A 62,920-nucleotide genomic window follows, 5' to 3' on the forward strand; every position below is an offset into this window, starting at 1 on the left:
TCCCTCTTTCCCTCCAAATTGCCTAAATTTGAATGTTTAATGTTGGCTTTTGGGCACAAGTGTGCCGTGCCCGAGCTATAGACCTCAATTAAAGGATGCATATATACACTTTATTATTTTTATCATTTTTATGTTTTTCTGGAAGGGCTCCACAGTGCCTGTAGTTTCCTACACACCCCAGTGACAGCCCCTGGCTCTGGACTTCAGAAGACAAACTCTCCCAGTGGCCTTTTTCAATCCATTCAGTGGGAAAATGTGATTACTCCTTATTTATTGAAGTTAAGTATTCCTGCTTGTAGCCAYCACGGCATTAAAGTAAAACGCTCAGTGTTTAGCACGACGAATGCAGAGACACGAGGCTAAACGCAGTGCATAAAATCTTTATGGGGCTGTAAAGAGGCTCCCGGAATATTTTCCGATGCTGCGTTGTGCCTCAAGCTGGGGTCCCCCCTCTGCCAGGCAGCCTGCCCTGGGTGTCCTTGAGAATCAGATCAGACCGTGGCGCTTGCCTGCGGGGATGGGGGATCCAGGGAATGGGCCTGATGGGAACGACATAGGATTGCTTGGTGGCAGGTATTGCTTGTGCCAAGACAGGCCTTGGCCACCCTTGATGGCTGCYGCAGCGTAAATGCAGATCCGGGGGGTAAACAGGCAAAGCTGCCATAGGCTGGGATGGCTTGAAAGCAGCTTTCTTCAGTATCGCTCTCAGATAAACAGCGCTCAAGAGAAAATCAGTTCGGAGCGAGTTTTGTCGGCTTCAGAGGAGATTCATTCCTAGCGTTGTCAGTCACGGGAGACTGATGCCTGAGATTGCTGAGGAAAGCAAGGCCTGTGGGCATTAAAACAGACACAGTTTGGGAGCTTGGGGTTTAAAGACAAGATTAAAACTGGAAAGTGGATTTGTATAAACTTGCTCCCCCCACGCTGGTCCATTTTCTTGCTCCGTAGGCTGGGCTCCCGTGGGCTTGCTGAATGTCCTGCACCCAGTCTGAACTCGTTGGTAGCCCCCAATGCCATCATTACACATCTCCAAGCTCTAGGTATCACCCAAGCTCTGTGTATCTCACTAATAAAAACATTTAAACAGCCTCCGAGAAGCACTGGAACAGCGTCATTCCCACAGAGTAAAGGCAACGGCCACGATCCCATGCTTTGTGGCACGGAGCATTCGTGATGATGCTAGTGCTTCAGGGAGGTGAGCACAGCACGGACCGACCTTCCAAAGTCCTTTTCTGCCACGCGTTACTCTCAGTGACAAGCCTGAGATGATAGTTTCTCCCAGGGACTGATCTTTCTGATTGTTCCACAGTTGTGTCCGGAATTTTGGAGTGGCACATCCCTAGGATTGAGCATTTTGCAAGCCTTGCTCTTGGTAGAGCCTTAATGTGCCTGCTGGGAACGCCCCTGCCTGTCTGCAGCAGAGTGGTTAGGACAGTCTTTGCCCAGCCTTGATTGCTCTGGATGCTTCACTGCTACAAAGGTTCCTGTCCCCCATCCATGCCRCCTCCTTCCTCCCCTGCCACCTCCTCTTCCATTCGGGAAGTGTCTCTTGTCCCTACCATATGGTCGGAGCATGTTCCCCACGCCGGCGGCTCTTCTGCTTCCTCACTCCAGCAGCCGCAGTCACTGTTGAGCGGGAAACGTGTTGTTTCGCTCGGCCGTTTGCAGCCGCCCAAGAGGAGTAATTACAGTGGCCTTAATTGGCTGACTGCAGAGCCACTGCCCAAGCAGTAATAAATAGTGATGGGTGAGGTGCAACCACTCCAGGTTCCTCCTCCTCCTCTTCCAGCAGCCCTGCATCCAGCCTGTCCAGGAGGCTAACAAGAGCGTCAAGGTGCGCCTTAGAAATCCAGCCCTTCTTTTGGGGAAAAAGCTGCTGAAGATCTCAGCATCTCCCGCTCCTCCTGCAAGGGATTCTGGCAGAGGAAGCTCTTGGCAGCAGCACTGTGTGGTTCTGCACGCGGTCTCTGCTCCCCTCTCCCAGCACTGCCAGGCTAAGGGGCGTTTTTTTTCATTAGCAGCGATGCGGGCAGAGCGGGGCCAATTACTCACTGCTTTATGCTTGCTAGAAAACCCACCCAGGACTGGTAATAGCCATTAAGTGAGGGTGCAGCTTTAACTACGTGCCATTACATTAAGTTTCAAGTTGATATATGGCCAGAGCAAATTGAATTCCTGCTGCTATCCCGTCTGACATTTGTTACATTACAATGCCTGCTCTTTTGTTTTTGAGTCAATAGCTGCTGCTTTCGAGAAATATGGATTATTAGAATTTATAGCCCGTCCTACGCGTCTTTTCAAACACTCATATCCTTTTATCATTTCGTTTTGTTGTTATTCTGCCCAGCACAGTTTGTATTTCTTCAGGTTTTAGCACCTGGGACTCTTGATACTTGTGCTAAATCAATACCCTTTGTCCTCATTGCTTTAATATACACAACCATTTGTGTGATGCATGAATTGCAGTGGGTTTTCTCCCTGCRATAGTCATTTACTCCTCCTGCTCAAGCATTCCTTCCCCTGTCTGCATGTGGGTCGTGCTTTGCAGGAAATATAACACATCTACATTTAAATACCTTTACATGACGATTTCCAGGCACCAGGTTGCACTGGGGAAGGCAAATTTGCTGGCTCCGTAACRGGGATGTTATCACAGGTCTGACAATATTCTAGTTTCTCCTAGGAAGCGATAGCATAGACTTCAGAGAATCCAGCTTTTGCTTTAATGCGGGATTCTTGTCTGTAGCATCTGAGCCTTGAGACTTAGATGTGCAACACTTTTTGGCAGAAACAAAGCAACACTTTTTGGGCAGAAGCAATGTGCAGAGCCTCAAGGAGCAGTGAGAGGCTAAGTGGGGCCTTCGAGCTTGTGCTCAGGTGTCGTCAGGTCAGTGGCAACAGATACTGTCCCAGATCAGGTGGCAGTTCTGGGGATGTGGGGACATGAATTGTTCCGACGCCTGTTCCCATTGCCCCAGCTTGCTCTCCAGAAGAGCTTCTTCATGGAGAGCATCCTCTCCAGGCCGAGCAACCCCCCMCATCCCGTCCCGCCGAGCTGAACTGGAGCCATCCGCCCCCGGAGCAAGTTCCTGCTCCGCTGGGTGCCCTCTGACCGCGCAGGGCTGGGGTGCCTGGCACTGCTCCCTCCTCAGCGCTCGAGAGGTGACAATTTAGGCAAGTGCAATTTCCAAGAGTGATGAGTGTGATTTTGAACGTCTCATTGAAACGCAGAGCAAATCCTTCATCCCCAAAGAGGGACGCACGGAATGCGGGCTCGGAATTAATCCGAGCGGAGAAGCGCCGAGCCTTGTCCGGGTGCTCTCCGGGCCACGGCGCCTCCCTGCCTGMCCTGCTCCTCAAATTTTAACATCCCGGCTCCCTCCACAGCACGTGGAGGAGCAGCCTGGGCATCCCTCATTKTATATTTCCCCCATAAATACACAGCAATGTTTTGCCCAAATCCTTCTCTGCCCAGATCCTGCTTTATGCTCCCGGGGAGGCCTTTTCCACCAAATTGCAGACCACGTCCCCGTGGCCCCWGTCCAGGAGGCTGAACCCAGCAAAGGAATCAGTTCCTTTGGAAGTCCCTTCCAAAACCTCTCCGTGCGGGTGGCACCTGCCTGGGTGTTCCATGCAACATAAGTGCTCCTGAATATAAAGATTATTTACATTCCCGAACAAAGCTGCCAAACACTTTTTAAAYGTGTTAACGGTGCCTCTCTCTTTCCGCTGCACTGGCTGATGAAGGGCCATAAACAAGCCTGGCACATTTATAATAACCTTGCTCCCCTCCCTCTGCCAGCTCTCTCCTCTTCCTCCCTTGCCTCGCTCACAGGCTGCATTGGGTGATTTTTTTATTCTTATGCCATTAGCTGGGGATATATTGTTTGATAGGGGGAAATAAAACGTTGGATCTCTCTTTATTTTTATTTTTATTTTCCTGTTCTAGCAGCAGCTGTTCCAAATGCCATCAGCGGATGTTTGGTTTTAAAATTTTGTTTCCCCCTGCTTTTTTTTTTTTTTTCTCTTCATCCTCTCCCCTTTTCCTGTGTCTCCCTTCTAAAAGGTCATCTTAAATGATGCAAGAATACATGTTTTTGCAGGTTGTTTTTATCACTTATCAGCCTATTCCAAAGGCCATTTAGTCTTTTAGGCAAAGGCTGTAGCTTTCAGTCTCCTCTTCCCATTAACAAGGGAAAAAATGGCTATTATATAAATATATATATATAAATGGGTACAGATATAAGCCAAATCCTCAGCCATCTGAAAGAAAAGGCTCTTGTAATTTCTTTGTCTCCAGTCTGAAGAGGTCGCGGGTTCACCTTTTTCATGTCRCCTTGCTCTTCCAGGGCAGCAGTGCTCAAAGATAAGAAGCCACCGACTAAGGGTGGCCTTTTCTGAGCGAGAGGCATGTTCTCCCTCAGAAGTAACCAGGGCTGGTAAGGGAGGCCCCTCTTTTTGCTCAGGGTGGTATGGTATCCAACACAGGGCTTCTCTGGCCCCCTCACTTGAATGGAGTCGCTTTTGGTGTTTGAGTCTTCCCGATCAGAGTTGAGGAAAGGGCTTTTTATGATTGGGGAATTTAAATTGTTGCTTTTCCTCTTCACTTAATGTGTTCTGTTGTATGCGCTCCATAAATTTGGAGAGAGACAGTGGTGGCTGTGGAGCTCTCGCAGCRCAATCATTAAATGGTCTAATAGTAAAGTATATTATATTCACCATTGCACTCATCAGCTATTCTGTTGCGCTTTGTAAAGGAAGGCAGTAATTATGAAAAGCCGACACAAAGCTTCACTCTTCAGGTGAATGCAGCCAAGTCCAAACGTCCAAAGTCCAAATGCCTTGGGTGGCATTTGACTTAAGTCAGAGGCAGGAACCGTACTGCACAAGAGTCAGATCACAAGGTGTCTGTAGCACACAGGAATCCAGGACAATTTCTACTTAGATACCATCATGGCCCTCTAAATCTCTTCTCCTCAGCAGTGCTGAGGTCCGGGGGAAGAGGTATTTGTTCTCTGCAGGAAATGTAGAATTTAAATGCTTGGGGAGATCACAAATGAGATGCACAAATCGGATGAATCGATTAATACTCATTTCTTGCTCTTCTTGATTCAGAACCAGCCCAAAGAATACATTTCCCCACAGAATGTGGTTGGTAAGATCCAACTTCCCAGATTTAGCAGAGCCAGTTCTACCCAACGCAAACTCACCCAGTCTGATTCTGCTGCCGATGCTGTGAGAAACTTGGATTTTCATGGCATTCTGCCCTGGAACCAGGAGGTCCTGTCTAGGACAGAGCCTTTTCGGCAGGTCCCGTTCACAGACAGTTAGAATCCATGGGAAGGAAGGGCTGGGATGGCAGAGAGGGCGAGAGGGATGCGGAGATCAGGCAGTGTTATTTTCTCCAGGTGATTCCCTGCACCTTTCCCTGTCCAGATACATGCCCGTAGCTTGCAGTGCTGAGGAGGCCAGGGCAGCAGGCAGCTTGAGGACCTTCCTGATGAGATTTTGCCCCAGACCAGTTTGTCTGCAGGAGGTGATTTTATATCTCTCTGAGGTCTGCACAGTGAGCAAGTGACTCAGCCTCCGCAGTCCTGGCTGGATTTGAAATAGGCCTGTGCTAGATATCCCAAAGCTTTTGTCAGGACTAAGGGCTGATGCTCTAAAAAAAAATGAGGAAGGAATGAAGTGTCCTCTCTATTATGACACAAAATCCTCATCACCTGAGCCATTTTCCTTCATATTAATATGCATTTTGCACTAATGCGGGATGAATACATTTGAATGTTTGGCCAGAGCACATTTGTCATTTTTATGTCATACTCACAGAATGCATCAGTGTGATAGATTGTGTATTTTACCATAATAGTAGACAATGCAGCTCAGTATTTCATTTGGACAAGTAGCAAGTATGAAGCAAAGAGACAGTCACTGCTGGACAAGGGGTGAGCTTGGGAAAACAGAAATAAATTAAAACATGTTAATCTGGAGTGAAAAGTCAGTTCTCCAATAAATTAAAAGCAGCAGTCCTCATCTCCTGTTGAGATTGCCGTGTTAGGCTGCTTCAGAAAGGCTTGGACAGAAGGTGCTTCTGGATGGAGCTTCAGATGTAGTAAGTCTGGCCGTCTCAGCCTTGCAGCATCCTCAGGTGGTTCCTGGAAGGATGGTGCTTGGGGACACTGCAGGCTGCGATGCCAGAGGGTACCTACAGCCAGACGTGGTGGGGGGCCGCGTTGTGACAGGTTTCAGGGTGAGGTGTGTTTGTACTGCGAGACAGAGCAGTGGGGGACAGGATTTTAAACGTAGGCCSTGGCAAAGCTGAGCAGAGCCACTGACGTGCGTGAAACTTCAGTGGGACGAAGCATGTCAGGATGGAGAGGGGCTGGTGACCAGACCTGGCCTGTGCTGGGGGTGAAGAGGCTCTGGGTGTGGGGAGACCCAAGAAGGGTCCCCAAAGAGGCTAACGAAGCCTGCACAGGCATCGAATGGACTTTTCTCCGTTGCTTTATTTGTCCCCACGTTCCGCCCTGGGCGCTGTTGTTTAGTAATTTAGACCAAAGGGAATCAGAAGAGTTGCTGTAAAGGGTAGTTCAAAAATCAATGGATGTTAGAAGGGGTCAAATGATGCCATAAAGAGATTAACAGTGGCATGGAGAGATAATATTCCCCTGCCTGCAGAGCTGCCCTCAGAGCACTGGGGAGGGGAAGGGACGAGCAGAAGGCGYCGCTCGCCCTGCTTCGCTTCTCCCCGCTGCAAAGCTCCATGCGGGTGGACGGCACAGTGCCCCGGCAAGGATAGAGGGGCACTGATCCRGACTGCAACACCTTGAGCACTCCCTGCTCCATCACCCAGGAGGAAACGACCTACTCAGCAGTCAGCCGCGGGTTTACAGCACCAAGGCCGGGTTTTATGAGGGTGCCCTGAAGTGCAGGCTGTGGGGCTGCATGTCACTCTCCGGCACTGGATGCGGTGCTGCTGTGCTGGTGCCGCGCAGCCGAGAGCCATGGCATGGCGTCCTCTCGGAGCCAGGGAATAGCATGAGGAGCAAAGCCCAGGCAACAGGGGCTGAGGAGGAGCTGCTGTTTGGTGACATCCTTGTGAGGAGTAAGAAAAGTGCGCTCCAGGGGTTTGCTTTGTGCCTCATCTTCTACCCTTCTTTGGCTCTGTGGCATGCTCTCTGCTTGGACAACAGCCCCATGTAGGAAAAGAGTCAATTGAATGGCTCCCTTTTCTCCTGCCTCTCYGCCAGGGCTCTGCTCTCCACATAGACAGGCAGGCCCGAGCAGCAGCTCTTGACACTCAGTGCTCTCAGTGCACACGGAGGTGCACAGGGTGTGCAGAGAGGCCATCCAGGCCCTGGTTCACCCTTGCACTTGGTTGGGCCCTTTGAAGGCACTTGAAAGAGGCAAAGAGACCAAAGTCCCCTGAGTTCAGCAAGGATTGCCAGGGAAATCCCATCCGGAGATTCTGGAGCTTGTGCAGTCCCGCCGGCACAGCAGTAACATTCTGGGTTACCAGAACAAGTCAAACCAGGAGAACTTGGTGTCCTGTGTCACCCGGGATCACACTGTACATCTTCGTGTTGCAGGAAATTAAAAATCACGCCCAGTGCGGGCTACTTTGGGGATGAAAGGCCATTTTTGGTGGGTGCAGCAGCCACGGCAGAGATCTCACTGGGCCCATCTTGGGCAGGGAGACCATGGAGAAGGGAGGGCTGGATCCAGTGGTGCAGRTAGTGACTTGGTTCATCTACAAGAGATGTGTTGAATCACATTTGAATCAACAGATGCAAGAGATGCATTTGAATCAACATGTGCTGAGAGGGCTGCATGGGCTGAGCTTTTTCTGCTGTCATGTCTGGGTGCCTTTCAGCCAGCCCCAGCTCACAGCATGGTCTCCCTCAGGAGAAACCTGCCGTGACTCCCTGGAGTGTCCTAGGGAAGCGGTGGGTGCCCAAGGAATCAGAAATAGCTCCTGTGCCCCAGGGCAAAGCCAGCGTGCCAGAGTGGGCAACGTGGACCAGCAGTTTGACCTTGCATTCTTGTTTACCTCCTCCTCTGCAAGGAAAGTGGCATTTTCCTGGCAGACTTCCTTGCGAGAGTGCTGGCTTTGCTTTGTCCGTGTTTTCCTTTCCCTCTCGCGCTGCTGTTCCTTGTGGCGCTGCTTCATCTGGCCTCCTGCCCACACGTTTCTGCTCCTGCTCTGGTTTCACTCGGTGCTGCTGCGTCTGCCCKTCTTGCTTCCTCCTTGCCTGTCCCCAGCTGGCCGCCCCTGGTCATCGCTGCCAGCCTGGCCCACGTGAAGCCTCCCTTTCTTGCAGATGAAACTAGGGTGGCGGCACTAGATTTCTGTGCTAGCTTCCATCAGYGCTCCCTGCAGAGCCCGCGCGATCCTTATCTCCATAAACGACTGAAAGAAGGATAGTGATAAAAGGATTAAGCCAGGCATATTTTACTTTATTTATTTATATCTTGCTGCTGCTCCTCCTCTCCCTGTTGAGCAGTGGTGGAGCAGATTGTGCTGCAGCTGCTGCTGCTGTTCCAGAGAAGAGCAGCATGGTGGGGACCTGGGGAAGGAGCAGCGCAGGCCGGGCGCACAGACGCGTGCTCGGGTGCTGGTGAGCTAAAGCAGGAGAATGGCAGATGTCCCGTTCCCAGCTGAAGGTCCACAGAAATGCAGCTCCGTACAGACATCYGAGTGCTGCCTGTGGCCTCCCTGACTTCCCTCATGCGGGCTCCCTGTGCAGGAGCCAGTAAGGCTTCCAGCCCGGCTGCTGGGTTCAGAGTTGGGCTGGGTTTAGAGCAAGATGGAGGCTCAGTGTTCCAGGCAACTCCGTGCTCCGTTCCAGCTCTGCGCCTTGGAGGGATCTCGGCATGATCGCAAACTCCTCCTGCAGTGAGGGAGAAGGCTGTAAATATTTCTAGTGTGGGACTCCTGTCTAAAGCCCATCTGGGCAAGGAGGTGGCTGTTCTAGTAAGGTAAGAGCAAGTGCCTGGAGTTTCAGGCATCCCCATTGGAGCTAGGCACGTGCATTTCCCTGGAGTGCTGCTCCAGGTCCTCATGGGGGGAACAGGGCCATGTTGGGAAGAAGTGGGGGAATTTCGTGAGGAGAGGGAAGAGGGATTTGTGGCAAGCGGGAGCGGATGCAGGAGGGCCCTCTTAGTCTTTAGGCTGTCGTGGCTGTGCTGGAACGACTGCGCCGCGGCCGCCTGTATCAGCGGGAAAGAACTTGGCAGCCTCCATGTCTCTGAGAGCTGCGTGCAAACAAACGGGCTGCTATATTTGTGTGACTAAAGAGGCTCAGGAGCACAATCGTGAAGGAAGTGAAACAAAACGACGGTGGCGCTTGGGCCAATACCTTCCGCAGTCATAAGGATATCAGAGGTTTTCAGGCAAGTCAAGGAGCAATTAAAACCCTCTAAAGCAACCACGCGTTCCCCTGGCCCTGGGGAGCATGAACTAGCCTAAGGGAGTAACAGCTCCGCAGTGATTTCCCCTGGGAAATCCCACCCCCAAAGAGGCACTGTGGATTCTTGGCTCAACGGGGTGTGCTGGCAGCCATCCCCCTTTTAGCCCTTCCTCACCTTCTTCTTCACCATCCCTACCGTATCCTCCACGTGTGCCCCCGATGAGCCCATCAGCCCAGCGTGGCCCACTTTAACATTCCACAAATCCTCCCCAGCTGATAAATGAGAACAAGAGAGGGAAGGAGGGGTGGGAGCCTGGTGCGGGGGGGGATGCGAAGCCCTGAGCCTGCATTCAGAGCGGCAGAGATAACAATAAGCGAGAATAATAGTCTAACAAGTCGGAAATGTCACACACGATCTGGTGCCATTAACACAACATGGATCTGAAATATCACATAATTAGTTTTGTGCCTGTTGTTCTGATTTGGAGAGGAGAAATATTAAAGGGAAGAGGGTTTGGGGGGGGCAGAGAGGGGATTGCCAACAAAGTGAACTCGTGAAAGGGCGAAGCCTACAGCATCTAATGTTTTTGGAATAGTATAATAAAGCTCTATCTCCTTACCCATGTTTGAGGCACAGATTGTTATCTGGCAGTGTGGGATAAAAAGAAATGAGAGCTTTAAAAGGGTAGATAAAATTGTGATTGATCTCTCTTGGCCTGCATTGCCTCCTTTCAGGGAAGCTTGTGGGCCTCACGGATGGCACCATCCCTGGGACACATGGTCCCCAGTCCTTCCTATGCCACCTCACTGAAAGATGAAAAAAAAAAACCCACGAATGTTTTCAAGGCTTCTGTCCCCATCTCTTTATTTCTCGGTGCAGGAAACCTGTGTTTGAAGGCTCTGCMCTGGCTCCAGATGTGCTGCTCTGAACCTTTAGCCCTGCAGGACCTGTGCACGGCCACGCGCTGGGCGCGGGGCTCTGCCTCTGCCACAGAGCCAGCTGGCTGCTGCTGCTCTTTCGTGACTCAGGTGCTATCAGAAGGCACTGATAAGGCCAAATCTCTGCCGTGCAGATGCTGCATGGGGGACAACCTTGTAGAAATGGGGACAGGACTCTTCTCAAAGCCGTCAGACAGAGAAAGGTGCAAATGTGTGGGAGAAACAATCAGGCCTTTCCTACCCTGCAGCCTGCTCTGTGTGATTCCTGGGGCTGTAAGCAAAGCCCTTCTGAGACCTGGGTAGTTGGATCTGCTCTGACGGGCTGGGTTTAGGAGCAGCTTTAAATTTAGGACAGCAGGACACGTTGCTGGCTGGGCCAGGCCAGCATCCTCCCTGCGGTCATCCCCTCTCCCGAGCCTTCCTCTTCTGACAGGAGCTGCCACTCTCTGCAAGGCCCACATCTTGCACTTCAAACACTCGTTGAAACACTCTGGAGAGGGGAGCCTTTGAAACTGGAGGCCTGGGCCACTCCTGCAACACCATGGCGTTCTCATCGTCCTTTCTCTGCACAGCTCCTTGTGGAGCAGTAGGTGTGTGCCCCCCACTGCAGGAATGGGGGATTTCTCTGGAATGCTTCATGTTCCCCATTCCCCTTTCCCTTGCTTTTTTTTTTTTTTTTTTTCTTTTTTTCCACCCATTGTAAAAACTGTTAACTCTGGTGATCCATGGGACATGGATAGTAACCCCCTCACCTTTTCCTCCAGGGAGAAAGCTGGGACTGCTTTTATGAATCCAAGAGTGGATTTCTTCCTCTCCCAAGTCCCTTCTCCATCCCAAGGCTGTTCGGTGGCCTGCAGGAGACGGACAGGGGACTCAGTCCTGCTCGTCTTTGCTGACACTGGTCACTCATTGATGCTTTTCCAGGCAAGGCTGAGAGAGGACCACGTGGTGAGCAGAGACTAGAGCTGGGCTTGCCAGGACGTTCATTCCCATGACCAGCTCATCCCTTTGCCCGCTAGTGGCCGGGTCCTGACCCGGGGTGCCACAGGCACCGTGCTCGCTCCTCACCACCCTAGCAGTCATGTCTAGGGATTTCTGTCACTATTTCGAGGGCCAAGGGCTTTCCCACATGGAATCAGSGCTCTACGGAGCGGCTGAACCACAGCTGCCTCCAGGGTGGAGGAYGGCAGCTGTGTAACCAAAATCCACACGGGGAATTTGCATGGGAGATGGAGCCACTCCTGCATCCTGCTAGCACCCAACAGAAGCGATAAATATTAGGACTGGGRAAGAAGTGAGTTTTCCTTCTGACAAGAAAGTCTGCGCCATCAGTTTTTCCTTCCACTCTGAAACAACTGTTAAAAATTCTGATGAAGCATATGTTCTTCCAAAATTAAACATTTCTTTTCTGTTTCATCCTTTGCAGCTTGTCAGGGTTTTTTAAAAGATAAAGACAATGTTTTTGTTTGGAAAAGTAATTTTGAGCAAGATATTTTAGAGTTATCAAAATGCTTTGTTTCATTTTCAAAACCGAATGACTATTGAACAATCTACATGACATAAGTATTTTCGGAAATGTGTTGATTTAAATGAAAATTGATTTTTTAGTGGAAAGCAATGCTTTGGTGAAAAACTTCTGATCTGGTTTAGCAAGATAGGTAAGGCCTGTATTATATATTGGCCTCTATCCAGAGAGGCATCTGCTACTGCAAAAACTATAGGGAAGCTTGCATGAGTAATGCTATCAAAAAAGCCTTAAACATATAACTTCTGTGTCATATGTCGGTATAAAGAATTGATTTCTTCCAGGAAATTGCAAGGAACTTGATCAGAATGGAGGAAAATGATTTTTTCCTGAAACTTCTTCTTCTGCCTCGTTATGCCGCTGGCGGTAAGCCTGTCACCGTGAGTCTGGGAAGTGAGTCCCCAGGACTACCAACGCCTCATACAGCTGATCGGGATCAAAGCCAGGGTGAAGGGTGACATATCTTTAATCCCCCTTACTGAGCACAGGCACGAATGCAAGCAAAATAAGGAAGGAAGCTTGGTGCCAAGTGAGTGGTACCTGGAATCAGGCAGTGAGAGGTGATAAATCCTGCTGAGGTGAAGGGAGGCGTTAAGGCAAGATGGTCAGTGTGGAAGAGTGCAAGGAAGGAGCAAGCTGGGGCAGATCTGCTCCATACCTTCATCTTCAAGTAAGAGAAGCCTCTGCAGAAGTGTGTGAACAACTGTGAGGGGTTGGTCAGTGAAGGGTGAGCGATCTGGAAGGGAGAAACTCGGGAAGGGGAGGTGCTCTTTGCTGGATATGCTCTTATGGTGCACATGACTGGAGATGAAGGTAGCTTTTCTTGCCCTAATTCCTTCCCTCTCTCTCAGATGTGGCTCTGGGCTGCTCTGTTGGCCTCAGCCCTGYGAAAAGGATGTGGATGGGCTGGGAATAGCGGCTGGCAGTGARCAGTGTTCACTAGTGCCCTGACCTTCGAGACGCTCCGTGAGCGCCTGGCAAAGAGGACWAGGATGGTTAACTGCTGGCTGGGGAACGGGGCTGCAGAGTGGTGCTCGCCCTGGTTCAGAGGAGAGCGTTTATGTTAGCAGAAGTGGACTGCAACGCGCCTCGCTCGGCTGCRCGCCCGCTCCTCTGCATTAGCAGAGGTGAGCTTCCCAAATCTTGCTGGGAAAACGGGCCCCCAATCAAGTAGACTCTAAGACTAGAGCAGAGAAATGTAAGTTTGGCCTGTCTGCCTTGCATCCCTTTGGGCTCTTCCCTCTTTGGCCATGAGGATTAGAAACGTCCCATCTTTTCCAGTAGCCTAAGAAAGTGAGGTTAAGCACCGTTACTAAGACCCCGGCAGCTGAGTGTGTGTGATTCCCTGAACTCGTAAAATCACGACTTGGCAAAACSGCGTTAGCTGCAGAGCCGCTCGTGCTCTTAACCTGCCCTTATCCTAAGCCAATTAGGCTGAGCTTCTGGCGAGGGCAGTGATGGTTGGAAAGATCTCTTTCCACCAAGCGCTTCGTTACTGCCCAGCTGCACTCGGGCGAGGAGGCGGCTGTTCGAGGAGAGGTATCTCGTCCTGTGTCACCTTGGAGGAGTCCCTCTGGACAGGGCTSTTGTGCTGGGGATGTGTCATGGGCCTCACTGCATCCCCACTTTCCTGGGAGAAGGAGAGTGGCTCGGGAGCAGGGTACAACCTCCAGAGCTGGGATGCTTAAGSGGAGGCCAGTGCTGGCCCTGGCGTGGGTGGTCTGTTGAGATGCCTATAAGATGCTGAAGAAATAGAGATGATTGCTSTTAGGCTCGTTTATTACTTTTTAATAGAGAACAAATACATTTGAAAGGGATAATGGCAAATTAAAAACCGTATTAAGCAAATTTGCTTACCTAGTACTTAGTAGCAACTTGGGCTTAGATCCTGCAGTCACTTAAATATGTGCAAAGCTTTACTTGAGCATGCAGGCCCAGAGAAACCTTAAGTCTCTGTGGAATCAAGAACATGGATATTAAAATAATTTTAAAAGAATCAAATTAGTCTTTTGCTCTTGGCACCACTGTCCTCCTCCTGACTTACTGTGTTTGCTCAGAAGAAAGCTGACCACGAAAAAGTTCCTCTGCACACTTGTTTTCTGGGGGCTGCTGAGTGGACGCTGTGAACCTTCTCTAGGTGTTAGGTGAGTTGCCCTCCACGTCAGTGCAGCAACAACCGCCCTTGGGCTGTTGTGCCCCATGCGGCTCCTGCCTCCTGTGTGGATGAACAGGCAGCTGATGGAAACAACCAGCAGTCTCCTCTCTGCCCCCAACTCCAGACCGGTTTCCACACAAGCCTCCTGACGTGCCGGTCTCTGGAGCTCCTCGTCCTCGCTCTCGTGGTCTCTGCCTGCGGCAAGGCAGCTGACAGGCTGCAGCAAAGGCTGCGGGTCCCATAAGACGGGTCGTTAGTGGCTCTTCATTAGCCGTGGGCTGGCTGAGGAAGGCCTAGGGGGAGGCCGGAGGCAACGCTGTCTCCTGACACCCACTGGTTTGTGCCTGCTCTGGCCGTAGTTCACACTGGAGATGCCGGTGAGTCCTGTGTGTGTGCCTGTCAGGAATGACACGTGCTGTAATTCCTATGGCAAGAGCACCCGTGTGGATGCAGTCCCCGGGAGAGGCAGCAGCTCCGGTGAGGCCTCATGGAATCCCTCCTCACGACTCATGTGGTGCCTTCTGCTCCCGTGAAAGCACAGCTGCTTTGAGCATCCAAAATTTGAGCTGAAATTAGGTGAGGATTTTTTTTTTCCAGAAGAAGGATGGAATTATAATAGTCAAAACACTTTTGCATGTACAAAGCAGTTTCAAATGACTTCTTTGACCAAACTTACCTGAAACAAATCCTCCTCCTGGAAATGAAGCTCTTCAGAGCAGCAGCTTGTCTGCCTTGATGCAGCAGTGATATTTGATCAGTTCGGGCTTGCCTACAGTGCTTGCAGAAGGTGGCTGGATTATCCAACAGCCAAGGATTCGCACATCCACCCGTKTATTTCCTAGGGCTCCCCATCACTGCCCTGCCACAAGCAGATGCTGGATGTATTTTGCTGGGGAGCTGTAATGGGGCGAGCAGGAGCGGTGGGTTTGGGACGGGGGACGCCGCGGTGCGGACGGCCGCGTCACACGCTGCCCTTGTCACGCCGCGCGTCTTCCCGAGAGCAGGATGCGGTTGCCTTTGTTCGGAAGGTTACGAGCAGCCCTGTCTGAGCTAATTGACCAAGACAAATTTTGTTAAAAAACCTTGACATTAATAATGAGGACTAAGAGCGGGGAGGTAAAACACATGCTCTCTAGGCATGCATTAGCAGCAACCCCCTTCCTGGCTCCTCCTGAGCTACTGTGACAGGGAGCTAAGGTCACTCAGTTTAAAATTAACTCCTAGTCCCCAAGGCAGTCTCTAAATAGAGTATTTGAGCTCCGACTACCATTAGTCTTTTTAGGCTGTGTAAGAGCGTGAGTCATGGAGGAGAGGAGAATGGCAGTTCAGAAGAGCCCTGCTGCTGGTGCCTGGCATCTTGACTGTGGTCCTGGGCTTGAGAAGTCGCATTGCTCCTCAGGACAGGGGACAGACTCACTGCTCCCACCCCAAGGGGCAGAGACATTTCTTGGAGCAGCCGGGTTGAGCCTGGGTTCTTTAAGGTGTTTGTACACACCAAGGCGAGAGATGACTTGTTTTGAAAGAGAAAAAATCTTCAGACAGAGGAAAAAAGCCTTAGCTAGCTTCTAAGTCTAACTGAGATGATAGATTCCTGAAAAAATACTTGCTCCTTGGTAGTGATGTGACAGTGTAAACGGCAGTGATGCCACCTTTACCATATCAAAGCGTGACTGTATGAACGTGTCTCTCTGCAGCTTCCCGTGCCTGTTGGGGCTRGGTGAGCACCCAGCACCACGACGGCTGCTCCACTGCAGTCCCATGTCTGTGCAGAGTGTCAGGGCTGTTGCCCCAGCTTTGCTTCCACACCCAGGTATAAAACAGAGGCGAAAGATGCTTCTGGAAGCATTAGCAGCCAAAGGAATATGGAATTCTGGCAAAGCCCAAAGGAATTATGGCTTTGCTACTGGTTTTAACTGCAGCAATTTTAATCCACTGTGTATTTCGATCTTCTTTGTGCTTGCGTTCCCGTAGGGGAAGGCGAAGGCTTAGGATGTTCCTAGAGAGCAGCTTTAAAGCACTGATTTATTATTTATAGATAGGGGGATGGATGAGGTCTGGGAATGGAGTTCCTGTGAGTCTATTAGCTGCCCTGGGTCATGGCAAAGACATTTTCCTTTGTATCAGTGAAGTCTTAGTCTCGACTCCTGACCTTGGTGAGGAGCTGCTAATGATCTCTGAAGAAAGAAATACACTGACACATGCACGTTGGGGGCCTTTGGGTAGAGCTGCCGTGCGGCCTGGATTTACATGTGCAGACCCCGAGTACGGTGGATGGGTTTTCTTTAGTGGCTTTTATTTACAGTGAGGTCCAAATTTCAGCCTTGGCCTCTGATTTTCATGGGCTCCCTGCATACCTGGGCAGTGGGAAAGGGCAGGGTGGCCAAAGGAGGATGATGAGGGCAGCATGGGAAAGAGTGGGAGCAGGAGACAATGGCATTGGGAATGAGGGGATGGGAAGGGCTGCCTACACGGGGACTTGTTGCTCATTGGAGCACTACCAAGGACCGCTCCTCCTCTTCCTCCTCACAGCCGCTGCAGAAAACCAAGTCCAAAATCCCCGTCGGCCTCCTTGTGCCTGTGTCCTGGTGGTGTYTGAGCACCGCAAGTGCTGAGAGCTGAAATGCAGTCCTGCCCTCTAACACCTGACACCAGTAATGAGGGTCGCGTTGATGGATGGGCCCTCCCTGCTGCATAAAAGCCATGTTTCTGTGAATCTTAATTAGTTCACTAAATTACTTTAAGTGAGCATCCTGTTGTTTTTTCTCTCTGGTTAGGAAAAAGCTCATTTAAACGTGTTGAAGGTGAGACTTTGTTCTTAGCTATTTAGGGAGGAAATAACACAAATTTGCCGTAGAATGAATGGTATTAAAGATATTTACCCGAGCATCAAGGGAAGAGAGACTTGCTTAAGTAAGTTTATGGGTGAGGAATGTTTTCCAGTCTTGCATCCGGAATCACTGTCTGCTGAGGGAGCCCAGTCTGTTTTCAGGGATGGGAGAACAGAGTGGCTTTAATTCCCTTGTGACAGCACAAGTAGTGTGTTAAGGATGGAGATGCCCTGTCCACTTCATTTAATGCTGGGCTGGAATGGGAGAGGAAAGAACTTGAGCCTGGTGAGAATTAGAGACAGCTGAGCTAAATGCTCTCCTTTATCACAGTTTGTGGTCATGCAGCTGACAGACTGCTGGCTCTGCTTCCAGAAAGGATCAGGAGAAGATATCTCAAGATTTTCCTTTTTGCGTTTCGCTGCGTGGGACAGTCCTGGCCATCAACGCATCTGCCCTGGGCTTCTGCATGTGCAGCGTTGGTGAGTAGTGCTGAACCCACTGCACCAGGGTTTCCATATCCATGCCCTTCCACAYGGAAGTAGATACAGCGTTCTTGGGAAAGCTGGGGCTTGTCACCCGCCTGCCAGCGAGCACTGAGCCCTTCTGCTCGCCCAGTGCTGATGCAGCCAGGTCTGTGGGACCCCTACCCTACCTGCCTCTGCAGCCMCCTCTCCCCATCCTGGAAGCTGCTCGTGCTCCCACCCTGGAGGAAGCTGCWGAGTGCTTTAGGAACCCTCTTTGCTCAGTGACTCTCCTTCCCTCCTAGGCTGCTTCCCCAGGGTTATGCTACACCGTGTGCAGCCCTGCCTCCTTGGTGCCTTTCCCATAACAATGTGTGCATGGCATGGGCATGACCTTTTTGCCCAACCAGAGGATTTAGCCTCTCTTTTTGCTGTTCTCTCCCCCCCTTTTTTTTAAATATCTTCTTGATTTCAAGAGATGAACTTAAAGCTTCACAAGAGTAATGTTCCTGCCAGGTCTCATGTTCTTTTGTATACAAATAGAGCTCCAGACACCTGGAGGGCAGGGAAACCCAAGATTGCTTTGCAAACAGACCTACGCAGCAAAGTCTGCCCACAACTCAGTTATTTGTCATGAGTGTTTCCATCTAGAAATATCACTCTGACTTGGAGTTATGTGTCAGATCAATTTTCTGTGGGAGAAGTTGGAGTATCTCTGTAGGATGAAGAAGAAATACATTGTCTTGTGTTTGCACCTTTTCCAGGATATTGTTTGCTTTGGAAAATTTGTTAGGAAAATAAAGCTGCTTTTCTTGGCTGGTTAGATAGAGGAGATGAGATGATTAGAGTGGAAGGAGACAAGGCCAGGCTAAAAAAATCATCTTGCTTTCTGGGGACATACCAACCGTCAGGATGGTGGGAAATGGGAGAAGGAGGCAGGCTTGCCAGCTGGCTCTAATGACAGTGATGTACTCTTTAGGAAATCTTTAATTCCAAGTCAGCTTTTTGCCTTACAAAACTGTTCCCTTTGATCACCCGGACCTGGCTGATGAGGTWAAAGACAAGAGAAGAAGAACAGTTACAACTCCTAAATGTTGTATTTGTCTCAGCAGGACTGGAATCGAACTACTAAATTTGTTCTTATGCTTCTTAACTTCATTGTCCCAGAAACAGGGAATGTCCCTTCTACCTGCAGGCTGGGCGCTTGTGGTTGGTCTGGAAAATAGTGTCAGRAAGCAGGGCTCATCATGCAGGTGGTGGCGTAAGGTTCGTATGGCCCTCCTAGTGACACAGGGAGATACATGGTCTCTGAATTAGACCTGTCCTGTCCATCTCCCTCTCAATTCAGCCTCAGCCTTCCCTGCTGCCGTAATCCAGAYGCAATTGATCTGACACTTTCAAATATTTATGAATCACTGTTTTGGGGTTTTTTTTTTTTTTTTTTTTTTAGTTTGGAGTTGTGGCTTTCATGGAATTTGGTTTGATTAGCTTGAAAGTCAATATTTTCGCTGTGCTGACTCTAAGCTACATTAATTCCAGTGCAGGCAGCAGCAAGAAGAGCACTGCAGTGCTAATGGCTCTCTGCCCACAGGGGATGGCACTCAGGTGGTCTGGGGTGGGCTTGGAGCTCCTGGAGAAGCCTTGGAGAGATGATGATAAAGCAGTACAGCTTGCGGTGAGAGCTGGCAGAGGCAGGAAAGGAAAAGGCCTGCAGCAGTGCTTGGGAATCTGCAAGATGAGGTGCTGAGGGCGCCTGTTTAAGGTATTTCTTCCAGCACATCCAAACAAGGTAGATAGGTCTTTACCAGAACTCTCATTAACTTGCCTTAAAAGAATAAGGCACCTTCAGAACATGAATCAGAGCCTCATGGGAGCCAGATCTTTGTTCTTTTTAGCTGATGCAAATCTCTAGTGGATAGATGAGCAGAGTTATCTTTACAGATGAGGAAGCATAGACAGGGAGGGATCGTGTGAGCTCAGCAGAGGAATGATCACAGCCTGYCTGTCTTTCCCTTTATGTCACAATAGCCATTGCTGGAATGGGAGAGCCCATCTCTGCCCTKCTCTGGTGATATCCAACACTCCTATTCCAAGCGAAATGACCAACTTCCAAGTTCATTCTGTGGCCAAGCAGGCAGGCCCAGAGCCTGCAACCTGGAGACAGCTTCTTCTGCTCCACAGGTAAGTATCTGGGCATGCTGAAGTCACACTGCAGCGAATCTCCCCATGTCTGTCAGACTCTGRGTATTTCACTGCCATGCCAGAGGTTAAATGCCTGCAGCGGAATGTCATCTTCTAGGGTTTTTCCCTTCAATATGCATGTCATGATGTGTTTCTATCCCATCAGGTAGGAAACCCAGTTGTTTGCCGCAGGGAATGTAACCTGTGCTCCTTGGCAAAGACAGTTTGACAGAGGGTCAACAAGGTGGTTTTCTCTGTGAGGGAGATCCTTCTTGAGTGATCCAGTGCTGCTCTGCGGTGATTGCTTCAGTGCTTCATCTGAGAGGAGMACCCTAGCTCTGGCAACGAGGCAACGTGAGGGCCAAGGCCTTGGCTCTGGTTTCTCATGAATTTCTGCATCGGGATTTGTGAAGCAGGGGACCATGGTAACAGGATTACCAAGCCCTCAGGAATGCAAAGTGTATTTCAACTGGTTCCTTGTGCCCTCCTGGCTGCAAACAAGGGGCCGTCGTGGAGCTCAAGCCTAGCTGAGAGGTGACAAAAGGCACTCGAGGCTTGGGCACTGTCCTTGGGCTGAGATGATCTGAGATCCCGGCATTAATGGAAACTGTTGATCACAGGTGCAGTGATATGATAACTTAAAGGCAGCAAGGAATACAGGAAGATGTGAGCTAAGAACTGAACTGGCTGGGCGAATAGCACCATGAAGGTGCTTCCAATACTTGAAATGCACTTTTTCTGTGAACTGATGTACCCTCAAACCTGTGTTCGGTTTCCAGCATGGCTCTTCAGCTGTGAGCTGATCTTTTTGCAAATTCTGGGATGCCTTTGTGGCATTGGCATCCATGTGAATGACAGATTTTAAACCTCGCAGCATTTTGGCACAGATRAGCAGGCGATAATGATACTTAAGCTCTCCTGAAGCAGAAAATGCAATGGCAGACTGCACGCCTTTACCTGGCTGATCTGAGATTTTGGATGGGATCCAAGATGCCGYGAGACTCCTTCGTTTGGAGGTATGAGTTTGTAGATGTACATGCATAGCACATCCTTAGGAGGCACCTGCAATAAGTACCAGTGAGAGAGGTGGCAGGTTCTCACAGATTTATGCTGATCGCAGAGGTGCTAATGCCTTGCTTTTATGGCTTGATCATGCTCCTGTCTCTTGTGGTGGCTAATAAATACAAGGCAGTTCATCTTCTGCCTCAACTCTTTGTGTGACCTTTCTTTAAATCTGGTCAAGCTCCTGATGCATAGACTGGCTTGCCCTTCACTGTGAAGCGACCTGCCCTGGGATGACCTTGGGTCCCGTTGTAATTTCTGCTGCAACGCTTTATTTCTGACTTTGTACTGGCGGGATAAGCCTGCATTCAATCATGCTCCACAGGGTGCTAAAAGCCCATGGTCTGGGTGATGCTCTGTGTAATCTGCCTTGTCAATACCCATTGCTCACGTCTACAACAGTGGAGAGGGTTTTACCAGCTGACTGGTTGCTTCTGAACCTGAAGTGTGGTCTAGCTCTCCATTCCCAGCCTGGCCATCCTGCTTCCGTCTCAGGTGTGTGCTTCCCATTGCAGGTTCTTGGAGCACGTGGTGAACACACGTCACCTGCTCCCGTGTGCATTCCTGCGCGGGTGAGAGGTATGGGGACACTCTTGTTGCATCCTGGGGAATTGCCCTGCTCCAAGGGCAGCTGTGGGAGGCACTGCCATGTAGTCCTCTGCCCTAGCTGGTGCTTCATGCCCCCATTAGTCACTTCTGTAGGAGCCAAATCAGTTCATTGCTTTTTTGTGGTCTGTCTTGCAGTGATGGTCAAAAGCAACTCATTTGAGGAAAACAAATGGCACTTTTTTTTTCTTTTAATTCTGCTTTCTTATTGCAGCAGTGAACAAACTTTTCCAGAACCTCAGGATTTCCCACTCTGCAAGGCCTAGTGTCAGCCAGCTCAAGCCAAGACAACCCAAACGTGTGATCAAGACAGCTGATGACAGTTTAGCTTGCCCAGGTGGTCAGAGAGCTTGCTCAGACTGGAGGAACAAGTCCCCAGGTCGTGTGGAGAATGGCTGCAAGAGGGTGCTCCCTGGGAGCTAGAAATGTAGCTCATTGCAGGGGCTTGGCCATGGTTCTCCAGAACGTGCCGTGACCAGAACTGTTAGACTGTTATTTTTAMATRGGATTTGTGCTTYATTTATTGTTTGCTGCTAGAAGAARACTCAACTARAAAGCCAAATCCTGGTCTGGCAGAGACTATTGGTTAAAAGGGTGGGAGCAGTAGCAGGGGGAGATGAGGGTCATGTCACAGCAGAATCAGGTGCAGCTGGTTATGGAAAAGGCTTGAGCAGTCAGTTGGGATAACTCCATGTACGGCAAACACAGCAGCCACATCTAGTATGTGCTTGGCGGTCAACATCAGCATGATGTACTGCTGCTGGCAGGAGAGCAGCTTGCAGAAGAGGCAGCAAATGGGCCAGCTGCAGAAGGTGACCCTGACGCAGGAGATATCGCAGCCAGGTAGCGGGAATTGATGTTTCTTAGTCCCACTCAGGGCCTTTTCCCCTTGAACAACTAACTTGATTGATGTAGGTACTGCTGGCAGATGCTGGGGAAAYGGTGCCCTGGGTGCATGCCCACCTAGCATAGCTTGGACTTTGTAGGTACTGCTGTTGCAGGGTCAAGAGTAGAATGCCACAGGCCCCTCGCAGCATCAGCAGCCCTTAACATGCAAGACTAGCCAAGCAATAGTTTCTGAAAACATGTTCTTTGTATTTGGACAGGCAATTATAGCTGCCTGAGAAAAATACCTGCGTCTTCTATCCACCTGAAAAGGGATGAAATTCAGACCATTTCCCAAGATACCAAGATCTTCTCATCAATCTAATTCTCTCCTCTGAAAGTACCTGCAGTCCCTGCCACCTTYGTGTCACTACAAGTTTAATAAGCTTCCTTTCTGCCTCCTCGTCCAGGTCAGCAGCAAAAGCCCTGAAGAGAGCTGCTGTATGACAGCCCTGCTCCCCAACACGCAGAGGAGACCACTGGTATCTGCCTTCTGCATATGGCTCTCTGAGCAGTTTTATACCTGCCCTGTCTTAGTTTCTCCTAAGAACGTGTTTCCTCCGTTTACTCGCGGGAATGGCAGGCAAGACAGTGTCAAAGCCTTCCCAAAGTGAAATGTTTGACAGGTAGTGCTCTCTGCGCTGAAAGCCTGTTCCCCTGTTATGGGAGGAAGACAGATGGGCTTGATGTGATTTGCTCTTGACAAATCCATATTGGCTGCAACTCATCTCCTTGTTATCTCATTGATTTTCAGAGGGTTTTGGATTGGGCTCTCAGGCCGAGGGCAGCGCGTGGCGGTGCAAGAGCTTCCCATCCGCGGTACCTAGTGTAGTGGTGGCTGCACGAAGCACTGAGGTCTCTCTGGGTTCCCAAGTTGCCTGGTGCGCCATAGCAACACGGTGGCCACGGGATGGGTATCCACGTGCCCGTGGTGTGGTTTTGTCACACCCTAGTGGCTAGATGGCACAGTGGCCACCGATGCAGCAGTGCTGCAGGCTCCAGGGCTCCTTTTTCTCTCCTCCACAGGAAGCTTTTGCCCTGAGGCCTGGGGTTCAGTGCTCCTTGCTGGCCATGTGRCCAGCCATCTCCCTCAATCCCCCTGTCTCCATTTGGCAGCCCTTGGGGTGTTGATGGGCTGCCCTGAAAAGGGAGTGAGGCTGTAGGAGCGAGGTCTTTCTGCTGTGTTGAGTAGGATGGTGCYTTTTTCAATGCTCCCATTAAGAGGCTGGGCTGGGAGAGGCTGGATGAGGTGCCACTGCTCCAGTCCCTCTCCTGTGGTGAGTTCCCAACAACRAAGTGAGCTACGTTCTGATGCTCTRAGGACTGTGCCAGCAAAAATGGCCTTGTCAGCACCAACTCCTTCGCAGCTGGAGGTGTGTTTAGCCAAGGTGGCAGGTTTTGGGTGCTCTCCTGTGGCTGTTAGACCATTAAGGTTTAAAGTCTTCAGTGATGGGTCTAGGGATCAGCACCTGGTTGTCACAGCTGGGTGCTGTGGKTCTGAGCCTCACTAGTGTGTGACTTGAACCTGTTATGTGCTGCTGCAGGGGAGATGGGAGGAGTGAAGGCTACCTGCATCCTGAAGAAGCTTGTTGCATTCTCTTGTCATGAGAGGAGCTGCTGCAACTTTCTGGTGGGTGCAGATACTGTGACAAGCTCCTTGCTGACTCTTTCCCTTGCAGAACTTACACTCCCTTCAGCAGGGCGGGTGATGAAAGCTTTTTCTTTGCGTTCTTTGGTTCTGAGTTGCTAAAGTGACTCCTGTGGCTTAGTCGCGAAAGCAGTTTTGCACTTTTGCTAATCAAGCCTGAAATCACAGGGCTGCTAATGTGTTAGTGCTGGCACCGGGCAGCCGCGGCGGGACAGGGGTACAAAGCACCGCCCAGGGCTCAGCAAAGCYGGGGCTCAGCAGTGAGCCCTGCCCGGGGGCAGTCCTTCCCATCCTGCTGGGAAATCTTCTGCTAGACTTGGAAAGCTGTCGCTCACTAGGCAGATGTCTTGATGCTCACATTTGGTCCTCCAAGAAACAGAAGCTATTCTTGGGCCTCTAACATCCAGAAATAACTGGAGCTGTGAAAAGCCTGCATCAAATTCCCGTCAGCCCACCAGAAGGAAAGTGCTGAGTCTGTGCCCTCTCCCTCATGGAAGCAGCAAACATGTTTTCTGCTTACAGCTGTACAGGAAGTCAATGTTGCTGTGATCCCGTGTTGCCTTGCCCAGAGAGCTTTTATCTCACCTTTCTCTTGTGAGAGGGATGCAGCTGAATTCTGATTTCCTCCTAATGGGACTCTGGTGCCCTTGCTCTTGCCCTCCTCCTCTCACTTTGATCCTGATGTCTTTCAATATCCGTTTCCAAAGTGTATCTGGATTGGATGGAGGAAAATGTGTTTGAACCACAAAGTTAAATGCAGGTTTTTTTTGCTTGTTCACAACATGCTGCCTGTTAACACTCCTTGCGTTTGCAGGATGCTGAGCYGCGGTGCTGTGCGAGGTTACAGCGCAGGAGGTTTCTGAAGATTGGAGGGTTTCAGCTTGATGCCTAGTGCTGGCTCAGGGCTATGGTAAGGCTAGGATGGGGATGATGGGGACACTTGCAGAGGACACCTGTGACAGGGATGAGTGGCACCCGCTGGCGGTCGTGCAGCCACGCACCCAGTGCTGGAGCTGCCCTGCTCCTCAGGCCAAGCTGAGGAGTGCAGGTCACCAGCAAACCTAGAAGCAGCACTGACCATGGATACTCCCTGCCCGCAGTGGCTGTCAGCTTTTGATGCCCTCAGGAGAAGCATGGGCAGTTTTGGAGGTGCCGCAGCTTCCCCAGTTCCCTCCTGGGGTAAAGCAAGCGTTGGTGGACGCTCCGTGCTTGGCCTATCTCTGCAAATATGCTCTTGGTTTTCCTGTCTAGCAACTGGAGGGCAGGCAGCAATCCCCTAATTACCATCCACTGGGGAAGAAAAGCACTGGAATAATTAAAAAGCAATTAATGCTTGCACTGCAAATCTGCTGTGGCATTGCTCTTTCCAGTCACATTCTCCGCCTCTGGTCCCCTTGCCACCTACTTCACTTCATAGGTTTTTCTTTATCAGTTGCTTTTCATTTCTCGTTGAGCTGGCTGTGAGAGCCGAAGGAGAAGTTCAGATTAAGCTGCAGCTGAGATCTGCTTTGCTGGGGGATTAGGAAGTTTGCCGTTGTGTCACCCATCAGGTAGGGTGAGAGAAGCAAAGCCTTTTAGCAGCCTGTGATCGGACAGAAACTTTCACCTTGCAGGGCTGGAAATGCTGCCAAGGGGCAGAATGTTCTTTGGGCCAAGGTTGCACCAGTGAAACCAATACTGCTTGGTGATCCAGCCCAAGCAGGGCAGCYGGGGCATGCTGGCCTCCTTGGCGAACTGGAGCTTTGGGAGCAGCCCTGGAGAGCTGCTGGCAATGCTGGAGGCAGCAGCTGGGGAGAAGCACAGTGGCTCCTGGTGATGTGCTGCAGCCCTGGGCAGGCTCCTGCGTGTAGAAGAAAGATGAAAACCTCGAGATATCTCGGCTTTTTGTGTTATGAGCTCAATTTCTGTAATGGCTTTCTCCAGGAAGTTCCCAGACCGAGCCAGTTCTGTGTGTTGAGGAAATGTCTCACCTGAGAATTAAAATGCAGCTGCTGTGAGAAGCAGGGCAGAACAGGAACAGGCCAAGGCCAGAAGCTGCCACTGAGGGACGTTCATGAATTCTGTGCATGGAAGAGGGCTGCTCTCAGTGCAAGGGCTCTGTACGAAGTTAAAATAACCAAAGCTGAGTGGATGCTGCTTTCAAAATGATAAAAATATCCCAGATTCTCCAGGAATCTGAGAGACGCAAGTGCAGTTGCCTAGCACAAGTGTGGATGACTGTCCTCCCTCCGAGCTCCTGTGGGAGCTGTAATACTCGCACTGAGATGATATTTTAAGGACCCTTATGGAGTAAATTGCTTTAATYGCTTTACTTTGGCAGCTCAGGTGACCCAGCTGGGATTTAAACCTGCACCTCTGGGCAACTTGCACCTCTGAATAATTTAGGGTTCACTGTCCTGTGCAGAACTTGAGAGGCAAGATCCAGCCCATGAAGTTGTTTGCACAGGACTGAAGCCAAAGAGGTGGTCTCTAAAGGCACCTGCTTGTTGATGAGATGCTTATCTCTGGGAAGACAGGTACAAAGCAATCAGGCCTGACCTCCAGAGCATGAATGAGGCAAAAGCCTCATGCCTCAACCTCTTAGCTTATCCATCAGACACCTACAGAAACACGCAAAAAAAGATCCATATATACAACAAAAAGGTGCTTGGATGGAAGGTGACTATACTGATGGACAGGAGGATGAGTTGGGTGGTACAGCCCTGTAGACTGCATTTGAGATTGGAGTCTTGCACGGTGCTGAGCACTGTCACAACATATGGGAGCCAATGAGGGCTGCAGAATCCCTCAGAGCCCTTTGGTGGGTGCCAGGTGCCACCCGAAGTGGCTCAAAGCCAGTCTGCCCTGGCTGCCTCTCCTGCCACCTCTTGCTGCAGGCATGGCCCGGGTGTTGCGTTGCCTGCTCGTAGCCCTTGTAAAGCAGTCGCATCCTTCTCCGGGGGTTCAGAAGAATCTGGAAAGCTGTGAAAACAAATCTTTCATGGAAACCTTCATGTCAACAGCCTGTTAAGTTGCTGGAAACATTACAGACCCTCCTGCCCTCCTCATTTGCCTGTTTCCTACTGAACAGGGGCTGGGATGAAGCAGTCCCGGCAGTTCATGTCCAAGTTGAATTCCTAAAATGTCAGACRGCAAATGTTTGTTTAAAGTTTCTTTCCACCTAATCTCCACAGATGCTAGTGAGATAGCAACATTTTTGCAGGGTTACTCAGCAACGCAAAAAATATTTGGGTCAAGTTGAGCTGTTTACATTCATTTTGGTTTATCCGTCTTGTAGGGAATGAAACAACTTTCTTGTTAGTTTTTTCCCCTTCGTTTTATTTTTATCTCTGCACTTTGTATAAAAAGATCTTCCATGTGAATCCTGGCTGTTACGATTCCTGTCATGATGAAGGCCCTGTGACATCCCCTTTGCTGTGGTGTCACACTGGGGTGTGCTGTGTTGGGTAATGCAAGACCCAACCACATCTCTCTCATCTTGCACTTCCTTGGTGTTGTGCTTTTGAAGGCAGTGGCCCCAATTTGTGAATTRCTGATAGTAACAGAAATAATTTTGTCTCCTCTAATAAGATAACCAGTAGCCCAGGATTTCACACACAATTCCTAGTCTGTATGTGAAAAAGCTCTTAAGAGAACAGACCTGTTCTTTAAAYTCATGTTTTGATGACCTTCTCTACTTTCCTGAGTCTAAGTGCAAGTGCAGCAATGGCTTTCAGAAGTTTGTTTCTGCCTTTTGTTTGATCAGCCTAGGAACAAAGTCCAAATAAAACAAGAGGCTTCCTGAAAGACTCTTTGTGCTGGCCCTGGCCCCGGGGAAAGCTTAAGAAGCATCTGGTCTGTGAGGACCCGTCCAGCCTCCAAAAACATCAGTCTGACTGAAGTTTCTCCTGCGGTTTTAGAGAAAACCCCTTGTGTATCACCATGTATTGGCCTCTTGGGTTTGTGGTCTACACAGTGGTGCTTTGTCGGTCTTGCTGAATTGAACTGGTGGGTACTGGGAAGCCAGAAATGGATCRTCATCCCCCAAAAAGATGGTCTAGACTGAGCCCAGAGGGCTAACAGGAAAATGAGCCTCACTGGGAGTCCAGTCACTTGAGACGACTGGAGAGAAACACTAAAGAAATGGACTGGGGTGCTGCTGCTGCACCCCAGTCTTGAACAATCTTGAAGGCCATGCCTGTTGTCCACATCAATAGGTCTTATCTTGGTACCCAAGGGCCTGCTCCATGCCCAGAGCTGCCGAGATTGCCACAGGGCTTTGGACAAGGTGCAGGTGGCAGTTTTCAGTATCTGGGGCTGCTATCGGAGCCAAAAAGTGTGTCAGAGGCACAAGAATGAAAAGTAGGTCAGCAGCGGGTAGCCGGTCTCTGTGGGCACGAACATGCTTGCATGCGTCTGGCAGACGCAGGAGATGAAAAACGCTTTTCATCCTTTCCTTTCTAATGTGTGCAGTGCAGGGAAGAGGAGTCTTCAGGGAGAGCGGCTGGATTCTTCTCTGGAGCAAATCTTTGTAGCTCCATTGATTTAGTTGGCACTTCAGTGATTCATGCCGGTTGAGAATCCAGGCTGGAGTGTTTTGTATGCTTGTAAATAATTGAAGATCATGTGAATACAATGACGTAGGGGATGATGGGAATAAAGCAGAGACTGGAAAAAAAMCAGGGTTTTTGCAATGAGGCTTTTATGTGGAAACACGTTGGCATCATGGCTGCAAGGCTCTGTGGTCGAGTGTGAGTTTCTTCGTCGTAATTATAAGGGTTGGAGCTGGAGAGCTGTTGAAACTGTGAGAAATGGCATCTCCCGGATGGGGAGAGGAGAATTGGTGCCAGCTGCTTCCCCCTCCCTGTTGCCTGACTAGGTTTGATAAATATGCATTATTTTTTAATAGTAAAAATGAGTCCTAGTTCTGGCAAGGTGCTCAGCTGACAAACCTGGGGATTAAAGCCCCTGTTTTCTGTAGCGATCTCTGACAGCACTGGCTTCCCTCGGTCCTGGTGCTGAGCCTCCAGCCACTTGGGTGGATGCCCAAGGGAAAGGCAAGTGACAGGAGCTGTGGCAATGGCCTTTTATGGGGTGGGCAGCAGTGCTTAGACTAAAGGCTCCTCTTGCACACTGGCTGCCAAATCCCTGGCTGTGGAAAAACCTCTTTGGAGTGGGAAGACTGGTGGGAGTGGAGGTCAACCTGCCCATCCTCCTGGTCACAGCACCGACCGAGGGTGCTCAAAACCCTCACCAAATGCTTTGAATGTGAGGTCTGCCACCACTGTCCCTCCTGTTTGTCCCCAGRTATTGCTTCTGTGGCTGCTCCAGCCTCTGGGAGGCTGCAGGCTGGAAGAGGACCTGGCATCGCCTATGAGATTCCAGGAGCTCCATCATGCATGAGCTGGATGTGCACAGGATGGGGTTGTGCCTGTCTTGCATYGCCTCCAAAGCCAGGAAGACTGAAAATGCAAATGCTCAGAGGGACTTGAGCTCTCTAGAAGGAAGAACGAGTTCCAGGAAGATTCACGTTTGGCTGGAGCCTGTGGGTGGTTCTTTTTGCCCATCCCAGTGAAAATTAACGTTCCTCCTTTCTTGTTCACCCGCAAGATCCTRAGTTGGGACCGAGACAGAGGCAGGCGGGGAGCAGCGGGAGCTGCTGCTGTCCTTGCTCTGCGTGTACGAACACAGGCGTTGCCTGCCTGCAGGAGCTGCTGCCGTTTGTGTCTTGCTCCAGCTAGGCTGCAGGGTGAATTGCTGTGCTCGGCCTCTCCGGGAGGCTTCATGTTCCTCTTTATGTTCTCGTTTTCATTGTTGCTGCCTTTAACTCGCAATAAGTCACTCAAAGGCCCGTTTTACTCTGGGTGTGGCTGCAAGTGCCCTCCATTTCTTTCCATAAGTCATTCTACAGGGCTTGAGAGCCTGGGTTTTTCTCTTTGTAGTATTTATTATAGCTAGCTGTTCACTATACTGAAAATCCCCTTCTACTATGTGCCATTTGCATGCTGCCAGCTCTCTGCTCCGGGTCAGAGGGTGTTTGACCTGTGGTTCTCACCTTCTGCAAAGTGTCAAAACCTTTGTATCTCCCTATTGCCTAGAAAACCACCCCGGCGAGCAAAGAACTTGTAGGCAATCCCAGATGCTGGTCCTGCACACGTGGTGAAGAACCTGCTTTGCTCCTTACCCTGGTTTCACAAGCGCTCTCACCTGAGATCCTGATGGGGGGTAAGTTTGGTTCTGACCTACCTTGTGTCCTGCCTTGAAGCTTTTGTTTCACAAGTACCTCCCAGGGAAACCGGACTTGAAAATGAGCCAGCCCTGAGGGAGTATTCCTGAAAGGACATCTAAAGCAAGCAGAGAGYTTCCTCAGAAGCATTTTTTTTAATTAATTGTGGTGGACCCTAAGGTGCAAAGCKGCCCGCTGCAGGAGGGAATGTGTTCCCAAGGAAGGGGAAACCCTGGGCCGTCAGCTTAGTCCCTGTCACCTTCCAGGCAGCAGGAGCCCACTGGGCCTGGCTTGCTCCCTGCCGCGTGCACTGGTGACAGGGGCTGGGAGCTGCTGTGCAAAGGCAAAGCTGACGCTGAAATAGGTCCCCAGTGCTCAAGAGGGGCCGTTTTCATGCCTGCATGTTTCAGAGGCATTTGTAAGAATGCTATTAAAAAAAAAAAAGGGGGGGGTGCAAGCAAAATTTCTAATCTATTATTCATCCAGCAAAAATCATTTCAGTAAAATAAAATATTTCCCTTCTCCACCTCATTCTTAATAGAGCCTCTTCTCCCTTTCTCTCTCCCATCCACCTCCCCTCCACCCTGCAGGGCTCCAGGGAACAGTACGTATGAAATTATTTTGTAAAATCCAATAAAAATTTTAATCAGGTCAACATCATTACAGGAAAGCAAAGTGATGGAGCTTTCCTGATGCAGGAGAAAAAAAAAAAAAACTGTAAAGAAGAAAGCACCATAAACATGCTGCTGTAGGAAGATACATATGCACCTGTACATGTGGACAAGTGGCACTGCCTCTTCCTCCTCCTGTCTGCTCAGGGCACAAGCTGCCAGGTGAGTCCACACATGCCAGACATGGTTAGTTAGTGCTATAGCCAGAGCCTCATCTTCTTCCACATATCCCACACATACCAAAACGTATGGAGCTGAGCCTATGGAGATGCATGCAGCATGGGCTGTAGATCTTGGTCTGGTCTCAAGTAARCTGCCTGTCACACTGGAGCTGTCTCTGTATCACAGCCCTAGGCCCATACGTAAAGCCATGGTCTTGAAATAGTGGCTAGCAAGGCAGAGGGAGCAGCTACTTTAGTGGCAGGTCCCCTTTTTAATCCTTGTCTCTCTGATTACTATGGCGGGGGAATAAAAAGCCCTGGCAACGCRTGGTCATGCTCTGAGGATTTGCATAGTATATTAAGGCATGCTAAGATCTCATTCCTATCCTGACATTTACGGAAAGCGCGGCTAGTGAGGCTGCACTCCCATCTTGCCTCGTTYGGATTAAATGTGAACTTCTCCATGTGCCTGGGGGCGTGAGGGGAGGGGGATGTAGCTGGCTCACGCTGACCTCAGCTTGTTAGTGCCATCAGAAAGATGGAGCTAGGCCAAGTGATAGGAGTGATGGATCTGTCCATGCAGGTCAAACTCCCTGTGGGAAAAGAGCAGGCGTGCGAAGCCCTGAAAGTATGATGTTGACTCAAGGGATTTGCAGAAGTCTCCAGGAATGAGGCAGCTGATGCTCAGARTTACGTATTGGAGCCATCAAATTCCTCGGGGAAGTGCAGGAGGGGGCAGCTGCCTGTCGCACCTTCCCACATCATGGTCGAGGCRGTGACTGCAGGAGGCAATGTCCAACTTCGGGGGTGAGCACAGTACCCTGAGGAGCCCACCCAATTCAAAGAGAGAAGTTTCTCCTGAGAACCACCCTTCTCCTGGTGGAAATGCTCATCTCTGTGTGGTGAGGACTTCTTCCATAGAGTTTGCTGYCCTGCTTGAGGGAGCAGGGACCCATGAAATAACCGCAGGTCCTTGTGCTTCTCTGACTATATTGGGTGCCGAGTTGTGCTGAAGGACTGGGGACATTCCTGCTGTGCTTCAGAGAAGCTGCTGGTGGTGGCTTTGCCTTTTGGGGATGAGAGCGTTTTGGATCTTTGACCTGGCAATAACTGAGGTTGAACGTGTTTGAGCTTTCTGAGATGGTGGTGTCTAGGACTAGAGCAGGGATCACCAAGGCTGGGTGTATCTGCGGAGGTGATATCTGCAGAGAGGGTTTCTCGTTCAAGTTCTTGGGGTCGGTGCATCAACTTACACCAGGGGAGGATGTCCCAGCTCATTAGCTCAAACATGTCCCTGCCTTTTCAGCAGTCATGTTTTACTGCCTTCCCACATCCTGGACCGGGTGGGGATGACTCCTGAGGGATAGTCCTTTTGACAGTGTTCCAAGCAGGACTCCAAATCTCCTGATGGTGCTAGTGCCCTCCTGTGCAGGTGTCTGGTGAGCCTACAGGTGTGTTACTGGCCACAGTGGGAAGGTGCGGTGGGACCTGGAGCCCTGTGTTCCCTGTTGGTGAATGGGTTAAATAGGAGTTGAAACACTGAGTGCTTCTRGAAAGAAAAATAAACTCCCGAGCAAGTGCCAAGTGCAGCAACCATTTTGGCATGTGAGTGTCTTCTAGGGGGAGGGGGTACCTATCACATGCTCAATGGGCATATCTTTAAGTGGAAATGGGTCCAGCCCAGGCGAAACACATGGACACCCCTTCCCAGCCAGCCCAGCAGTTCATGGACTGGGAAGGGGCTGCAGATATTGCAGTCATGCGATGGGCATCGCGTGGTGCTTCTCATTCTCCCCATGATATTTCCTTGCCACCCTGCGAGTATGTGTGCAAATACATCTTTCTACAGCTCTGATGTTTTTATCCGTTGGTTGGTATGAAGGACTCCAAAATGCCCATTTTAGGGGTTTTGTGTTATGGGAGCTGGACTGAAATCTCTTCATGGTCAGTGACAAGCAAATTATGGAAACAGATGAACAGTACTCCCAGGAATTTTTCTTGTTGCTGCCTATGTTTAAAATCTAAAGTTAGAAAGAGAAGAGGAAAAAATAAGGTTTTGTAGGCTTGATTCCAGTTGGGTGCTGTAACACACAGCCTGCACTCTCCCTGTATGGGTAGAGAGCTCAGCTTGCAGAGCTGGCATGGAAAGCTTTGCTGCGTGTAGCTCTGCTTTCAGGCAAGTGCCCATCTCCTGCTGGAAGGCTGGGAGAGGAGATTGGTCTTGCCTGGAGCCCAGCAAGGAAGGGCAAGCCCACACAGAGGAGACCTGTGGTGGTGGGAGCCCCTCTGTGGTACATCCCAGCCAGGCCCATCCAGATGTGTTTGTGGAGAAGACCGTCCTTCTTGGACCATGCCCAAGCATGGGGCAGTGTGATCGACTTTTAAGCAGCCTGATGATATTGGAGGGCCTAGTGACCACCCTTACATACCACTGGCATCTGCAGCAGGGCTTGAACACCCATCTCTGACCCTCCCCAAGAGCRTAGATGTGGCTCTGTAGGTCCTATAAGATTGCACATGGACCGCCCCAGTTCCTTGCTGCTGGTTCTTGTCTCTGACCCGTGAGTTGCTGCCATCAGGGCTGTGCCCAGCATTGTCCGTGAGTGGAAGCCGTGTCCGAACCTGGGAAGGGAGGGCTACAGCTGCTCAAAACAGATGGCGAGGAGGACTGGTTGCCCTCATGGCAGATAAATCGCAGGGACTGGCTGATATAAGAAGGCACTTGACCTTTGCCCCGGGGGTTTATTTTGTAATCAGTGCCCAGCCATTGATTTATGGGATAATCAATCTCTCCCTCTCTCCTTTCCCTTGGCAACCTCAGCACCATGATCCTGGTTTCTGAGTGATGGCTTCAGGTTATAAACTGCACCCAGGGACCAGGCTGGCTCCCCCTGCTCCCCTCCCGCTGCCACATCCCACTGGACCAGGAGTACGGGCTATTTACAGCCTTGCCTATCCAATAATCGTTTATTAGACGACTCTCATTCCTTTTGCACGGGCAGCACTCTCCTCCTTGCCAATCTCCTTTGCTCCTGGCCTGACAGCTCCCTTCCTGACACCTCCACTACAAGTCCTGCCACAAATTGTCCTGAATGAAAGGTTTGCAGGCCTCATGATGGATTCCCCTCACATAAATTGAGGCCACGAGGCATCTTTGCTCTTGCCAGGGGTGCTCTATGTCGGAGAGCTGCTTTTGGAGCAGCGAGGTGTGTGCGGGGACAGGAGTCGTGCCCAGGAGATGCTCCTGTCTGYGGCGTGTTCCTAGCGCGGCTGACAGAGGGTTCACGAGCACTTCAAAGGGCAACCAAGAGCTGCTCAGAAAGGTGGGAGCAATTTTCTCTCTAGCTACAATATGCAATTCTTCATCTTTGTGGCTGTTTTTCCATCTTTCTCTTTTACTGGCGCTGCCTGTGTCTCTCTCCAGCCGTCTCCTGCTTGGCAGTGGGACCCAAGCTCTCACATGAATGGGTAAGAGACRGGATGGTAGCAAAGCCTTGGGATGGGGCTGGCAAGGAGAGGGGCTACAGCCCTCCTTTGAGGCATGGTAAATCTCTTCTTGATGGACCCCCCTGTGCTCCCAGAGAGGCTGGCAGGACCTCACAGCTCTGAAGGCTGCTTTGTCACCAAGGCTGCCTGGGCGATCAATAGAGACCTTGGAGGGATCTTGTAAATACACTACTGTGAGATGGAAAGACAAGTGAGAGAGCTCAAAACGTAGTGGCTCTGTGATGGAGAGCAGGTTCTTGCCGTCAGTGATAGCCTGGGGTAGGCACCACAGTGCTAATTATGTAATTAAAACCTGGTGGTGCTTGTGAGGAGCCAATGAGATACAAACAAAGGAGGAAAGGTCTTCATATCTCCTGGCTTTAATAGGAGAGAAGTAGCAGCACTGAAGCCTTGAGTTCCTGAAGGCTCTGAAAGACTGCCTTGGTTTAAACGTATTGTGTTTGTGCCCATGTTTCTACCAGGGATCTATCCTAGCCATACCCACCTACCAAGGTATGTGTGTTTCCCATGTGCTATGGGAATGGGCAAGGATGATGAAACGCAGGCACTGGTAGAGCTGCCTTTTCTATGGGGGACCTGTGAGAGGTTCTAGGGGAAGTTATAATGAAAGTAAGTAACTGAGCAGGAGGCTACTGGACAAGCAGCCCTGGCTAGATAGCCTGGAAGGTCCTTCTGGGGCCACCGCTGTGTGTAAGACTGGGCTCAGCTGGGCTGGCTGGACTTTGCTTGCTGGGGATCATCTCCTATGACTTCAACTCCTTTTCTTGGAGCTGCTTAAACATCTCCCTCTTCTTTACGGGAAGTCTTTCCTTATATCTATTCTAAACTTGCCCTTCTCTCATTTAACACCATTCCTCCTTGTAATACATCATCCTTGGTCAGCCTTAAAGGTTGGCAAACCCTGAGGGAAGAGAGGAAAGAGTTATAATGTCTAAGGGACTAAAGGTTTGATTTGGATGCAACCACATTTATTCAGCAGCAAATTACATCTTCAATCAAACTGATGCAAATCGGGCTCCCACTTCAGTCTATTTTTTTGGGCTTAGTGAGTGCAAGGGGATTCATTATTTCCCGTTCTGCCTTCCATCCTGCAAAGTTTGTACGTGCAGGTGCAGATTTGCCCACGCTCATCTCTTGTTACACCTTCCATACCAAAAAAAAAAGGTGCTATAAGGAAGAGGTGCTGGGGAAGAGCTTCCTAGGAGCTGCAATTAGAGCTTTGTGAATAATTCAGTTTATTTCTTGTTGTGTCTGAGCAGGAATAGTTAAAAATGTCTCTGGGTGCCTGACAGTGATCTCTTTCCCCTTGTGCACCCCAAGGAGAAAAACAAACCGTGAAAATCCATTTCATTTGTTTGGGGTCATTTCACTTTGCTTCTTGCTTGTGCATGTTGGCTCTTTTCCTAAAGGAAAAACATTTTGTTTCAAAATGCCTCAGAAAAAAAAGAAAAAACTGGGTCTGAAATTTTCATTTTCTTTTTTTTTTTTTTTTTTTCCCCTAAAGTTCTTCCCTGAATGTGACCCATGTGTGTCTGGGCTGATATGAAACCTGCATTTGGAGGAAAAGAGTTGAAAGGAGAATCGATCATTCTGATGACCACTTCTCTTAGCCTGAGCCGCTGGCCCTGCTGCCCGTGCAGCTCTGTGGAGGTGGATCCCAACCTTCCTCACTTTACCTGGGCTCAAATTACCTGTGTTTCTGGATTATCCCTGAGAGAATTTGCTGAGAGACCAGCAGTGTGTTTTTGTTTGGTGGTTYCCGATGGGGCTAAGCGGCTGCGGAGCAGAGCCGGTGGCACGTGCTGGTCTCCATGCCTGTCGTCCAGCCTGGCCCTGCAGAGGCTCATGTGGTCGCTTAATTTCATGCACTGTCAAATTCAATAAACTTTCTTGGGCGCCCGCGCTCAGGTGACCTTTGCAGGCTTCGCGCTGCGGGTCGTAATCCCTCAGCAGCAGGAATTGCCTTTACGAGGTCTGTGCCTTGCCTGGGCTTCGCCTTGTGCTGCAAGCCTCCTGCCAGCCCTGCCAAAGCCCAGTCTGGAGCTCCAAGCTGGAAGCAGCTCGTGGCACCTCTTGGAAACAGGTGGAAAATTCCAGTGCCGCAGGGCTAGCACAGAGGATGGTCATGGCRGGAATGCCTCACCTGGAAAGTTGTTCCAAGCTCTGAATTCCCATACCCTTGGAGGGTCTGGAATGAGGTTGTGGGTGAGTTTTTGTTGCTGCTGCTGTTTGTTGTTTGTTTTTCACCTCCTGAATTGCGTCAAAAAGCTTTGTCTTCTTGCGGAGCCCCAATTCTGGGCTGCTGTGTGTGAGGTGGCAGTGTGTGCGAGCTGGCACTGTTTTTGTGAAAGGACGAATCCTGGGCAAACCTCACTCCAGCCTTGGGATCCCATCACGGGGAGGATGAGCGGCATGGATTCCGGCTTATTCCAGGCTCCCCAGCTTTGCCATCACCCTAGGCACTATCCAGAGGCTGGTGCCCTGTCCGCGGGGCGCTCGCTGCCGCTGTGCCCAGTTCCTCACCCACTGCTCCCCACGCAGAGCTCAGCTGTGAGGAGCTCTGCCCTCATCGCCCGCCTCTCTGCTTGTGCTGCTCCCTGCTTTTCCGGGGCAGCAAGCAGCAGTTACGTGTCGGCTCCGAGGCCCTGCACGGCTTTTCTGCCGCCAGCCTCGCGGCCCCACGTGCCTGACTGCCCTTCTTGCCCTTTCCTCACACCTGCTGGTCTGCCGGGACAGCACGGACCGCAGCCAGGGCACGGCAAAGCCCGAGGAGCCCCTGTCCGAACTGCAAGCATGAGGGGGAGGTAAAATCACATCAGAGCCTTCGTCTGCCCAGACGGGTTTTTCCGCCGTATTTGATCAGCATTAATTTTTATTTCAAGTCAGTCCGATTTGGAAATCAGCTTGTCTGCGGAGCTCCCCTCACATCTCGTTAGCCTCATGGAGTATTTCTATTCATTTTTGCTAATGCTGTTTGCCCGGCCGGCTGCACAGGGCTCCTCTGCTGGGGACCTGGGCAGCACCGGAGGGAGCTGGCACCACCGCACGGGTGGCCGTGGTCCTAGCGATTAGCAAAATGCCTGGAGTGGGGAAGGAAATCCATCCTGGATTTATGTGCTGTGGATGTGAGCCCTTGTCCTGAGGGCCCCTGCAGAAAGGGCCTTGGGGCAGGGGTCCTCTTGGCATGTCTGCGCCAGGCTGGAGCGAAGGGACCTCTGGCCACACATCAGAGGTTTAGGAGGGTGAAATGTGGGGTCTGGCAGAGCTGAGTGTTTGTGGGGAGAAAAGGGGCTGCGGTTTTCCCCCTTGCATCTCCGGATTGACAGTCTGCTGTCATTAGCCCCCTGGAAACAGGCACTTTGACTGAAAGAGCCATCCCAGCTTCTGCTGTAGCAATCAAAGCCGCTCAAGAATAAACATGGCTTGGCAAGAATAAGCACAAATTGCAGCGCTTGCTGTGAACAGGGATATCCGAGGGAGCAAACATCAAATGAAGGATTAGCCGTGTTTGCAAGGAAGCTCTTCTAGTGAGGGATTGAATAAGGACTGTCTGCAGCTGGGAGCAAAGGGGCCACCAGGAGAACCAGCTTGCGCCGTGAGGAGCTCTCCCGTTAACGAGACAASAGTCTTTGGGCTTCTCTATTCACGAGCAGGCAAGTCTGTCCTGCATCCAGATGAGTCCCGCGTGATACCGGCGTGTGGGACAGCCACCAAACCTCAGCGGAAAGCTCTGTGGTGCCCGAGAGCCCTGTGCCGGTGTCCCTACAGCGATGCCACCGGCCTCGGGGCTCGCATCCTGAGCACCAGCTCTCCTCCCGACCCGTGCGGGGAGCTGGCCCGCGTGGCATAAATCACGTTCGGAGGCCCAGAGGTTCCATAAACAAGCTTATTTTCTGAAGCCAGCTCCCATTATGTTATCTGTCACTTTATTGGGGTTTCTGAGCCATTTATTTTTATGTATATACATGGGAGCCGGCGAGGCGGCGTTGGCCTGAGAGTATAAAGCTGACAAGACGCGGCGGCGGCGTGTGAGAGCTGTCAGCAGAGCAGCCGCCTGTGAAATTAACAGCCGCCAGCGCCGGCCCCGCTTGTTTACAGGCGTCTCCCAGCYGTGCCGACGGTGCCGGCACCCCAGGGTGCCACCTCGGCGCCCATGGCAGCCGCCCCGTGCGAGGGACACGAGCACGAGGCGCCAGAGATCCCGTTTCCTGCCCGAAGAATTCGGGAATTCCCTAAAATGGCTTTGCTGTTGGCCAGAGTCCATGTGAAAGGTCAAGTCTTCCCTGGATGGATGGGAGTGAATACTGTCTTGCAGTGCTTTGCTTTCGAAGGTTGATCTGTTGCGCGATTGTTTTTACTTATTCTTTTTCCTGTTTCTTTGCTTTATGTTTTTATAATAGTTTTGGTACAATAAATTGTTCTGAAATGGAAAATCTGAATTTCCATGCCCAAAAGCAGCAAGAAAAAAAAAAGAGTATTTAAATGTTTTTGAAACTTGCTTCCTGTTCTTTTACTCTGGAGCAACATTTTGCCAAATTTGATAGTCTTTACAACACCAAAATGAGTAATTGGCTCTGACATGTTTCAGGAGAAAAGCATTTCAATCAGCATGTTTTCCTCCTCATCAAGTCAAGCATGTGGGATGTCGGAGAGCTCTGCGGATCGTTGCAGAACCGCCTGGCTGCCTGGTGGAGCGACAGTGAGGACCGTGGCTGAGATGRTGGCGTTTCTCCTCCTCGAGCCCTGTCCCGGCAGCAGGAGGTTTCCCTGTACTGCTCTGCGCCAGCTTCGCAAGTGAGTGGTGTTTTTTGAATCCTTGTTCTCTGAATTTTGTCAAGAACCCTCTTCACMAAGCACAGCTTTCCTCTGTGGTTTCTCCCGCAGCCCGTGTCCCTGGCCAGGCCCTTTTTCCCTATAAGGGAGAGCAGGCAGCTCTCATCGATCGGCTGCCTTGCGGTGGGATCATTCCTCTGCCGGGCTGTCTCTCACCTGCCTGGGCRCTGCTATATCTTCCCTGGAAGGAAGAGCTATTTGTCAAGCAAAATAGGCAGGCTCGAGTCTCGCGGTCCCCAAGGCCGTTTAGCAGCGCTCCGGCTGCTCTCGGCCTTTCCTGTGCCTGGACCGGTATGAGGGAGGATTAAGTTTACCTGGAATGAGAGCTGCCTCTGTCCATTGTGAAGTATCAGATGTTCTCCATCCAGAGGGACCTGGACAGRCTGGAKGACTGGGCGGCGAGAAACCTCATGAAGTTCAACAGGGGCAAGTGCAGGGTCCTGCACTTGGGGAGGAATAACCCTGGACACCAGTACAGATTAGGGGTGGACCTGCTGGAGAGCAGCCTCGCAGAGAGGGACCTGGGTGTCACGGTGGATGACAAGATGACCATGAGGCAGCAGTGCCCTGGTGGCCAAGAAGGCCAACGGGATCCTGGGGCGCATTAAGAAGAGCGTCTCCAGCAGGTCGAGGGAGGGGATTGTCCCCCTATACACAGCCCTGGTGAGGCCACATCTGGAGACTGTGTGCAGTCCTGAGCTCCCCAGGACAAGAGGGATGTGGAGCTGCTGGAGAGAGTCCAGCGCAGGRCTACGAGGATGATCAGGGGCCTGGAACATCTGCCCTAGGAGCAAAGGCTGAGAGAGCTGGGCCTGTTCAGCCTGGAGAAGAGGAGGCTGAGGAGGGACCTGAGCAGTGTCTATAGATACCTCAAGGGAGTCGGTGAGGAGGAGGGGGCGGCCTCTTTTCAGTGGTGGCCAGCGACAGGACTAGAGGAAACGGCCACAAACTGAAGCACCAAAAGTTCCACAGGAACTTAAGGAAACGTTTCTTGACAGTAGGGTGACAGAGTCCTGGAACAGGCTGCCCAGAGAGGTTGTGGAGTCTCCTTCTTTGGAGATCTTCAAAACCCACTTGGATGCAGCCCTGTGCCCCGTGCTGTAGATGACCCTGCATGAGCAGGGYGGTTGGACTAGGTGACCTCTGAGGTCCCTTCCAATCTTGAGCATTCTATGATTCCTCCAGCCTGCGGGTGCACAGCGTGGCTGGGCTGCTGTGGAGTGGGGCTGGTGGTCCCTGCGCCGTCACMTCGTTCCTTGCTGTTTCTAGCCACATGTTGGCAAGGCTCGTAACTGTGCTGCGTCGTATTCCATTGCTTTGCTCCATCGCTCTCCGTTTGCCTCGCCCGCCTGCTGCCCCCAGCCCCGCTGCAACGCGGCGAGTGCAGTCGGGGCACCAGGCCGCCGTCCTCGTTGTTGCAGGAAGAAAAGGCCCCCGACTTCCTCCTTTCTTCTCCTAAACCCACATGACAAGAAACAGAGGAAAACAATTTCGCAACTCCTTGGCGGAGGGCCAGCTCTGATAAAGAGCCGTAATTAATCTCCCCAGCTTTATTAGAATATCATTACAATTAACTCGGCAATCTTGTGTTGATCAAAGGCATTGTTCCCCGCAGAGCAGAGGAAGCCAGCGCASCGCGCGGAGAGCCAGCGCTGAGCGCGTTCCAGAGCCTCCGGAGCCGGGTCAGCCGTGTAGGCCAGGCTGAGCTGAGCCCCAGGAGAAATGGGCTGGACGTGGTGGGCAGACCTGTGTCCTCGTCCTGACTGCAGAGCCCCTGTGAGCATCTCTCTTCTTGCCGCTTTGCATGGCCCTTGGAGGCACTTCCATGCATGTAGGCTTTTGGGGTCCAGACTCGCAAGGTTTATTCCTGTGTACGTGCTCGTACAGCGCTTTGTGYGCCAGCTTCTTAGTCTCAGCTGGGGACACGGTGACTGCTGCAGCGGTACAGCTATCAGCAGTAAAGTGGACAAAGAAATCAAGGGAAACATTTGTGGAAACCATGTTTTAAAGAAAGGAGAGTTGTCAAAATGAAGCTACGTAAGTTCTACAGTTAAATAGTCCAAGATGTGTGCTATTGMAAAGTAGAGAAAAGGAGCAGTCTAACTAGCCCTTCCTTCCTTTTCAAACTGCTCTCTTAATATCTGGTATTTATCTGTAATTTAAGCCAGTGATTAGTTTTATCAAAAAGCAAGTATGGAGACAGAGATCTTAAAAATGATGAGGTGTGTTGTGTTTGAAAGACAAGAGCAGCTACAGTGGCACAGCAAGATAAARACATATCTGCTTGCTTCTTTGAGTCTCCATCTGTGAGGGCCCCATGCCAAAAGGAATCTCCAGGTTTTACATGGATGGAAGCCCACCCCAGTCTTTCAGTTTGCCTAAACTGATTTCAAGAGGCCCTTCTCACGTGCTCTTGGGGAGGGATAAACTCAGGCACCAGTAGCAGGATTCAAACAAGACATTTCATCTTGTGTAAGAAAGCGTTTTATCACTGTGAGGGTGATTGATTGATCAGATTGTCCTGGGAGATATTCGAAAGCCATATGGACAGGGTGCTTGGCAGCCYCTTCTAGGTGATCCTGCTCGAGCAGAGGTTGGGCCAGGCGATCTCTAGAGCTGCCTTCCACCCTCAGCAGCTCTGTGATTCCTCCTCATCATTCCATTTCACTCCTTAGAAAACACTGTCAGCTTTCARTGTCATCGGAATGCTGACAACACAGGCTGATAGCTGAGGATGCAGGGACCTGGAGGTACCTTGGTCATGGCAACGCTTGGCTGTTTTGTCTCAAGAGCACCCTCCCAAGGGGGCTCGAAATGGAGGACGCTGAAGAGGCTGCAACCTGTTTCCCACCTCGTCCTGCCTCTTTCTGCATGATAACAATTTCCTGCCACTCYGGAGCAATACCCAGGGGCTATTCTGCTCTCTTGGACTTTATGTAAAACTGAGGAGGGATTTACGTATTTGCAAGTAGTCCACTCCTGTCTTTGTTCTCAGCCTAAATTTCAGGATCCTGTGGAAGAGCAGGATGACGCACCGAGGTTTTATCCCAAGAACGGCTTTGCCTGCCACAAAGGACTTATATTCCACCAGCAGACAGAGTAAATGTGAAAAAGTGCCACTCAATGGCACAAAGAAAGAGAAGTGCAGGGCTTAAAAAAGATGTGGATCTCTCTTCCCAAGTGGTGGCTTCAGAGCAGGCTGCAACAGGCAGGCGAGCGGGATGGGAAAGGCAATGTGAAGCACGGGAGAGCTGCACTGCAGAGATCTCCATCCCTGCCCCATGCACAGCTCAGCTGCTGGTGCTGCGAGCCTGGCTTGCCCTGCTGACACTGCCTGCTTGCTTTCTTTCTGTGAGAAAATGGTGATAAAATGGGAATAGTCGTCTCTTGAAAGCAAAACACATCGAAATGTGTTTGTGTGATGTAGTCGCCSTGGGTGGAAACCAGGAGAGGTGGCTGGACGTGGTTCAGTTCTCTCTCGGATTGCTGCGGATCGGGCACCAGTTCCTGCAGGAGAGGGGAGCAGCCCCTGCTCTTGCCAGCGGACACCTGGCCTGGCTCAGCATGCGTTGCCATCTGCAAAACCTTTGAGCAGGATGGTTAAATGGAGGATTTTGAACCTCTCGCTCTTACTTTTTGTCTTCAATTCTCATCTATTTGAATGATCCTCACTTGTGAGTCCTGGAAAAAAATAGAAGAAGAAGAAGGGGAAGGCCCAATTCTAGGCCTAATCAATGTTGGGAATGGCCATTTACATGGACACCTAGGAGAAACGAGCTTCAGTCCATTAGTGTGGTGCAGATAGAGCGATAGCGCTGCTGCTCTGCTGCCCAAGTTGCCTTTACCTGTGCTCTAATCAAAACCTAAACTCCTGAGAGCAGAGCAAGGAGGCAGGACTGAGTCTGCAGTGCGAGCATCAGAGGTAGGAGGAAAAGACATGCAGTGGAAACTGCTACCCATAGTGACGCTATGGATGGATGGAGCATCCCGCAGGTCCTGGCAATGGGAGGACATCTGCCGCATGCGCAGCTTCACACCATTTCTCCTGCCTCCCCTGCACTTGAGCATCCTTGTTGCCTTTGAGTGCTGGTTTTGGTGCCTCCCATGGGGAATTTTTGCCCTGTTCAGCAAAGTATATGGGATTCATTGCTCCTGAGCCAGGAGGCAGAGTGAGCCTGGAGCTCTAGTCTAGTGTCTAGGGCTGATGAGAAGSGCTTGCCCTTCTTCACCCTTCTTCAGGCTTGGCTTGCCTGAAGCTGGGAGGGACTATGTGGAAGGAGTATTACTGTGTCYACTCACCCTGTGCTGGTTCCTCACCTGCCCCAGGACTTGCTGTGGCCATACCCGGGGTCAGACTCTTGGGGGACAGGATGCTGGTGCTGGTTCCATACAGGAGATGGAAAAGCAATGAAGGGATGACCTGAAGATAGTAGGTCCCAAGAGGATGGCAGATTTGGCTTTGAGCCCAAGGAGGAGCTGTTGCTGAGTCCAAAGGCTTTGTTGCTGTTTGCCCTTCTCMCACCTGAGCCCTGGCCAGGCTCAGAGGAAGCAGGAGCTGGGCTAGGGGTCTCCTCTGAAGGACTTCTGCACCCTGTGTCCTGGTCTCGAGTGCTGCTTCACCACAAACAGGTGGGGATGTTAGTCGTGCTCGCAGCTCTGCCGTCTCCATTATCTGAGTGAGAGGCAAGGATTGAGCGTCAGGTTGTTGTTAAATATCACTAAGTGACAAAACGGTGTGGAGCACTCGAGGTGCAGACAGTGGCTGGAGGAGACATCGCTTGCAGCACTGGGGAGAGCCGAGCAGAGGACGAAGGTCAGAGACATTGTTCAGAGCTTCCTCTTCCTCTCTCTCCTGTCCATCACCATGAGGAAGCAGGATGTTCCCTTGGGGGGAGATGCAGGCTCCTGAGCAACCCCTGGACATCTCGGCGGGATTTAACACAACAGAGCTGCTCTGGAAGGAGGGCTGAGGAGGGAAAGCTTGTGCAGGGAGGTTGGAGCCAGGTAGAGTGATGCTGAACATGCCCGTGGTGAGAGCGGAGGGCTCGCAAGTTGTGTAATCATCCGCTCCAAGCAGCAGCAGGTCATCGGTGGTGTGCAGAGACGCTGCCTCGCGCTTGTCTAAGGCGAGGTGCCCTAGTTTTGTGCTTTCAGCAGAGGCCCTAATTATTCCTCAGTCTTTGTAGTGAGCTAATTAGTTTAGCAGCGCTCAGGCCTGGGGAACGCTGATAGGCTTGGGAAGAGTGAGCAGGAGAGGCAAGGAGGRGCAGGGAGCTGGCAGAAGATGGAGAATGATGGAGCAGGGAAGAGCCGCGATCGGATGTYGGGTGAAGCTCTGGGGTACAGGGAGGAGGTGGCCAGCAGTGGTTGCAGCAGGGATGCCAGGTGAGAAGGGGACACGAAGACTCCTTCCTGGAAAGCATCATCCGAGCAYGGCACGGGCCCAATTACCTCCATGATCCTGCTTTCTACCCTGGGAAACAGAGCGCAGGTGGCTGCTTGTCCCAGGCACTGCTGGCCTGTGGCTTGYGGGACACGCAGTGTTTGACCATCCCACCTCTTTCCTAGCTTAGCAGTGACACCAGGGACCCGCAGAGCGGCAGGTCCCGGAGCCAGCTCCCTGGCGCTCACCTTCCCATCCCGTTGGCACGGATTCTTGCAGCGAGGGCTGCTGCAGGTAAGTGCCCTCCACCATAGCTGACGTGTCGTACRTAATCTGCTGTGCTCCATCGTCTGCCCTGACCTATCTCCGAGTGGCAAGTTCTGGGAACTCAGGACAGAGTCAGGACACTATCCCTGCTGGATCCAGTTCCCTGCTCAGGGAAACTCAGCTTGGAAACCACCGGAGGGGAACAAGCTCTGGCCTCTTATGACCAGGTATCCTGGCCTGGAGCTACGAGGTGGGTACCAGATTTTAGTCTAGCTCAGTGTTCCTTTCCTGCCCCTTGACTCAGTTTTGTTTTTAAGGGAAAATGAGGAAAAATGTCTTTTGCAGGGCARTATTTCTTTAGTGCTGCCAGTAATGGAGGTGGATTGGGACCTGTTAACCCAGGATGAGCTGCATGGTCTGTACCTTCCAGTCACAATCTGATTGCCTTGCTTCCTGAGGATTATGGAAAATGAGGGAAAAATGCCAAATAAAATTTATGGGCTTTAACCACGACATGATAGATTCACCCTAAATCTGCCCTGTGTCCTTGCTGTGGCCAGGACCCTGAGGAAGGAGGCAGGGAGCTGAGGAGAACGGGGACACAGGGAGCTCGGAGCACCTGGCAGGGAGGGATATGYAGGATGGGAGTGCAGGCAGCACCAAGTTAAATTAAAAGGAGGAGAAAAAAAAAAAAAGCCGATAAGGGAGAGAAAGGGCGAGAGCAAAAAATTGACTCTGAAGCGGAGATAAGAGAGGGAGGGTAGTTAGTGAGAGAAGAAGTAAAATTAAGTATGATAAGAGCTGATAGAACTGGGAAAAGGCAGCAGAGGTGAAGGGGAGGCGCAGAGGCTACCCTGGGGTGGAGGCAGGGGCCATGGACACCCGCTCCTTTGCTCCAGAAACCCAGCCCCTGCTCCCTTGCCCTTCGTTAAGCTGCAATCAAACACACTAAATCTCAGCAAAGGAGATGGATGGATGGATGGATGGATGGATGGATGGATGGATGGGGGGAGAGCAGTGGATGTTGTCTACCTTGACTTCAGCAAGGCTTTTGATACCGTCTCCCATAACATGCCCATAGGAAAGCTAAGGAAGCGTGGGTTAGATGAGTGGCCAGTGAGATGGATTGAGAACTGGCTAGATGGCAAAGCTCAGAGGGTGACCCTGTGCCATGTGCTTTAGGTGTCCCTGCTTGAGCAGGGAGATTGGACTAGATGATCTCTAGGGGTCCTTTCCAACCTTAACCCTTCTTTGACTCTGTGAGAGAACGGGATTTTATATATACATATATTTATTTATTTCCCAAACATCTTTTACAGCCACGAAAACTGCTGAGCTGAGATGGTGGCTGCTCCACAAGGCTTTTCTTCTGCTCCATCCATCTGCTTTAATCACACGGTGACTGGAGAAASAAAAAAGAGGAACTATCCAGTTCACAAAGCAGTGACGATGATGAAAGCTCAGTGCTCCGAGCGTGGCGTCCGGCTCCAGCGGGAGCAGGAATGCTGCAGCAGCCCCCAAGGATCACTTTCCTTCTCCTTTTGCTTTTCTTAAAGCTTTTTTTTTTTTTTTTTTTTTTTAGCACTGAGAGATTTCTGCCTCCCTCTGATTGCTGGGATGTGGCTGCATGCAGCACGTACCTGGTTGGACTTGGTTATTATTATTATTTTTTTTAATCGATGTGTGTGTTGAATTAGCTCTTTTAATTACGGCATTAGAAAGGATAACTGGAGTCAATTAAAAAGCTCTTTCAGATCACTAGTGTTAATAGCTGTCCGGGAACACGGAGAAAACCCCGTGCCTTTCTGTCATCTGAGGGGCAGCTGATGGAATTAATGCCAGTCCTGGCAACAAAAAAGGGATAAATGGAGATTTCTGCACCTAGTGCCAAGGTTCTTAGTGTCCCTCACGGTGGGGCCAGGCCCTCCTGTTACCCACAGCCGAGGAAGGCCCTGAGCTGGGGCCTCCTTTTTGTTCCATATTATTTGGGGTTAGTATCCAGCTCCCTGGAAAGATTGGTTAAAGACAGCGTGGGGAGAAGGAATCATTTTGCTTTGGCTCTTTGAAAAGGAAAAAAACAAAAGCAAAAAGCTTTAAAAAAGATGCTTTGGTTTCAAAGATGTGCTAACAGGGAAGATGGCTGGAAACGAGGTGCTAGCAAATCAAAGCCTGTGAAAGCCACCGTGGAGAGGAGCGCAAAATATGTTGTTTCAAGATGAATGCAAAGCTGAAACCAGCAAAAAAAATATCCTGCCCTCCCAGCAAACACAGATGTTTCAGCTTGATTTTCTAGATTGGCATGTTGCTGGAAGAAATGAGAATCCTTCCCGCTCCTGCCTGCGCTCCAGGTCTCTGTCTCTCATTTTTCGTTTCATTGCAGTGACTTTGATCCCCGCAGCCTCCGTGGCTGCGCCGCAAACGAAGCGTGTGGATCTCGCCGCTCCCGCCGCGGTGAGCGAGGCCGGAGGCTGGGGCAGCTTCCCGCACGTCCTCGGGGGCAGAGACGGCTCGGGCACCCTTGCAGCTACATGCCGGGTTTGCTGTGGATCCGATGGACCTGCTCCTCGGAGCGGCGGAATCCTCTGGCACCTGGCGACTGGTCCTCATGTGGTGGGATCAGAGGTTTGGGGGTTTCTTTGTTTTTTCCTGATTTATCTGGGGACATAKCTCGCCTCTCTGGTACCAGGTCACCCAGGACCTGTAATCCCTGGTCCTTAAGGYGCCAGGCAGAAGACGCTGCCCATAGGAGAGGACTCCCAGGCCAGCCCCAGCCTTTGGGGCCGCTTTGGCAGAAGAAACCCTCCTGGAGGCACCCAGGGAGCCGCAGGTTCCCATTCCCTGGGATGTGGGAGCCACGTGGCCGTGCCCCACTGCTGCCGCCAGGCCTGCGCCGAAGGAACCACCTGCCYGGGATGAGGCTTCCCATCTTCCCACCTTGTGGAGGGCAGAAGACCAGCAAGCCCGGCTGGTGCTGAGCCAGCCGGGGAGAAAAGTGCTGGGGGAATCGGCTATGGAACACAAGCCGGCATCAGGACCGAGCTATCCRACACCTCTCGCTGTGGAGCGGGGCCCCTGCACAGCACGAGGGGCCTTTTCTGAGCCTTTTGCATCATCAGGTGAAAACRCCGTGGGGGCACGAGAGCATCACGGGGGGACAGCCCGAGCACCAGCCACGGATACAGAACCGGACAGATCAAGAAGTCAAGATTTTGCATTCCAACTATCTATAGGAAATAGGGTTTTTTTTTATTATTTCAAGTTTTCATAAAAATCCATAGTTATTGAAATCAAAGTTACAGAAGAAAGTTCGTAACTTTTTATTGATTTTATTTCTTTTCTCTTTCTTTTTCTTTTTTTCCCCCCCCGTTGTTTTTTTTCCCTTTTAGAGTTATATCTGACACTAGAGTCCATCAGACAAAGTCCTTACAAACATGGGAGTCCTGAAGACGTCAGCTGAATGTTTTCCTGGTATAAAGAAGAGGAGGAGGAGAAAGAGGTGGTGTCGGTGCGGGTGCAGTGGGTTTAGGTAGGGGCAAAGGGTGTGGTGGAAGGAGAGAGGTTGGTATGTTTGTAGCAATGTTTGTTTTTTAAATTATTTTTATTTGTTCATTTGTTCTTTCCTTTTTTTTTTTTTTAAAAAAAAGACATTATTATTTGCAAATTGTTGCCTGGTTAAATCATTTTCATGTTGAACTTGCGCGGTGCATCGGCAGAGCTGATGCCTGCGTCAGACTTGCGTGGCACGTACTCGATTTCAATGTTGTGCTTGGTGTTGCCTTTCCCCCGGCTCCATAGGAAGAGGAGCACCAGACAGAAGAGCACGACACCCAGGAAGGAAATGAAGCCCATGGTGGTGGCAATGATGAGAGTCTTGATGTCAAAGGGGAAAGGCACGGTGGCACGCGTGCTGTTGGCATCGCTCTCGTTGGGCTGGTTGGAGATGAACGCGAAGGTCTTGTTGGGTTGGTGGGGCCAGTCTGGGGAGTAGCTGCGCACGTGCAGGTGGGCCAGCATGGTGTCGTTGCCACCCGCGTTGCTGGCGATGCATAGGTAGGTGCCGTTGTCCTGGATCTGGGCGTAGCGCACCTCCAGCGTGCCATCAGGGAAGACAGTGAGCCGCCCGTTGGTTTTGGTAGAGATGAGGTGCTTGCGGGGAGAGAGCCACATGATGGTGGGAGGTGGGTCCCCATCTGCCCGGCACACGAAGTGCACTGTGTGGCCTTCGTCCACAAAGATCTGCTGAGCTTTGCGGTCCCGTATCCGTGCGCGGCGGCAGGTGAAGTAGTTGGGCAGGAGGACATCCGGGAAATCTTTGAACTCCTTGCCCTGGACGAACTCGGGGGTGGAGCAGGTGGGCTGCTGCTTGTTGAAGTTCAGCCTCCATCGCCGCCGGAAAACCCAGAGCAGCCGGCAGTCGCAGGCTAAGGGGTTGTTGTCGAGGATGAGCGTCTCTAGGTTCCCCACCGAGTGGAAGGCTGACTCCTCCAGGGTGGTCAGCAAATTCCCCGACACGTTCAGGATGCGCAGGTAATTGAGGCCACGGAAGGCAAAGGGCTCCACCATGGTTAGCTGACCTCCCACCAGCTGAATCTCCTGCAGCCTGAGCAGGTCGTGGAGCATGGAGCCCTCGATGGTGACGATGGGGTTGTAGGAGAGGTTCAGGAAACGGAGGTAAACCAAGTGCCTCACCGACACGTATGGGATGGACGTCAGGTTGCAGTGGGTGATGGACAAGGAGGTCAGGTTCAGCCCATAGAGGCAGTTGGATGTCATGGTATCCAGGTAGGGCCAGTGTGAGATCTCAAGGACCTTGAGCCTGTATAACCTCTTGAATGAGTAATCCCGGATGGCGTTGATGTTCAGGTGGCGCAGCCGCAGCACGATCAAGCCGTGCAGGTGGGACAGAGCCTCCGTGGGGATGGAGGTCAGGTTGCATTTCTCAAGGGTCAGCTGCTCCAGGCTGTTGAGGCCGCTGAAGGCCCGGTGGGAGATGTAGACAAGGTCGTTATCCCCAACCTCCAGAGACTTCAGGTTGTACAAGTCCTGGAACATGTAATCTAGGAGGATCACAATTTTGTTCTCACTAATGTCTAGCTTGGTAAGGTTGCTGAGTCCGGTAAACACCCCCAAAGGGATCAGCTTGAGTCTGTTACTCCTGAGCCCCAGTGTCCTGAGGTTGAAGAGGTTGTTGAAAGCCCCAGGTTCAATGGCACTGATAATRTTCTCATTTAGCTCCAGCTCCTCCAGGTGAGGGTAGTTGGCAAATTCATCCTGGTTGAGCGTCTTGATGCGGTTCTTGCCCAAGTCCAGCAGCCTGGTCTCGGTGGGGACGCCCTCCGGGACGACCATGAACCGCTTCCGATGGCACAGCACGGAGCGCTCCTGGGCGGAGCACTCGCAGCGCGGCGGGCAGCCCGTGGCGGAGCCAGACAGGATGGATCCCAGCATCAGGAGGAGAATTGGCTGCCAGCAGGCCAGGATTGGGCTGCGCATGCTCGCCTCCCCCGCTATCATCCTATCTCTCACCTGCAGGTAACATGGCACGGGACGGGAGAGAAAGCAAAGGTGCACGTGAGCGACYGGCCAGCACAACCGTGGCGCGAGGCACTCTGCCCCGAGCTGCTGATCCCGAAAGGAAAAAGGAAGAGCTGAACATGTCCACCTGCATCCCGTTCATCTAGGATTGACTCTGTTCCCTATAGATGAAGCCTGCCTATAAAAGCTCTTTGCAAATGCAGAGGAGCCGACCGCGAGACCAGGACCGTGGCGGCTGGTGCCCCTAGACAATAAATAAGTGGCAAGTGGTTGCAAACACTCCCCCCCCGCTGCTTCTGTTGCATTCGTTCTCTGTGCTGTTACAAGGGATCAGATCATATTAATATTGCATATTGGATGTATAGCTGCTCCGGACTGTGTTTATATCTATTGTAATGCRTATGCTCTGCTCTGCTTCCACTAATGCTATTTATGGCTATTGCTGAATATATCCAATACATTATTTTCATTGGCTCAGTTTATATCCATCATTATACATCCTGCGCATTGCTTCCCCTGCCCTGGYGCTATTTATGTGTCCGGTACAAATTTTGTGTATTGCTTTCATTGCTTCTGTTTACGTTCACCATTTCAGGTACCTATGTGGCCCAAGTCTTTGTTTAAAAAAAAAAAAAAAAAAAAAAAAAAAAAAATTTACTTCACAAGGATGAAAGAAGAGGTACCAGACATAAAAACAGCCACCATCACCAGCTCAGCAACTGTGCCCTGGACTGGTCCTGCCCGAGCTCTTGCATTGCGATGGAGCAGCCGTGAGAAGGGTGGCTGAACCCGCGAGCGACGCAATGGCTTCGAKGGTAGGTGAGCAGCAAACAGACGATAAATGAGTCACACAAAAACCTGCACGTCGCTGAAGCCCAGGCGAGCCCCCTCGCGTAGCATTAAAGTCTAGACACGCCTCACATGTTATTAGTTCTCAGCTAAATTTAAATCCGTGATAAATACAATCCCCGACAAAAACATCCGTAATCTTAATAGCCAGAATCACATAAGAGCTTTGTGAGAAAGACAATGAATAAGCGGAAGAAATTCAGGGCTGAGATGAGCTTTAAATCGCTCCCCTTTCCCGTTTACCTCGGGACACCTCGGACAGAGCCACTCTGCCTCCAAGCRCGCCGGGTCTTAAGAGGCACCACCTCAAAAGGGCTCAAATCTCCATCCGAGCCCAGTTGCAGCAACTCCTGCACGTGTCCCCAGCCTGCCCGGGTCTCCCTCGTGCCAGCAGAGCATCTCGGCCGCCAGCTGCTGGTGTTGCTCCTTCCTCTGCTGGAGAAGCCGCCAGGTTTGAGCAGGTCACGAGCTTGTCCCTGCCAGGGACATGGGGGCACCCTGGGGGGCAGGTGACATCCGAGCAGCCTCGGGCACCTGCCGCCCATAAATTACAGCACAGGCAGAGGGTGCCCTTGAGCCAGATGCTCCGGAGAGCCTCTATGGCAAGGGGGGACTTAGGSGGAACCGGTCGGACCCCCGCAGTGTGTGCAGGTCCCCAGGCTCGCTGCCGGCCCTGGTTTTCGGTGGCACGGTGCGCGGAGCCAGTGCTCGTGTCTCCTCCGAGCTGCTGGGGCTAAATCAGATTTTATTGAACTTGACTACRTTTTAGAGATAAAGACTCCAGGTTTACAAATAAATATTTAACAACCTTTCCTGCTGCTAACGGAGTTGCTTACCCAGACCCCGGGCTCTGCACTAAGTGTTCCTGGAGCTCTCTGCAAAGCAGCAAAACAAAGGCAGGAGCTTTAATTTGCCAGACACGTTCGTGCCCATTTCCTCCGCGCTCCATCACTCCCTCCGCGGCCGCGTGCGCTTCTGGCTCTGCCTCTTTGTCTACGCGACCTGCTCCTCCTCCTCTCCCACGCAATCCCAGAGCCGGCAAGAGCTCCCTGGGGGACGCTGGGCACGAGGGGCCAAGCACGTAGCGGAGGAAGCCTCTTCCCAGAGGTTCTTCTTGCCTCTCATCTCGTCTTCTGTCCCTCAGGTCTTGCTGCTGATTCCCAACACTCCACGGTGCTCTTCCCACACCGTGCTGCTCTGCGCAGGAGGAAAGGAGGCCCAATGCAGGATGCCACCGTGAGCTGCTTGGGCACCTGGGGTTAGGACACCAAGCTGCCTTGCTTCCTGCAGCTCTGTCCCCCGGGGCACTTCAGTTTGGGCAGCACTTGCCCTGGACCCATAGAAGCCTCTGGGCAGCTCATGGGAATCCACCATCCACCATAGGATCTCCATGGCTTGAAACTCCCCAAAAGCATCACAAGGTGGGTAGAGGAGGCTGGAGAAAATGGTTTGCAACTCAGGAGGGCTCCTTGAGGAGCGCGTGGCAGCCAGTGTGGCTGGGGATCCCGGGCTGCCCCTCGTGCAGTTCTCCGATGGGAAGGTTTCGCTGCGGCACTATCCGCTTGCCGCGGCGGCGAGGCGGGAGCCTGGAATAGGTGTGTGGCCACGCGATCCACCACGGCAGTCGCTCCGTGGCTGCAGAAGAGTGCTGGGACGTGCCGAGATGCACATCGCCCTCCTGCGGGTCTAAGGGCTTTGGGCTCTCCTCCGGGCCGTGCGTGCTTCCGTGACCCATCAGCAAAGCAAACATCCTGACACGCGACCAAGAAGTCTTTGCACAGGCAACTGCGGGGGCTCAGGGGCAAAGCCCTGAGGGCGTGAGGGAGGAATGGGAGCTGTAGGGTGCGGACTGCTGTCGTGCCCCTGCTCCCCAGCCACTGCTGTTTGTGGGTGCCATGTTCTCCAGGTGAGAAGAGGCAGGATGTTCTTGTGCTTGCAAAGGCAGAGAGCAGAAGGAACCATCTCCCAAGGGTTGCAATGGAGGCTGCATCACTTAAGGCATCCCAGACAAAGCCAGCGGGACATCCTGGTATGACTGGGAAGGACATGGACCAGATAGTCAAGGTGGGGTTTCTCCTCTGTCCTCTGGCACATCTCCTCCCTGGGACTCCCAGGCCCGGGTCACCCGGSCATTTTAGTGGCACGTGAGGGTGCATGAGCAGACCAGCACGAGGGGCTYGCCAAATATTTCTCTCCCTGGCCTGCAGCTGTGCATGGAGGATGGAAAAAAGCTCAGCCTTCCCTACGGTCTGTTGGAAACATTTCGAGGAGGCGAAGGAAAGGTCTGTCAGCAGAGTGTCTTCTGGGAGGGCTGCCAGGGTCAAGATGACATTGCAAAGGCATGTCCCACGTGTGGCTGCCAGCGGCTCCGCTCCTGGTGCCGGCGGCTGGTGGGACTCCCCGTGCAGCGTCCACGCTCGCTCTGGTCCCGGGGAGCAGCCCGCGATGCCGATGCCCCGCGCGACTTGGGTGGCTTAACCCACTATCCAAGTCCTGCGGAATCCACCAGCAAAGCCACCCACTGCCACCAAAGCGCTGCTGTTGCTGCTGCATCCCTCGGAGCACGAGCACCTTTCCCGGATTTAAGGCCAATCCCTGCAGCCTCACACATGCTCCCRGCAATACCCAGGTGTTGGCACAGGAAAAGCACCAGGACTTATCCTGGGTATCCTGGTGTGCAGGGTATAGCACCCTCCCTGCAYACCCACTTCCAGGATAATGGTGTGGGACTTCGGAGACAAATGGAGACAGGGAAGTCAGCAGCTCGTCTGACTCCAGGGAAACCTGCTCATTTACTCCATGAAGACCAGCCCAGGTATTTTTATACCGCTCCCTAAAATARGCATCCTTGTGGGCACAAGGGCCAGCCAGTGCTCAGAGCCACCCATGGATCATTGTGGGATCGGGATCATCCTGGCCGTGCTAGCACCACTGCACCCAGAGCCATGGAAGCCCTCGCCATCCGTCTCCTTGCTGGGCTTCCCCGCCAGCCACATCGCTCGCTCTCTGCCCGATATTATTAGGTTTAGCTCACGTAATAACAAAAACACTGCCGCAGGAGTGTGCGGGAAGAGAGGAGCAGGGAGAAAAAGGAGCAGGAGAAAGCGTGAGCAATAGCGAGCGTGGTGAGAGCGATCCCTCTTCCCAGCCCGGCTCCCTGTGTGCCGCTTTTACATGCGACATCCTTTCTTCTTCACCCCCTTTCTCGCTTGTTTGATTTTTGCATTATTTATGGCTTGTCTTCGGGGCCTGCATTTGTTGTTATTGTTTCATTCAACAACAAAAAAATAGATGAAACCAAACTGCGCTGAGGCCGGCCGAGCCTGCCCGGCGCCCGCCGGCGATGTCGGCGCAGAGGAGGCCGAGCCGCCCGCGCTCCRGTCGCGCCGGCACCGCTGCCCGAGGGACCCGCTGCCCGCTCCGCTCGCGCAGGAAACAACAAGCAGAAGGACCAGAGCACCACAAAACGTCTGTGCTGCCCCTCCTGGGAGGAGTCCCCATCACCAAGCAAACGGGTAAGGTGCTGCTGGCCAAATTAAACCGAGAACGGGGGATATTGAATGGTTTGCGTTAACGGCTTGGGCACGAGGGACACGGGGCACCTTGGTCTGCAGGAGATGCCCCTGGTGCAAGGGGCAGCATCTGGGGGGTGACAGAGACACGGGGGGCTTTGGGGACACCTCCCCTCCTGTGCGGGGGATCTGCAGGTCCCAGCTCCTGGATGCTTCCTGCCACTAGCAGTGGAAAAAAATAGGAAGCTCCTATTTTTCCTGCCCCAGGCGGAGTGAGGAGAAAATGCTGCCTGGGAGTAAACCTGAGGCCTGGGCTGCATCCCTCCCGCTGTTTTTCCCATGTTGTCTGATTCGAACCAAGACCTCCCCTCTCCTCCCAGCCCCGCTACCTGACGGGGCTCTGGCTGCTTCCCATTGTGTCTCCRGGCGGGACGAGGCGGCCGCTCCGCGCGCTCCCGCCGCGCGGGTGACCACCCCAGCCGCTCTCTGCAGCCGGACCGTGACAAGGGGCATGCGCTGCCCTGGGCTATGGGGCCACGGCCACGGGGCCGAGCTGTGGGAGGTGGGAGCCTGGAGCATCCCAGCGGTTCCCCTTCCTCCGGGAAGGCTGGGATRGGGGCCGCTTCCCACAGGTGGTGAAGGGAGCAAGTCCTGGGGGATGCTGGTTGGCCCCAATGGTGACACTGGCTCCATCCCTTCTCAGATTGTGCTCCTGTCACATTTGAACCTTTTTGCCTACACAGAGCACTCAAACCAGTGACCATCCAGGCACTGCAGCTCCCAACCAGACTGGGACCACCAGGCTCAATGTCAGCACGTGCCATGTCCAGCCACGTACACCAGCCAAGGCTGCAACAACAGGTACCCCCACGCTGACCGTGCTCCACCCGCCAGCCTGTGCCCAAGCGACATCCCCTGGGGCCACCAGCCAAGCAGGGCTGCTGGAGCTGGACATGCCACGGGCAGCAGCTCCCACTTCGCTGTCCCCACCGCGGTGTCACCCAGCACCTCAACCCAGCCAGGCCTGTCCCCAGGCGACTCCACAGGCCCCAAGCAGCACCCGGCGGGGGGCACCACTCCACCCCATGAGCTCACTTGTGCTTTATCACTCAGTGGCTGTAATTACACTATAATTACAGTATAATTGTGGCGTTATTATACAGTGATTTATCAGTCCCTGAAATTAAACCTCAAGTTCCAGGATTTTTTTTTAATATACCTGTTAGATACATCAAGCAGCACAAACTTCAGCATTACAGTGAATGTATTAAGGAGGGAACCAGAGGAATAATAAGTCATTCAGTCAGGCTGCTACCCTTCTAGTGATAGGAAACAGTGGTAATTAGAGGTATCGCAGAGTAATTATGTTATAGGTGCAGAATAGCTGCAGCACGTTACTGTATTGCAAAAGTATAACCAGTAGTTTGGTAATTAATCCTGCCACTCATCTGCCACAAAAAGGCTCAGGAAAAGCCCCCACTCTGTGCAAACTTGGGTCCTGTGGATGGGCACATCCCAGCTGGGCACATCCCACCCACACGCACACTTGTCCCTGTGCCAGTGGCATTGCACAAGGCAGTGCCGGTGGCGCGGGGGACGAACGTGCGTGTGCACCCRTGCACTGAAGGCCGTCCCATGCTCCGATACATCCCCCAACCCACCTACCTGCAGCGCAGGGGTGCGGGGAGGGAGGGACGAATCCCCCATGCCGACACACAAAGGACCCCCATGGCTCCTGACTCCTCACTGCTCTGTCACTGATGCTGCTTGACCCTCGGAGTGGTGCAAGTGGAAAAGGAGGGTTGAGCCCTCCTCCTCAGGGAGCCCTTGTTGGCACTGCCAGCACCCAGGTCGGCTCATCCTGCCGCTCCTCAGCTAATCCAGCCAGGCAGCGCCGCCCGGCCAAACCCCACCTGAATGTGGAATCTGGTCCAGGCTTTGCTGTGTGAGGAGGAGGGGGAGGGCTCCCCCATTAAGATGCAGCTCTGCGCTTGCATCGCCGAGCCCTGTGCCTGGGCAAGGCACCGAGGGCTCCTGTGCAAGGGCAGAGAGGTGCCGGCCAAGGCAGAGCTGTGGGGATGGAGGGACCTGGGACACACGTCCCCCCTCCTGCCGCCCCRCTACCACCCCATGCTCTGGTACTGAGCAGCAGCTGCCCCTGCCGCCCCTATCGCCTCTTCCCTTCCCTCCTTTGCCGCCCAGCCCCACGGTGCCAGTTCAGCTCCCCAGTGACCGGCCCGCTGGAGGCAGCCCCGGCTGGGCGCGGTGCACAGGCAGCACCGCACACCCGCACAGCACACCCGGACACACATACCCGCACACCCGCACGCTGCCCGGCGCCCGCAAAGCTCCCACCCCGCGCTGCTGGGCACCAGCTCGGGGCCAGCAGGAGGCTCTCAGGCACTGGGTCGGCTCCAGCCTAATATGCCCAGCACCGGGTCGGGTCCAAGCCAAGGCTACGGGCATCGGTGTAGGGGCAGGCGCCGGATCGGACCCAGGCGCGGCTCCCAGGCACCGGATCGGACCCAACCCGGGGCTCCTGGGTCCTGATCGGACTCATCCAAGCGCTGCCCAGTACCGGGTCGGAGCCAGCCTGGCGCGGCAGATCCAGTGCCGGTTCTCGCTGGCGACACGCAGCGGCGTCGCCGCCGGCAGCGCCCGTCCTGCCAGCCGCGGTGCCCGCGGTCCCTGTCCCCTCTCCGCTCACCTGCATCTCATTGTGGCCGGCGGTCGCCTCCGCGCAGAAACGGCATCTCCCGCGGCCCCCGCCCTCCGCCCAAATCTGCACCTGCAGTAGCGCAGCTCCCCCTCCCCGCAGCGCCGGCTCCGAGCGGCAGCTCGGGCTCCGGCTCCGGCTCCGGGCCGCCCTAGGGCGGCGCGGCGCGGCGGGCGCCCGGCTGCCTCCCGGGCGCGGCGGGCAGGCGGCGGGCGGCGCTGCGGGCGGGCGGCGGCCGCATGGCACCGGTTCGGCCCGGCCCGGTTCAGCCCGGTCCCATTCGGCCGGCGCTGCTCGGCTGCGCTGCGGCTGCAAGTGGCGGCCGCCCCCGCTGCGGGAGGAGCCGCGGGCGGCGCGGGGCGGCGCGGGCAGCGGCCGGTCCCTCCTCCCGCCGCGGCGGAGCCCAGTGCGGAGCGAGGGGGACCAGGGAGGGACGTGGRGGCGGCCCGAGGCGCTGCGAGTGCCGGGGCCGGCGCTCGCCCGACCCCGCGGGGCTTGGACGACAAACGAGCCCGGCAGCGGCGCCACTGTCGCCCCTGCGCGGACGAGGGTGCTGTGACACCGGGAAAGCCGGCGACAGCCCCGCACACCAAGCGACAGCCCGACAGACCAGGTGACAGCYCCGCAGCCGCTGTCCCGGGCCACCACGGAGCCCTCACGGGGGTCTGCGGCGGCTCTATCCCCCCTCCTGCCCCAGCGACGGGAGGCAGCGGGGATGGATGGAGAGCTCATCTCACAGGCTCAGCGCACGCCGAGCTGGTGGCACCTCATTCAGGACTAAGTGCCCGACTTCCTGCACTCTGCCCCCTCCACTCCCCTCCTCATAAATGCATCCTGATCTATCGAGCAGCATTAGCAGCTTCACCCGGTGCCGGYTCCTCCTTTGGAGCCCGGGCAGTAATGGACACAGACTCTGTATCTAATGGGCACTTTCTGCTCCTGCTTCCTCCCTGGGGGGTCCCTCTGGGATCCTTCCCACTCTCTCCGCTTCCTCCCAGCCGCCCCCATTCCRCGAATGGGCCAGGGGCCAAGGCGGGACGGAAGCCGCGCACTCGGAGCCAGCGGCACACGGCTCTGCGCCGGCACGCGCGGAGCCCCAGCCGCTCCAGAAGGCCCCGCGCTGAGTCCCACGGGCCTTCCCTTGGACGGCGCTTTCAGCCTCTGGGAGCGTTTGAGATGAAGGCGATGGTTTGGCCTTCATCCAGCAGCCACTAAACCAACCCAAGGGTGGGGATTCCCATGCAGCAAACCTGCTCAGGACACATTTCCTGCCAAAGCAGAGTAGGGGACGTGTCCTGGGCCGGGCAGGGGGTCCCGAGCTCTGGGGCCAGGCGCCGATCCCAGCACAGCCGGAGCCGGAGCCGCTTGCCTCTCGCCGCCGGCAGAGGAGGCAATTTTCCTCCTTGTGGGCACTCGCGAGCTCCTGAGCAAGCAGGAATAAACAAAGGGCATCAGCACGAGCCTGCAGCTGAGCTCTGAACGACCCCGCTAAGGGCGGCCGCCCGCTGCCTGTTCCACCCTCCGGCCCTGACCCAGCTCCGGCTCCGGCTCTGGCCCGCACGGAGCAGCCCCGCGCTGGGATGTGTGGGGCGCGAGCTCCGCAGCGGGTCCGTGGGGCCGCTCGGTGCAGCGCTCAGCCCTCTCCTCCACACCGATCGATGCCTCTCATCACCGGCGCTGTTTCAGCGWTGCCAGCCGTGTTTATAGCACTTCACAAAGCAGACAAAGCGGCAAGCTGAAGGAGCCAGAGGAACCCAGCACAGCGCAGAGGAGCGAGGGCCCCCTTGGTGGTGTGTCTCCATGGCTGGTTAATACTGGGGACAGGCTCTGTCCTTATTCTGCCCAYGAACATATCTCTGGCTGTTGCCCCTTATTGCATTCTTGTTCCCAACATGTTGCTGTCAAGTAACCCTGGGTGCAGCGGCGATTCCAGGAGACTGATGCAAATGAGCAACACAATTCTCTTGGGAGGAAAGCCAAGGTGGTTTTCCATGGACATTGGCTTGGAGCAGCACAACTCACCCCTACCTGGAGCCAGAGAGAGCTCCAGCTCTACTGGGACCTGTCAGGTTTGATGCCAGCTCTTGCTGAGGATCAAACTCACAGGCAGGGGATCTTCTGCACAGGACTGGTTGCCATCCTCCTTTCCCACTTGTACTGGGAGATGGATATGGCTATGACAAGAGGCATTTTAACTATTTAGGTTAAAATGTTCAGCTTCATAGAGGTCCCCAGGATGCTCTAGCAGGGGTGGCAGAGCTGGAAATGGCCAGAAGTAGCCAGGCATGTGTCAGTCCCTCTCTTGTCCTGCCTGGGGAAGATGGACATGGATTTTTTTTTCCCCTCTGTCATCACCTCTACTGACCTCTTTCATGATATGGAGACTGACTCTTGCTGTTCTGGGGAGCCACAAAGGCTTCCCCAGATCACCTGGATCAACCACCTTCTTGTAGCATGGAGTCACCCCCGTCCCTCTAAGCACAACTATCACATCCTAACAGTCCCGGGCTGCAAGGGAGAGGAGGGCTCTGCTCTCAACCTGCACTGAACATCTTCCTCTTCAAAAGATCGCTGAGAACATTTGGGTGTCCATCTGTGGGGGCTCATCCCTCCAACAGATGCTCAAGTTCTTTGCCACCGCCATGCTCAGATGATACCGGGCTGTGGCAGATGGTTCCCTTCTGCTGGCAGGAGGCAGGGATTTATCCACGCTTTGAGCTCCGGCACCCGCGTGCGGCATCAGAGATCCTCCAGGGCGATGGGGCTGGCCCTTCGGCACCGTGAGCTCAGGAGTGCTTGGATGCTCCGCACCCCCGTCAGCAGAACCRCTCTTGTGCTTGGTGTACATGCCCAGGACTCCCCGAGCAGGTTTCGAAAGGGCTGAGCTGGCAGGAGGGCGATAGATTTTAATTACATCCATTATTATTAGAGTTCCTTTTCTTTTAGATTTTCACACTTTTGTTGTAACAAGCTGAGCTGGAAAAAAAATACGTGTGATAAGCTGCACCACACCTTGGAGTGCTGCCAGCGCTGGGATCTGCTGCCTTGCACGGCCGGCGAGGGGGCTGCCCTGCTCCCATTGCGGGTCTCCACGGGGAAGGCGACACGGTGGCTTCCATGGGATCAGCAGCAACTGGCTCCCAGTATCTCCAGTGTTAACCGGAGGCTGCCACAAGCCCTAGGCTGCTCCCACATGACTGCAAGTGAAGCTGGTGCCTTGCGCGACGGGTGCTCGTGTCTGTTGGGCTGYGTGCAGCGCCTTCCTTGGAGGTGGCGGCATTTGAGGCTGCGTGGGGGGGAGGACGGGGCAGCGCGGGATATTCTTGCAGCCCATCCCCGTGGCCATCTGGCTGCGCACGATGCCTCCTCGCAGGCTGACTCAGTCCAGCGGCTTCTCATTATCAGCTGGAGGGAGGCCAAATTCTGCAACGTGCGGCTGCTCCTCAGTGAAATTGAGGATCGTTATCAAGTATTATCATAATGGTTTCTCTCTGTACTGTCTTGTACTGCTCCTTGTCCTGGCTAGCTGATTGATTTGGAGCAGGACGAGGCAACGTACCAAAATTCCCTCGACCGCCTGGTCCGGAGAGCTGCCTGGGTGACAACCCTGCTCCTCAGGGGGCTCTTGTGCTCAAGGGATGCAGTGGGTGCTCGCAGAGGTGTCCCCAGGGCCACCTCCATTGTCCCCGCTCCCAAACCCAGGCCAAACGCACTGTGGGCAGGAAAGGCTGCAGGGAAAAAGCCCCATCAAATTCCCGAGCTCATTGGTGCACGTATAGAAGGTATTAATAATACCAAGCATCTCCGTGGCTGTTGCAGCCCCCATGGAGGAGATGAAACATCATATCTGGGACAGGGAAGTTGTGCCAGTGACGGCTTTTTAACAGCCTGGAGAAGAACAGGAGCCACACAGTGGGACAAAGAGCTGTGATTAACGATCCCGGCACAAAGGCAAGAGGGATGGGAGAGCACAGCAAGTGTGGAGGACATCAGCGTCACAGTAGACGCCAATGTGGACGGTAAAAAGACGGCCCTGGACAAGAAGGATGAGGAGGTGAATGGGAGATGTCCCGCTGGGCCTCCTTGCCATTGCTCCGCACCCCAGGGAAGGAGTCAGGGAGCCAGAAGGGGATGAAGGAGGCTCCTCACTTGTGTCCAGGCTCCGAGGTGCCCAGGAGCCGCCTCTGCCCAGAGCTGCAGGGTGTGAGTGTGCAGGAGGCCAGGGAGAAGAAAGCAGCGGGAAGGAGGGATATCCGAGGACAAGGTTGCCAACCAGCCCTTCTCCACGAAGGCCACCAAAGCTGGGGCTGGTGCGGCCCGGCCCTGCAGACCCTTGGAAGAACAACTGCTGCGAGTGACCTGTAACCTCTTTAATGGCCCTAAAACCAGCTGCAGTGTTTGCTAAGCTTCTGTGACAAGYGACTGGCACCTTTCCAAAAAGGATTAAAAGCAGGGAGTGAGAAACATAAAAGCACGTGTAATTATGTGCAAAAAGCCCCTTAATAATTTATGGAGGGAAAGGGTAAATATCTTCCCGTTTTATTCAAGCGCAGCGCRTTGTCCCGCCTGGCTAATACGCAGCACGCGCGTGTTGCAGCCTGCATCCAGGAGGCTGCTTTGCCTTTAATACTTTTCATAAATAATTGAATTTATAAAGAGSAAAGCAGGCGTCGCGTCGCTCCTATAAACAGCTCGTTAGTTAAAGCTAACGAAGGTGGGGAGGCACGGTCCCCTCCTGCCGCATCCCCCGCCCCTCTGGCTGCCTCTGCTGCCRTCCGTGACGGGAGGCACCTCGCGGGGTGGATCGGAGGAGTGGGATTTGCCTCGGAAGCGCGGGAAGCTCATCACCCGCTCCGAGCCATCCTGCCTCCCGTGCTCCTGACATCCCTGGGGATAAAGTCCCAGCCGGAGCTCACGAGGGGAGGGATGTCCCGGCTGCCTGGGTGGTGCACACAGAGGTCTTGGAGCTCCTTGCCCTCTCCATGGGCTGAGCTCCGCAGCAAAGCCAACCCTTCCCGCAGCGTCCTCCATGGAGGCAGCTCCTCCAGGGGCATCGCAGCTACCACCCAAGGCGCTGGACCACCAAGATGTCCAGTGCAAAGCAGGCCATGCCAGTGGCCTTGGTGGCTCAGGCTGCAGCAGGAGCAAGAGCACAGGCTCCGGGCGTTGCGTTGCKCTTGGGGACGAGGGTGCCGCCGCCGCGCACCCCGAGGGGGCAGAGGAAGCCTGTGCTCGGCGAGCAGCTGGSTTGGAGGCTCAGCTTTCACACCAGGGAAAGACTCGCTCAAGAGATGAACCGCCGCCGCGCACGCACGCGCCCTCGCCAAATATAATCCATGAGCACTAACAAACAGATACGGCGCGGGGAGCTATCAGGAGTATTTTAAATAGTGTCTAGAGCAGCTAGCGCTGAATCAGGGCGACAGTGCTGGGGTGTTAAGGACCCACGCGGAAAACTGCTAGGACGGTGCTGCAGGGAAGCGCTAGGATGGGGATGCACAGGGCTACTGGAGTGGTGGGATGCAGGGATGGGGATGCACAGGGCTATTGGAGAGGTGGGATGCAGGGATGGGGATGCACA

The 62,920-nt window shown here is 52.9% G+C and overlaps 1 protein-coding gene and 1 long non-coding RNA gene across 2 annotated transcripts; both read right to left on the reverse strand.

Moving 5' to 3' along the window:
* Nucleotides 1-14,554: 14,554 nt before the first annotated feature.
* Nucleotides 14,555-14,803, reverse strand: LOC112946703. Its single transcript, XR_003249282.1, has 2 exons — nt 14,706-14,803; nt 14,555-14,595 (listed from the first exon to the last, which is right to left on the reverse strand). It is a non-coding gene; the product is annotated as an uncharacterized LOC112946703 (long non-coding RNA).
* Nucleotides 14,804-48,019: 33,216 nt separating this feature from the next.
* Nucleotides 48,020-57,376, reverse strand: LINGO1 (leucine rich repeat and Ig domain containing 1). Its single transcript, XM_026038639.1, has 2 exons — nt 57,331-57,376; nt 48,020-50,253 (listed from the first exon to the last, which is right to left on the reverse strand). Exons 1-2 carry the CDS (start codon nt 57,334-57,336, stop codon nt 48,400-48,402), a joined length of 1,860 nt encoding a protein of 619 aa, XP_025894424.1. The 5' UTR covers nt 57,337-57,376; the 3' UTR covers nt 48,020-48,399.
* Between the last annotated feature and the right edge of the window lie 5,544 nt (nt 57,377-62,920).

The sequence above is a fragment of the Nothoprocta perdicaria genome, unplaced genomic scaffold (assembly GCF_003342845.1).
Source record: "Nothoprocta perdicaria isolate Ctin4 unplaced genomic scaffold, notPer1 scaffold_214, whole genome shotgun sequence".
NCBI lineage: Eukaryota > Metazoa > Chordata > Aves > Tinamiformes > Tinamidae > Nothoprocta > Nothoprocta perdicaria.